Raw genomic sequence first — 58,017 nt, 5'->3', positions numbered from 1 at the left:
ACAATCTGCCACAGGCCTCAAGTCTTCTGGATCCAGCCAGAGGGCTTCTTGGCGTTGAAGGTGCTGACAATGCACTGCAGCAAAACGCTTTGTGGCAACCTGGCATTTTGCTCTTTGCATTGGATGGCCCAGACTTCAATTATTTATTTATTCGGGAATTACAGGCATTCCAGTTGGGCTTGGTCCAGTGTATTTAATGGATTAACCTCCCATTAACAAGTGGTTAACAAGAGGCGTTGGGCTCAAACCTTTCTAGAAACCAAACTTTCTGGAATTTAGTTTTACAATTGGGTGAGGGATTTGCGGGAGGGGGGGCACGCAGCTGTTTTCAATGTGCAACAACAGCAACTCTGAAAGCATGCATTGGCCTTTCCTCAGCAGGCCATGGACAATATTCTTAAGGCCAGAACAGGGCCAAATGCTTCTCTTTTTTGGACATCCGCCCCCTGCACATTTGAGGGATAGAAAAAAAGGCACTTCACTCTGCTTCTTGGCTCATCCAGGTAAGTGAGTTTAACAAAGCCTGCACACCAGCAGTTGCCGGAAAGAGAGTTGGAACTATCAGGGCACCCCTAAAAAGCAACAAGTGTATCTGCTTATACTTGGTTCCTTCGTTATGCAGAGGGAAAAACCTATTCAGTTACGGGTATGTAATTGCATACAACCACTGATGCATGACAATTACAGATGCACCAGTCAACAAACACTTACCTGAAGCTTTGGTATTAATTTACTAATTCACAGGTTCCATAGTGCCTCACACCAGAATGTGAGATACAACAGACACAGACTCCATCATGGGTTATCACAGGCAGGTGTGATTTCCTACATCCTGAGTCTTCGCAACAACGTGTACTACAGCGGTACCTTGGCTCACAAACTGAATCCATTCCAGGACTCTGGTCGTGACCCAAGTTGGTTGTGAGGCAAGTCAAATTTCCCCATAAGGTTCAATGTAAATAAGGGTAATCCGTTCTGTAACCACTTTTTTAATCAGAAAAAATTGAAACGAAGTGACAACAACAAAGATCGCAGCCATCTCCCCACCCTCCCCGCCCCAAGCACAAGTGCAGCCATCTCCCCGGCCCCCAGCACGACTGAGATTGCGCCTGGCATCCCTGCATGTGCCCGTCATTCCGGCACGCTGGGGGGTGGGGGGGGAGAGACGGGTGTGATCGCGGGCGCACCGGGGGAGGGAGAGGTGGACGCAAATGGTGCGCTGGGGGTGGGGAGATGGCCTCGATCACAGTTCCGTTCGTGCAGGGAAGGCATGCCTGATCAGAGGCGCACTCCTGTAAGAAAGACAGGCAGAATCTCAACCATCTCCTCGCGGCTCTGCTTTGCTGCTCCCGTCTTTCCTGGAGCCACATGCCTCTGATCACAGACGCCTTCCCTGCACGAAAGCAACTGCGCTCCATGATCAGAGGAGCATGGCTGTACGAATGACAAGCGGATTCTCAGCAATCTGCCCCACGGCTCTGCTTTGCCGCTCCCGTCTTTCCTGCAGCAGCGAGTCTCTGATCAGGCACGCCTTCTCTGCACAATGGAACTGCAATCGTGGCCATCTCCCCACGGGGGGGACGGGGGGGGGGGAGATGGCTGCAACCTTGTTTGCCACCCAAAGCAGTGTTTGCAACCCAAGTAAAAATTTTCAGTAATTTTTGTTCGTGACCCGATTTACTCGTGAGCCAAGGCGTTCGTGGGCCAAGGTACCACTGTAATTCCCTTCTTAACATATATGTGTGGTCCACTTTTTCACCAGGCCTAGTTAACCAGAAAAATACTCAAGGCAAAAGTATTGGATTAAAATGCATAAATGGCTGGAGGAAGTACTACAAAAACCCTTAGCTTTTAAACCTGAAGTTTTCTTGTTGGGCATCATACCAGAAGGTATTAACAGACAGGAAATGTATTTGATGTTACACTTAATCACAGCAGCGAGGATTGCATTTGCTCAATACTGGAAAAGTGAGGAACTACCCACCGATGAACTGATTTTAAGAAAGATTCTGGACTGTGCAGAAATGGACAGATTGACTTTATCATTGAAGGAGAAAGAAGATACCGACTTGTATCAAACTTGGGATTTTTTCTATAATTGGCTGGAGAAACGGGACCTGGTGTAAATTTAGAGATGTTTTCAAGTTATTATAAACTGATTTGAATATGATTATAGAATGTTAAAAAATATGTAGTAGGGGGTTGACCCAGTAAATCGGATGTATGTGAGAATTGATGTTTTTAGTATTAGTTTAAAACTTTAATAAAAAATTCTAAAAGAAAGAAAGAAAGAAAGAAAGAAAGAAAGAAAGAAAGAAAGAAAGAAAGATGCTCAAGGCCTGGACCTCTCCTACAGAGATGATAAAGGAAGGTCTTGTCAAAATCTTCTCCTTTTACCATTCCAGTGAAGCAACTGAGGCTTCGTTTAACCATAGAAATGCAGCCTCTGCTCCAAGCTGATTGGACTTTTAACTTGAAAAGTAGAATTGTATCCTGGACATGAGCACTAAATGTTCAGCCATATTACAAAGAAACAAACCCAGGCTGTTTCACCCACATACACAGAGTGATAGATACTTTCCACTTTGAAAAAAACGTCTACTGTAAATGTCCATCCATCACCCATATTTTTCAACACATTCTCTGGCTAAAATATCTTAAACTTGGAGCAGATTTTAGATGAACAGGAGTGTACCTATCTCTTTAAAACATATATATAAGTAAAAGAGTTGTTTTGTATCCACTTCTCTTAAGTCAACATTTTGGTGATAGTTCTCCTATAAATACCCCAGAATTTGTTCTTCCCTTTTTGTGAGATGTCTGAAAATTCACTTGGAAGCAGGGCTGTAGTATATACAGTTTCTGAAACACAGGAAAGATGGCACAATTTTCCATACAGTCCATTTGATGAAGACCACTCTGATTCAGGTTCAGATGTTTAAATATTGGGTACAAAAATATTTTGAGATGCTCAGCTTAAAGCCCTCCAGCTATGCTACCATGAAACGGAGCTATGGAAGTGCATTACCTAGACCCATTTCAATCTGGGATTAAGCTGATGTTTGGCACTGAAATAGTGCTGGTCTTTCTGAAATATGGCTTCTGTCCAGAGAAAGACAAGGGGAGTGCAACCCTATTGAATTCTCCTGACTTTTCAGTGGCTATTGATACTAGTAACCATGTTATCTTGCTGGACCAAGTCTGGTGCTGGGTTGCGAGGCACAGTAATATGGTGCTTCCACTGTTACATGCAGAATTCCTTTCCAAAATCTGTAATGTGGAACTTCTGCTTAGTCTAATAGCATTTGAACTGCTCATGAGGTTTTGGTTTACCCACAACTCTTTCACCTCAGTATAAAGCCACTGGGGGAGGTCATCCAGAGATTTGGAGAGAGGTGCCAACAATATTTCTCTTTGTTGGAGAAATATTTTCATCCAAAATCCTATTTAACCTCTTCAAACTTAAATGAGAGTGTCCTGGTAATCTGGTCCCTACCACTCTATCTCTTGTAGGGAAAATTGATTCTGTGGCTGGTCCACCCCTGGATTCAGCCAACACACTGCTGCCAAAACTGCCTGACCTTGCTTGATTTTTTTTTGAACTCATAACTTGTAATGAAGCCATATTTCACGGCCATACCAATACCTTGCTTCATCTTAAGGCTGCCTAAGGAGTTGCAAGAAATGTGAAGGATATGCCACAACCTACAGCTCAGTCCCCAACCCAGCACTGTGATGCTTGTGGTATCTGCTGTCTTCCCCACAATGCGTCTCCACCTGCCGCCTCACCTGTGAACACAGACTGTGCCCCCTACCATAGCGAGGGGTGTAAGCGGCAAGGAAGGAGTGGGTGGCAGGGAGATGAAATCTCAGCAGTGCCTGGGGCTCTGTGGATTTCCTCTGTGTTACCTAAGGCTGGGATTCATAGAAAGAGACCAAGAAAATGTGGGTGAGAAACCACAGCAAGCCCTCCCTTATTCCCCCAAAGAAGAGAAATTGCAGAAATGCAACATGTGTATGAGATAGTTTTATCTACAGCGGCTTCCTTGGTTCTCCTGGCTGAGGATTCATTCCCCATACATGTTTTTGTCTCACCAATTTCTCCTGTCCTTCATACAAGATATGAAATCTTGTGCAATCTGCTATGCAGGGATATGAGTCTTCAGTTGATGAGCAATCCACAAAGACTATTAGTAGGAAGCAAAGTTATTTAGTTTGGGAGGAAAGCTTATGTTGGTGCCAACTGGAATGTTATTCCCAATAGCACGTGGGAGAGGGGGTTAGGGTTTATCATGACCAGGGTAGGGAGAGAAAGGGTTAATTGGTACTGTCACATCTGCTTCTTCTTCTTTTTTAACTAGCATAATAATGCATTTACTGTAATATGTCATTTTGCTCTAAGAGCGCAGATTTGTCATGAGCCCAGCTCTCTCCTTCTTGCCCTTAGGCGCCAAAATACCAGAGAGTCTCTTTGCAAAGCAGACATTGAATGGCAGTTCACTGCTGCAAGACAAAGTAATTTGAAAAGCCTTCTAGTAAGCTGGAAGAGAAGCCTCTGCACACATCAAGAGGGCTAGTTGAACCTAACCTGGAGACTTTTCCCCCAAACACTTCTCTTTCAGTAACTCTGTGGGCTCCATCCTCAGGTGAAGGGCCGGATGACGGGACCTACCCAAACCCTCTAAATGGGCAGCTCACCCTCCCGATGCCTCATCATGGGTTCAGGGAATGGACAAGGTGACGGTTTTCCTCCTCCTTTTCTTCTACTTCTCCCATCTCTCCCAAGGCATTTCCACTCTCTGGGTCAGCCTGGGAACCTGTGAGAAGCATCCTTGATGGCCCTGCAAAGGCCTGTGCCTCTCCCTGGGTCTCCAGAAATTCCATTTCTACTGTCTCTGCAGAATTCCAGTCCTGATGGCCCTGGGAAGCCTGCCCAGAGCAGGGCTTGGCACCACTCCAGTTGCAGGCACAGAAGGCCCAGTCGGGATTTGGACTGCACCAAGGGACTGAAAGTAAAGCCTTCCTAGCCCCTGCAGCACACACCAGGGCTTCTGTCTGGAGCAAGGGCCAAGGCCAGCACTTCGTGAATGAAAAAGCTTGGGTTCAGACAGCACAGAAGCCACTGTTGGTCTGAACCCAGTCAGGATATTTCATCATAGTAAGTTTGGTCTGTAAGCTGCCCAGAGAGTCATTCTGCCTGATGGGTAGGGCAGAAGTTTGATAGATAGATAGATAGATAGATAGATAGATAGATAGATAGATAGATAGATACCATGATAAGAAACAGCAGTTTGTTCTATGCTTTCTCTGTGCCACCATGGCCTGTCCTGTTGTTCCAAACCAGGACTGTGGTTTCTATGGTCCTAGTGTGCAAGTACCACAAAGTCCCCTGGAATGAATGTCAACTGCTCTATGTGTTGATCAGTGAGGAAGAGGCGGGCAACACAGACAGGGAGCAATGCCTGATTGGATTTCATGATGGGAAGCATGCCAGCAGTGGGTGGACTGAGCAGGGAGGATGGAAAGCAAAATAAAGTAGGAAGCACTTGATTGCCTGTCAGATGGTAAAAACCCATGAATCATCATGGTTCATGAACCATCAGATGGTACTAAGCATTGTTGTATCTGGGTAGAATAAGGCGCTCCCTAGAAGGTATGTATGAGGCAGGGTGTTGGTTACTCCTATGTTGTCTCCTATATCAGAGTAGCCTTATTAGATGCCCCCCGATTTGAAGGGACTGCTGCTGAATGCCAGGCCAATGCACGGGAAACCAACAGACATCTAACATGAGCACGAAGCATTCTGGGTGAACATGTTGACTTGGTCTGCATCCTGAAGATCTGGTTGGATAAAGCTGGAGAAGAAAATCTCTTCCAGCTTTAACCACCTGGGACCTCCGTGCTGCAGCAGCCAAGACCTAGCAGGCAGAGTTGTGGTGGTCTAGTGTACATTGTCTCCTCCTCAGGTTTCCTTTGTGTTTATTTGAAGGAGTGTGTTTGGGACAGAATACAGATTCTGTTGGTGCACTACCCCTCCCGCTACTCAACTGCCTCCCTTCCTGGGCTTGCTTAGCTGCTCTCAGGTTCGGGGTGGGAGTCTCTATGGCATGCTGTGCTAAGGGGCTTCCACATGAATACTGAGGCCGCCTTGTTGGGAGAGCCTCAGAAGTTCATGGCAACCATAGCAACCAAGGGCTGTTGCAATTAGCATCAGTCTCCGCTCATTCAGCAGCTCACACTTCTGATCTGGTTTTCTTTGCAGGTAAGTCCTGGAGGAGGAGAAACTTTCTATAGTTGTCATTTACAGATCACTACCTGGTAGAGTTTAGATTTGCTCCCCAGCAGCAGAACCAGAGGAAGGAAGGCGTCACAAGAGAAACAGCATGCTCTTTGTGTGTGTGTGCGTGCACATGCACACTTGGATGTTTTCCCCAAGGCAGCAGAGGAAGCAAAAAAGAGTGAAAAGGGGAGTTTTCATCTCTTTAAATTAGGATAGCTGAAAAGGGTGGACCATGCACCCTGGTGAGTAACAAGTGCTGCATGTTCACCCCAGCCAATTCTTCGGTTTTCAATTTGAGAGGAGGAAATAAAAACTCTGGTTCGTGGGAAAGATCAAATGTTTTAACCTGTGCTCCTTTATTGACTGGAGCCCCAGTACCTGCACTCACTAATGATAATGCATTACCAGGTAGGGGCAAACTCAACTACAAAATCACAGTCCATGTACAGACACTTTTATAACCTGCTAGTCACGTACACCACTACAGAGTGTTAAGTTTCCGGATAATCTTAGTACAATAGCATCCTGATGTCTTTAGGCATGACGATGTTCTAAACCATCAGAAATACTGGGAACAATAGGATGGAAATCATTACTGATTGCTGTATTGATAGGTCAGTCCAGCAAATTCTTGACAATTCAGGTCAGCCGGGTCTGCCTGTTTAAACCTGCAAATGTGTCTGACGGAGGAGCCCTTCAGGAAGTCTGCTTTGACAACTACACTCAGGCTTGCCTCTGTGGGACCCAGGTGGGCCCCTTCAGAAGCAAATGGGCACCATTGTTTCAGCTCTGCACAGGTATTTTCCTCCAGCAGCTTCTTAGTCTAGCTAGCTAATAATGCCATCTTCTTAAGGCAACAGCAACCTGGCTTGGAAAGCTGGTGTTTTGTGAGAAAGAGGTGTGCATTTGCTTTTATAACACAAAGGCACATATAAACAATGTTTTTCTACCAGGATTTATCTGAAATTTCCCAACACCAGTCCATCTCCAATCATCTTAACAGCCCTGACAGAGCATACCAAGAGTTCTTCGTTCAAGCTGTTCTTCAATTGTACACCCCAGCATGCCTGATCTTTCTGGTTTCCCTTGTCACCAGGAGGAAGCTCGGGATATGCCAGAAGTCGCTGCAATATGAGGTAAGGAAGAGGAAACCGAGTGGGACATGCAGCTGTGCTCCCCAAAGCATTTCCCTGAAATGAGCTGGCTTAGCTACAGCACAATGCTGTGCACAACTGGGCAGAAAAACCCATGCAAAGGACTGGGCCCTTGCTGTCCTGATTTGAGGAAAACCAGGGGTACAGAAACTGGCTTTGCCTAGAATTCCCCCACCCCCATACTTCTGAACTAAAAAGGAGAATGTGGATGATTTGAGATAATGGTTTCGATATAATTACATAGCAGCCCCAGCTTTTAATGACAGCATGTACCTCTTTGTCTTCCCCACGTCTTTCTTTTCATGTTAGTATAATCTGGTGAAGCTATTTCCTTGACACCATCTGTGGGAGGGACAAAATATTAACCCCCCACCCACACCCCTGCAGCTGGAGAGACACCACTCAAGCACTCAAGGGAGAAGGGCTGTGGCATCACATTTCTTGACTCAGATGTGTCCCTGGATTTACAGGTTCAAGCTGCAGCTCTCGCAGGAGGCTCTCCTCTGCAGCATGTATGGAAAATGAGGCCTTCCATGGAGCGGGGGACCCCAAAGCACTTTGCGGGGGTTTCTTACCTTGTTGCCCTGGTGTTGCATCACAGTAGTCCAAGTCTATGCCTCAACCACAGATGCTGAAGAGGCTGAAGTTGACCGGTTCTATGAAGGCCTACAACACCTTCTAGAATTAACACCGAAAAATGATGTCCTTATCATCATGGGGGTTTGGAATGCTAAAGTAGGAAGTCAAAAGATAACCGGAATAACAGGCAAGTTTGGCTTTGGAGTACAAAATGAAGCAGGGCAAAGGCTGGCAGAATTTTCTCAAGAGAACACGCTGGTCATAGCAAACACTCTTTTCCAACAACCCAAGAGGCGACTTTACGCATGGATATCACCAGATGGTCAACACAGAAATCAGATTGATTATGTGCTCTGCAGCCAAATATGGAGAAGCTCTATGCAGTCAGTAAAACTAGACCAGGAACTGACTGTGGCTCAGATCCTGAGCTTCTTGTTGCAAAATTTAGGCTTAAACTGAAGAAAGTAGGGAAAAGCACTAGGCCACTCAGGTGTGACCTAAATCATATTCCCTATGAATATACAGTAGAGGTGTCAAACAGATTTAAGGGATTAGATTTGATAGACAGAGTGTCTGAAGATCTATGGACAGAGGTTCGCAACATTGTACAAAAGGTAGCAACTAAAACCATCCCAAAGAAAAAGAAATGCAAGAAAGCAAAATGGCTGTCGGAGGAAGCTTTACAAATGGCTGAGGAAAGAAGGGAAGCAAAAGGCAAGGGAGAAAGAGAAAGATACACGCAATTGAATGCAGAATTCCAAAGAATAGCTCAGAGATATAAGAGGGCCTTCTTAAATGAACAGTGCAAAGAAATAGAGGAAAACAATAAAATGGGAAAGACTAGAGATCATTCCAAGAAAACTGGAGATATGAAGGGAAAGGGAAATATGAAAGGGAAAGGGTTTCATGCAAAGATGGGCATGATAAAGGACAAAAAATGGCAGGAACCTAACAGAGGCAGAGGAGATTAAGAAGAGGTGGCAAGATCACACAGAGGATCTATACAAGAAAGACCTTAACATTCCTAATAACCACAATGGGGTGGTCACTGACCTTGAGCCAGACATCCTGGAGTGTGAAGTCAAGTGGGCCTTAGGAAGGCTTAGCAACAACAAAGCTAGTGGAGGTGACAGTATTCCAGCTGAGCTATTCAAAATCTTAAAAGTTGATGCAGTTAACTGCTACACTCAATATGACAGCATATTTGGAAAGCTCAATGGTGGCCACAGGACTGGAAAAGGTCAGTTTACATTCCAATCCCAAAGAAGGGCAAGGCCAAAGAATGTTCAAACTACCATACAATTGCACTCATTTCACACACTGGCAAAGTTATTCTCAAAATCCTAAAAGCTAGGCTTCAGTAGAATGTGGACTGAGAACAACCAGAAGAACAGACAGGGTTCCAAAGTGGCAGAGGAACTAGAGATCAAATTGCTAACATACACTGGATCATGGAGAAAGCTAGAGAGTTCCAGAAATACATCTACTTCTGCTTCATTGACTATTCTAAAGCCTTTCATTGTGTGGATCACAACAAATTGTGACAAGTTCATAAAGAGATGGGAGTACCAGACCATCTCATTTGTCTCTTAAGAAACCTCTATGTGAGTCAAGAAGCAACAGTGAGAACTGGACATAGAACAACTGATTGGTTCAAAATTGGGAAAAGAGTATAGGAAAAGAGTCCATGGGGTCGTGGTGGGTCTGCCACGACTTTGCGACTAATGAAGAAGAAGAAGAAGAAGAAGAAGAAGAAGAAGAAGAAGAAGAAGAAGAGGAGGAGGAGGAGGAGGAGGAGGAGGAGGAGGAAGGGCAGTCTTGCCCCTCCCTTATTTTTTCTTATCAAAAGATACCTCTCTTTTCTGGAATGTGAATGTATTTGTCCAATTTCCCAGGCCTTCAAGCACCAGTTAGCAAACTAGTGAGGCCTTGCCTTTCCCCTCCGTCTCTTGCTTAGTAAGGATATTTTGAGAAAAATGAGAGAAAGCAAACAGCCAAACTTAACATGTGGTTCATCCAGACACCTGTTTCACTTTCTTGTAAATCGTCTTGTTGTACAAACAAAGTTATCAGCCATATTGCGTGGATTTGACCTGGTACATGAGGCAACATCTGTGATGGGGTTTTTTGTGGGAGGGGAGGGAGAGGAGGGAGTGAGCAGAAAGAAATGCAGATTAGCTGCTCAGGCATTTTCAGCCTCAGTACTTCGGATGCAAGAGGAAGGGGTGTACCCCTTTCTTTCCTCAGTTATTGCTTGTAATTCAGTTACCACCTGGCAGAGAGCTCATGCAGAGGAAAAAGGCAGAGCAGAAATAGAGACACTGAGAAAAAGAGGTAAATGCACAATTTCATTGTTATTAACCTGTCCTTTAATTCACCAACAGCAGGATATTTTTGGTTAGTTTACCTGATAACCTGACACATTTACACCATCCTCACTTGACCTTCATGCGAGTTATTTTCTGGGGATGTGAAAGAATAGCCATTCTTTGTTTATAGAAGCTAATTCATTCTGCTTTAATATGACTTTCTTTCAAGGAGGCTCAAAAGCCATTCAAAACTGTGCTAGCTTCTGTTTGTTGATGTGGTATCTGACTATTGCTCAGCTTTAGGGGCTAAATTTCACCTTTCTCATTAAAACTTATCTTTTAACTTCTAGTTTCTCTGGTATCACTAGTTCTTTTCAGGGAGAACATGAAAGAGGAGTGAGGGACCTGGAATTCTATGTGTAAATATATATTTATAAACCTATCAATTTATTTGAAAGATCTGAAGCCTGATGAGACTGTTTGAATGGAAATTCACTCATTCTGGATCTTATTTTTTCCTTTTAAGGATCAGTTTTGCATTACATGTATTCTGCTTCTTTTCTGACATGTTATTTAGTGATCTGTCCTAATGTCTTTCTTCTCTTCTCCTTTTTATCTTTTCCTGCCATTTTTGATTTGTGCATAAATGCTTAATATGCTTCTCCCCACCCTTCGGGGGAAAAGTTTCCTGAGAACTTCTGGTGGCAGCTGAGGCAGGAAGGGTCTTCCTTCTGAGAAACCAGTGTTGATGGCCCACCAAGCAGTTTATGCTTCTTCTTCCACCCCCTCAAGGCCAGAGGGTTGCATTTGCCATCTCAACCCCACCCTCCACACATTCTTCGGAAGTCTCTCTCTGCGCAGCTGGACAAATGTGCACGAACAATTGCAGACATCAAAGGATTGATTCAGACTTTTAAATGATCACATGCAGAAGCTGGGTAAAGAGACAGCAGGTGTGCCTTTGATTCCCTCCTGCAAATTCAGGGGGCATCTGAACAGAGCTACTGGGCGTTCGTAAGGCTAATGCATCCTGGCAATAGGCTGGGCTGGGCGGTTTCTTGAACAAGCAACATTTTGGGTTGCTTGCCCCCTACCCGCTTTGTCTTCTCACAAGTATCCTGTGGACTCTGTGTCTGCCCTCACCCCACTGTGCTCACCCTGGCTTTTTTGCCCTTTAATTGTCTCTTCTCACCCCACCCTGTGGAGATCACACGCTTGGGCTTAACAGCCAGTGTTTTTTAATATCTGATAGCCTCTTCAAATTGTCCAAGTTGGCAAACAATTAAAAAAAATGGGCCCACAATGTGTACAATTTTTAAAAAATCACCTGCACGTGCACAGCTGTGTGAATGTGACAATTCGAAACCTCCCTTGGGTCAATGATCGAGGGGATACATGCTGTCAAAATGCAGTAGGCAGCAACCTTGAACATTGCCTCAAAGCGATTCTAAAGATGCATTTTCTCTCTTTTACTTTTCCTTGAGAGCTGACAAAAGGTGAGGTGCCATGCAAAAACCGGTGTTGTAGCACTGTAGCTGCTTTCTTGGGTGAAAAGCTAGCTGCCAAGACCCCAGCTTTAAAAGGGGTTTTTGACAGGGAAATTGCTGTTTCTTTTTGACGGTATCACCCAGAATCACGCATTGTCCTATCGAACAGGGTACCGTTATGTTGTGTGAATCCATTCACTCTGTCTTTCCTCATGGTGTTCATCTCTCTATTTCTTTTGAGGCTTTTCTAGCATTGCCTTTTCTGAATGGCTCATTTGTGCATATAGTATTCACCTTCTTTTATTACTCATTTCACGCAATCATTTTCTTTTTGCATCCGTTGCGGCATCTCCTGCACCATGACATATGCCGTGAAAAGCCTGACTCAAATTTCTCAGGGCATTTGTTTCTACTTGTTTTGACTATGGTTTTAATCATCAGCCAGGAAATCACTGCTCTAGTTCATTTACATTTCCTTCATTCACAAGAGAGGTTTTCCTCATATTGTGAATCCCCACATTCTCATCTGGCTACTGGGGAAACAGCCAGAAGATCCAAGCACACACAGACTCCTAGGACATTTTGGTGCCTGAAGGAGGAAACAGGATCCATCAAGGAGTTCTATGCAAGCCACATCAAAAAGGTGGTGGTGAAGGGGGTAGCGGGGAATTGTGCAAGGACATGTTATTCTTCATTTGTTGTTTTGTTTTATGCTACTCATTTTTATTGTAAGCTGTCCTGAGATGCTAGTGGTGGATGGGGTAGAAAATTGTTTAATAAATTAATAAATAAAATTCCTATTTTTTTCTGGGACTTTTACAGGAAAACACCCCATGTGTAACTCTCCAACTCTGCTGTTCTTAACAGAAATATATACTTTGATTCAAAACAAAAGTCCTGCTTTAGGCCTGCTAGTTTAGTGGGTCATAAATGATCTCTGCCAACTGAGCATGGAGGAAGAGTGTAATGGACCGAGCAGGGGAATTGCACAATAAAAGCTTCCCAAGGAAGCACTGCGCATGTCAAAAGTGAAGACATGCTTTAGCTTTCTTGAGGTTTTGGCAGATGCCCTTGGTTTTCAGAAGATGCTCTTTGTAGTAAGTGGAAAAACGTTCATTCTTTTCAGAGGCAATGCATTATTTGTGGACGGGATATCATAGATGATATGCCCCATTAAAACTGATAAAACTGAGAGGAAGATTATGAAAGCCGCCTTGAGTTTCTTGAAAAGAAAAAAGGGTGGAATATAATACATAAATAATCGGTTGGATAATGCTATCCATTGTGCTGTTTTTCAGTCCAATATTGACTTAAGGCCCAGTCTGCAAAAAAGGCAAACTGGTCATGTCAAAGTTCTTGGCAGAAGAAAGGTCAAGACAAATGTGAGGAACTCACATGCTAGATTGTTCCAGGCATCGCTATGCAGATTTGAAGTTCATAGGCTTAATTATCCTTACAAAGACTGCAGGTCAATAAACCAAAGCATTGTTATGCAGATTTTGTTGACAGGCACGATACAAGAAAGATGAAGTCTTAAACTACTCGTACTAGCTGGAACTAAATCTGTTATTATGCCGAGACCAACTTCCAGGGAAAATAGTCAAACAAAAGCCTTTCATATGAAACACTTGCATTGCCTTAAGCAGTTTTGTTTGAGGTGACAAAATTATCCCACAGAGCCAAATTATTAATTTCAATACCACCCAACAGCAGAAGCTCTCTGAGCAGTTCACAACAGCACATTAAAAATACATAAAAATAAAAAGTACATTTACAGCACAAAATTTAAAACCAAATTTAAAACAGATTTGAAAAAAAACTTAGGACCTTCTTACCAGCTAGCTGGCCCTCGTGGACTGCTTGAATCCGCTGAGGTGGGGGACAGTCTTTACACGGCACTGAAAAGTTAGTAAAGTTGGCGCCATGCGGACATCAGTGAGGATTTTGTTCCATAATTGGGGGGTATTAAAATGTAGGGTATTTAAAAAAAGAAAAGAAAAAACAGTTTGAATATATAGCATGTAGCAAGTCTGAGTTTGAACATTTTTAATTTTACATTCCAATTTTGATTAGGACTGCAGGTTTGGGAGGAAGGTAGGCTTACCCCCAACACAAATCCCTTCTTCTCTGTAATTAGCCTGAGCGGGGAGGCATGACTCCCATTGACATCACCGATGGATACTGCACTTTGAGAGTATTTTGAAATATGCAGGAGAATATTTACCTGCTTGCAAATTCCTTACAACATTTCATATATGCCAGAATCCAGTTTTTATTTCAGTGAAAGTGCGTGTGAAAAGTTGGGTTTTAAATGTTTCAGCCTTAAATGTTACTTGCTTATGCAGTTGGCTATAGCAAGAGTTAAAATGCAGTGACCATCTCAAGTGGCAGATTTTGGGTGCCTCTATTTCCTTTCTCGTGGGTTTGTATTTTATTATGCTGCATGGATTAGGTTATTGTTATAGTGCATGGCCAAGAAGGTATTTGCTTACCAACTAAATAATCACATAAGGGAAAAGGAGTGGAAGTAAAGCAAAATATATTTTATAATTGTACAAGTTGTGCCCTCAGACCCCTTTCTCAGTGTCTGTGTGGGTACACAATGAAAAAATTCATTGCAGCCAAACCGCATCGTTAAAGCAAAAAAGAACAAAACTATGACACAATAAATTTTGAAAAAAATAGAGATCCATAGCATGAGTCACATATATATTATTATATAACAGATCATGCTAGTGTTATTAAAAATAATTATACATAGATTTAAAAAAGGTACCCCAAATATCCTTATATTTATAGATTACATGTAAAGACCACCTGTGCAAAAACTGAAAGTTTCATTGAATTCTTTACCAATTGTGTTATTCCGGGTGGCCATTTATCCTTGTAATGTTACAATATTAGTCTTTTGGCTGCCAAAAGGGCAAAGAAAATCCATTAACACTCACTTTTCCTTAAATTCCAAGAGGATAAGTAGGTAATTCAATAGAGCATGTGTATCCTGGAGTAGTAAAAAAACATTCCACCACAGGTTTTATCCAAATTCTACTCCCCCCCCCCACACACACACACACTGCCCCAAAGGAAGCTGCTGTGGCATGCCCAACATACACAGAGAAAAGAAGCTTTAGTAGCATTGCACCACCAACAATTGGCCAACTTAATTAAGATATGCCGAAGTGGCACAGAGCCCCGGAAGCCAAGCCCAAGGAATCCGACCCATCCCCACCCCAAAATGGATTCCCTACCTGTGGGAGTGGGGGCAGAGGAGGCAGGAAAGCCACTGCAGGTAGAGGGGGGCTATCTCCTTCTCAGGGTTTTGCTGGTTTGTCAAATCCTGGCAAGATACTTTTCCTTGCAGCAACTGACTTGAAACTACTCCTCCTCCCACTCCAACAGCAGAGCAAATTTAGCATATACTGGAATATATACCACAGAAGAAATATAACATAAAAACATTGTGATATGGAAATAGCATGAGGGATGACGGGGTGATGGGATGAGCATCATGTGTCATGCCAGTGAGTCAGGCGTTACAGTGCCAGCAAAAATGCCAGGTGTAGATCCTGCTCCAAGTCAGACATTTTTGTTTTGGTTTTGGACTTTAATTCTATAAAAAGAAAATTTAAAAACTCATATCTTCTAAAAACAATAAAAATAGACCAGGGAAAACAGTATGGGTGCACATTATCTCTAAATGCATCATATGACTCCAGTCCTCCGTCAGCTTCACTGGCTTCCCATTGAAGTCCGGGCCCAATTTAAGGTGTTGGTGATGACCTATAAAGCCCTAAATGGCTTGGGTCCTGGTTACCTGAAGGAGCGCTTACATCCATATACGCCCGCCCGCCCCTTGAGATCTGCGGGAGAGGCCCTTCTCCGGGAACCCTCCATGAAAGAAATTAGGAGGGTAGGTACTCGGAGGAGGGCTTTCTCTGCAGTGGCACCCAATCTATGGAATGCGCTCCCCAGAGAGGTCCGCCTGGCGCCGTCGTTATTTGTTTTTTCGGCGCCAGGCAAAGACCTTTTTATTTAAGCATCATTTTAATTGTTAATATTATTTGCTTATTTTATCTGGCCAGGGCGGCTTATTTTATATTGTTATTTCTTGTATTTTAATTTTATGTTGTGAGCCGCCCCGAGGCTTTGGCGAATGGGGCGGCACAGAAATGTTTCAATAAATAAATAAATAAATAAATATCAGAATTGTGACATGACAAAGACATTCTATCTTTCATTAAACCTCTCCTTAAATTAGCTCTTATCTAAAATATTAATTTCATCATTATTACTACTTCCCAGATCCCAAAATCCAATCAGACAGGATATATTCTTCAATGTGAAGCTACTGAGATTTTTGCCATTGTCAAAAGATTATGTGGAAGAAAACAGATTTTCATGTTGTATTTAGATCAGAAAATACTAGAGCACTTTGTCAAATGGTGCTCTGAGGAGAGCTCAGGCAGACAGGAAGCCCCTTGCAGTTAGAAATCTTCCTCCAGCACAGAAGGCATACAACTAAAATCACATAACAAAGGCAAATTTCTTTGACATGTAATAATAAGCCCATAACATAATTAACGGTTAAATAAGGAATGCACAGTACAGAGGAAGCCATTTCTCAGACCTTTTGAGGTGTTTTCTCTCTCAAACAGAAAATAACATTTTCACTTGCTTTTCCTCCATTCCCTATCTCTTAATGCACATACACTTGTTAGTCACAGTTTTAAGGCCTGGAAGTGTTTTGTTTCCATTATAAATTACTAATTCCACACCCACATTTTCTGCACCATCTTTTTTTAAAATAACGAATATTCTAAGAGGATCTATTGGAAATCTGTTGTCAGCTCTATGTCAAGCACAACTAGATTTCACTAAGGTTTCATTTTAACTGAATGCCCTCCACAAACGTTCCTATAACTTGCTTCATGAGAACTGCTTCTCCAGCAGCCATCATGTCCTAAGCCATGCTTCTTAGGCTGCAGTCCTGACACTGCCTGGGAGACCATGGGATTTCCCAGAGTCCGACCACCGAGATCCCTGATAGCTGGGCATCCCTGTGGCAGGCAGTGCCGCATTGCCTCCCTAAAGTCTCTGCTGGACATTGGCAGGAGAGAAAAGAGAGGTTCTGGGGAGAGGAAGGAGAGGAGGTTGGGGCTGCTGGGTTGTGCTGATTCCAGCTGGTGCTGCGACTTCCATCCCTCTCTCAAAACTGGCTGTCTAGTTGCAGTGCAAGGCATGAGGCATGGCTGTAGCAATGATTGCTACTGCTGTGTCTCGCATTGGATGCAGAGCTCCTCACCTTGAGATCTTACATTTCCCCTACAGACTCCCTAAAGACGGCTGAAACCCCAATTCTTATAATTAAGTCCCAACACCAGGCAAACTGAAGGACCACCCGTGATGACACTTGATGAATTGCCCATGCAATAGAGCTGCACATTATAGCATCTCTTAAAAAAAGTAGTAGTTGTAGGTAGTGTGTTTGGTACAATACTAAATGTACAATACAATTTTGAATTGATTTATAGCACTATGTGTACAACTGGTTAGGTTTTTATTGTGCCATTGCCCTCCTTCACTGACAAAATTTTACAGTGGGTGAGCAGATATCATCATCTTCCACATGAAACCCTCTCATGTTCTCCCACCTTTTTTGTCTCTCAAAATTCCCATCACTTTTAAGAAGGAAATGTTGGAACAATCATGCAACATCTTTTGACGGGGAGCACTAGGTCCCCTTTGTCTGGAAGCAATGTGGGCTTCCCTAGAGGGCCTGAGAAGGTTCTCAGTCCCTAGCACCATTTGCAAGCTAAAGCAGCACTAGCACTGGTTGCTAAAACACTCTTACATCCCCGCACAGAGTGATACCGCCCCCGGTGATTTATTTTACAGAATGTAAAATAGTACATTGTGAACTTTTGCCAAATACTGCTGTAACCCTAAGCATCCGGGGGATGGTGGAGGACAGGGAGGCCTGGAGGAATGTTGTCCATGGGGTCGCGATGGGTCGGACACGACCCCGCGACTAACAACAACAACAAACAACCCTAAGCAAGTTTACTTAGGGATTGGACCTGGTGAACTCAGTGGCACTTACTTAAGCATGTAAAGAATAATTCTGTGTTTCAATAAGCAGAGTCTTGGCACCTTAAAGATTAGCAAATATATTTATTTCTGGGGGACGCACATGCATGAGTTTTTAGGTGGCTATTCTTGTCTAACTTCATGGTCTAATGTTCTTCCTTTACACCCAAGCAGAGCACTGTTATCTGAGGATGGCACTTCAGTTGTCTGATGAAGTGGACTTGAGCCCACAAATTTTGTGCAATAATATATTTGTTAGTCTTAGAGTTGTCACAAGACTCTGCAGGAAAAAAAGAAACAAAAAACCCAACTGCAACACAGTAGGTGTGCAGTCCTACCAGCTCCTTGGCAAATGCCTGTATTATTGTTGTTATTGTTATTCATCCTTGCCTGGAGGAGCACTGCCTAGCAACGGTGATTCATGCTCTGGCAACTTCCCGGTTGGATTACTGTAACATGCTCTACGTGGGCTGCCCTTGAAAACAGTCCGGATACTTCAACTGGTACAAAATAGAGCTGCCAGGATGCTGATGGGGACTGGCCATTATTCTCATATAACACCAGTCCTCTACCAGCTCCACTTGCTTCCAGTTGAAGTCCGGGCCCTAATCAGTGTGCTGGTTTTGACCTATAAACGGCTTGGGACCAGGATACTTGAAGGAACGTCTCCTTCCTTATATGCCCTCATGCCCCTTAAGATCTGCGGGAGAGGCCCTGCTCCAGGAACCCTCCCTGAAGGAGATAAAAAGAGCATCTATTCGGAGTAGGGCCTTCTCTGCGGTGGCACCCAGATTGTGGAAAGTGCTCCCCAGAGAGGTTTGCCTATATTCTTTTCGGCACCAGGTTAAAACCAGGGCAGCTGGGCCCTCATTGGATTTGGTATAACTCTATGGTCCTAGCCTCCTCCCCTCTCTGCTCCAGTAGCCCCTCTTTTCCCCATCCAAGGTGCATTTGTGAGCTCCAGGGAGGCAGCCAAAGTGGTTCTCTGTGTAGCAGCTACAAGAGGGCAGGGCTTGGCCTTCAGACTCTCAGCTCTGTGATTGTTGGATCTCAAAGCTGCAACTTGGAAGAATCCTGTGGCCTCCCAGATCATATTCAGAGGCCATAGGATTGCATCCTACTACACCTACTGTTTGGGATCTTTAAACAATGTTATTAATGTTAAAGTTAGTTCCATTTAGTGCTCAGGGGTATGTTTCCCTTAGTTCAATGTGACCTTCTTCCGAGTTGGCATAGACTTGCACTCTCAGTTTTGAATCACATTTTTGACAGAATTCTGGCCTTCTTGGGGATAAAACTGAGAAATAATGTCAATAAGTGCATAAAAACTAGGAAGATGTCAATGAGGAAAAAATACTTTCTGTAGCACTCAAAAGTATTGCAATGTTACATTTAAAGTTTTTAGATCATTATCACATATGGAGAGATACAGCATCAACAGTAAGTTTCATTATCACTGTGAATCTTTCATTGTGATTTAATATCTTTTCACAGTATTAAGCCATCAGTCATCACAATTTTAAGCTAACTTACACACAAGGAAATAGGCAGCACTGTAGTTTCTCTTAAGGCATAAATTAAGACACTTTTTCCACAGTTCTAAACCTTCTGTTTCCTGTTCTTTTCCGGTAAATGTTTAAAAAGTTGGCTGGGGGTTTATGGGAATTGCAGCTAGGGATGTGGAAATCAGTAAAACTTATGCTCATCAAGTTCTACTTTGAAGCTTGTTTGAACTCATGTTCATATGAGAGTGTGAGCTTTCTTTCTTCCATGTAGAAGTTGCAAAGTGCTTGAGAGTGTATTCAATATACATAAACTTGTTTCATCATTTAAAGTGTGCTTGAGTGCACTGTTTACAAAACATGCATTTTTCGGGGGTATTTCTCTAATATATGCATTTTCCAAGCACAGCCTCCCAGCTGCATTGCAAACCTGGGCATTTACAAACTTTCAACACAGATTATGCTTGCACATGAATCCAGGTTCAGGAGGTGTAAGCAGGGTAAGTTCCGGTCACAGATGACCTGAACTGAATTTCTCGTACATCTCTAGTTGAAGTCCAACACATCTGGGGGGAGCCAAGCTGGGTCTCAAACATCTTCTCAGGAGGCACTACTAAGCATCTTTCTGAACCAGGTTCCTCTAATCTGTGTCACATGTGAAGTTGTATGGGCCAGAACAAGGAAGATAAATTGAATACAAACGGTGCTCAATATTGGTTTAATATCTGCTTTAGAAACCAATTGAAAAAAGTCAGTCGATGTGTGTGAAAACCTTTTTGAGTTCCCATGCTATGAAAAGCTTCCTTGGCTGGTTCTGCATATAGAACTATGTTAGAAGGCAAATAAGCAGGCCAGGCTGTTCTGCCAAGCAGGAACTCAGGTGGAATCTTAGTACATCCAAAGAATGTTGTGCGTGTTTGTGTGTGCACACTTGTGCGCCATCCTGTACATGAACATCACTGGAGCTGATCCTCTGCAGAATAGGTACCTCCTCCCCCACATGCAAATTCATATGCTGTTGGCATATGCGTGATGTATATGTGAGCTGCATCACTTGTCACTAATAATTTCAGAGACTGTATCCAGAGGGCTGCTGGGAATACAATAGAAGGAGCTGTAGGCCTGTGTCTGAATGAAAAATGTCAAGAGTCAATGCACCCAAAGAGAATCCCCTGGGGATGTACAATCAAAAGAACATTTACTGTTTATTCAGACATATGGGAAATACATGCAACATGTAGGCAGACCCCGAAGGGACTGCAAAGATGGAGACTGTACAGGAAGCTTTTGTAACTGCTGTATATTACAAACACTTTGGAGGAGAGCCAGGGGATCAGGTGCAGGATCATGTAGGCAGTATGTTAGAGGCACATTAGAATAAAACAAGAGGGATTGAATGGGCTTACACAGTACCAGAAGAACCTTCAGGGCAGGAAAACCATTAGCAGATCTATCAGCGTACCTCCAAAGGACAGGCAAGTATTAGCATCTTTAAGGTGTAAGTGGGAAGCAAGATGAGTAGCATAGGTTCCTGATCAGATCAGGAATCCCACCTTAAGTCTAAAACTGTTCCTACAGTGTCAGGCTTTTAGCAGCCATGCTCTTGCAAAGCTTCTTCTCATTTTGTCCTGAAAAAACTAACTGTGTACTTCACCTTCCTTGAGTCCCATGACGGAAGAAGGAAAGAAATGTAATCAACACATACTTGATTCTTCTCCCATTCTGAGTCATTTTGCTCCACTGCGGTGGTTGCTGTTTCAGATTTCAGTGTGGAGGGAAAGCTTCAGCAAGGTTCAAAGTCATGGGGGACTGGGTGCATTTCTATGTATCTGTCTCCATTCTGCCTCCTTTCTTTTAGACTCCATAACCCAAGATATATCTTTAGATCTTCTTGTTCAGGCGCAAAGTCATGCCTGAGTCTTCGCAATGCCATGGACCACAACATGCCAGGCTCGCCTGTCCCCCACTGCCTCCCAGAGTTCAACCAAACCCAACCCCACACCCACCACACCAGTGACTCCATCCAGCCACCTCGTCCTCTGCCATCCCCTTCTCCTTTTGCCTTCAATCATTCCCAGCATCAGGGTCTTCCCCAGGGAGTCCTTCCTTCTCATTAGCTGGCCAAAGTATTTGAGTTTCATCTTCAGGATCTGACCTTCTAAAGAGCAGTCAGGGTTGATCTCCTCTAGGACTGACCAGTTTGATCACCTAGCTGTCCAAGGGACTTGCAGGAGTCTCCTCCAGCATCACAATTCAAAGGCCTCAATCCTTTTGCGCTCAGCCTTCCTTATGGTCCAATTCTCACAGCCATACATTACAACTGGGAAAACCGTAGCTTTGACTATACAAACTTTTGTCAGCAACTTTTGTCTTTGCTTTTTTAGCATGCTGTCTAGATTTGCCATGGTTTCCCCCACAAGGAGCAAGCATCTTTTCATCCAGCAAATGTTGCCAATTTGATCTCTAGTTCCTCTGCCTCTTCGAAACCCTGCCTATACTTCTGGGAGTTCTCAGTCCACATACAGCTAGGCCTAGCTTGTAGGATCTTGAGCATAACTTTGCTAGTGTGTGAAATGAGCGCAATTGTACAGTGGTTTGAACATTCTTTGGCATTATCCTTCTTTGTGATTGTAACATAAACTGACCTTTTCCAATTCTGTGGCCACGGCTGAGTTTTCCAAATTTGCTGGCATATTGAGCGTAGCATTTTAACTGCATCATCTTTTCGGATTTTGAATAGCTCAGCTGGAATACAGTAACCTCCACTAGCTTTGTTGTTGCTAAGGCTTCCTAAGGCCCATTTGACTTCACACTCCAGAATGTCTGGCTTGAGATCAGCAACCACCCCATCATGGTTATCAGGGACATTAAGATCTTTCTTGTATAGTTCTTCTGTGTAATCTTGGCATCTTGGCACCTCTTCTTAATCTGTTCTGCCTCTGTTAGGCAGATCTGAGCCACAGTCAGCTCCTGGTCTTGTTTTTACTGACTGCATAGAGCTTCTCCATCTTTGGCTACAGAGCACATAATCAATCTGATTTCTGTGTTGACCATCTGGTGATGGCCATGTGTGCAGTTGCTTCTTGGGTTGCTGGAAAGAGTGTTTGCTATGACCAGCATGTTCTCTTGACAAAACTGTTAGCCTTTGCCCTGCTTCATTTTGTACTCCAAGGCCAAACTTGTCTGTTATTCTGGTAATCTTTTGACTTCCTACTTTAGCATTCCAAACTCTCAAGGTAAGGACATCATTTCTTGGTGTTAGTTTAGAAGGTGTTGTAGGTTTTTATAGAACCAGTCAACTTCAGCCTCTTCGGCATCAGTGGTTGGGGCATAGGCTTGAACTACTGTGATGTTCATTGGTTTGCCTTGGATTTTAACTGAGATCATTCTGTCATTTTGGAGAGTGTATCCTGGTACTGCTTTTTCCACTCTAATATTGACTATGATGACTACTCCATTTCTTCTAAGGGATTCTTGTCCACAGCAGTACCATTGTATATGGTATATGACCATTTTAGTTCACTGATTCTCAGGATGTCGATGTTCAATCTTGTCATCTCATGTTTGACCATGTCCAGCTTACCTTCATTCATAGATGTTACATTCCAGATTCCTATGCAATATTGTTGTTTACAGCATTGGACTTTCCTTTCATCACCAGATGCATCAGCAATTGAGTGTCCTTTCGGCTTTGACCCAGTCACTTCACTCTTTCTGGCACTACTAGTGCAAGCCCTCTGCTCTTCCCCAGTAGCACATTGGACACCTTGCGACCTGAGGGGCTCATCTTCCGGCGTCATATCTCTTTGCCTTTTGGTACTGTCCATGGGGTTTTCATGGCCAGGGTACTGGAGTGGGTTGCCATTTCCTTCTCCAGTGGATCACCTTTTGTCAGAACTCTCTGCTATGACCTGACCGTCTTGGGTGGCCCTGCATGGCATAGCTCAGATCTTCATTGGCTAGGCAAGCCCCTCTGCCACGGCAAGGCAGTGATCCATGAAGGGGATGTTTTCAGATAGGTCTGCTTTATTCCTATCTTGTATAAAAAGGCTCGATCAGAGAGTCTAGTTGCTTTGTTGGAACAGATGGGCTTACAGAACTGGCTTTGTGCTTCCTCTCTTGCTCTTTCTTTCTGGTTTACATAAGTCAAAGTTCCTCCTCACCAACCACCTAGAGGCTGGTTGTCCCAATAGTGAATTAGCAGAACTGAAAAGTATTTCATTTATGGCAACCAACAACCATTTTTATTTTCCTGTACTGTGATAAGCATAGAGAGTGAGACACTGGAATGCAACTTTTTTCTCTCTGTCTTGAAGTCAACATAGACCATGTCAAATTCATATTGAGCTAACAGGAATTTGACCATGGAGGAAGGAAGAGTGTCTAAGAAAGGTAAGCGGGTTGTGTGTGCTTAGATGGATCCACCAAGTGAGCTGGTAAGGGAAGAAGAAGGAAGGAAGAAGAGGGACCACTACTCTAGTAGCGAGGAGGAATCACAGGGAAGAGAAAATGGATGGATGTGATTCAGCAGTGTGACTTGCAAGGTATGCAGTATGTTCATTTTGCCGCCCAAAAATATCCTGGCAAACATTTATTTATTTATTTCCCGATTTATATCCTGCCTTTTTCCTACAAAGGGCTCAAGGCAGCTTACATCTCCTCCTCCATCTTATCCCCACGACAACAACCCTGTGAGGTAGGTTGGGCTGAGAGTCTGTGACTGGCTCAGAGTCACCCAGTTGGCTCCATGGCTGAGCGGGGACTAGAACCCGGGTCGTCTGAGTCCCAGTCCCATGCTCTTCAGCACCACACCACCCTGGCACCACATTTGCAACAAAGGAAAGCTGCTTGTGTTGCCATAAGGAGGCCTTCCCGGCACGTGGGTGGCCACGTGTCAAGCCACAAGGGAAGATGAAGAATTACTGGGTAGAACACAGGAGGGACTGCACGGTCAGTTGAGGGGGGTACAGGCAGAAAGAGGAGCAGGATGAAGGCAAGGAGCAGCGACCAGCATGGATGACACTGATGCTCCAGAGGCAGAGATTCAAAAAGCACTCCGTGCCGCTGTCAAAGAAACCACTCTGAAGCCCTTGTGGAAGAAAGCGGCCCTGCGCTTTTGGGGGCAGATCACACTGGATTGGAAGACAGATGGTGGAGCACAGCCGAACCGAGAGGATGCCCCTGTGCTCGCAGCACGGTTGGGGATGGTGACTCCCTACTATGAGGAAGAGAAGTGGGTGTGTGCCGTCTACTGACTATGAAGACAGTGTTGCTGGGGAATGTGGGAGGAGAGACTGGTCATTAAGGAAATGTATAGACAGATAGCCAGGAATCTCAAAGGTAGTGTCAGAAGAGCTCAGATTGGAAAGAACCGAGGTTGCCGAGGGATTCCAAGACTAGCACCAGAGACTTGTTCAAATACGTTCAAAATAAAAGGAAAGACCAACTATAATGGCAGACTAGCGAAGATGGAAAAATGCTGGAAGGTGACAGAGATGGGAGTGGGGGGTGGGGGGAGAGAAAGAAGGAACTATTTCGACTCCTATTTTGACTCCATCTTCTCCCTGCTAGATAGGATCTGTGTCCTATCTAGCATATTATGTGACAAACAGGCTGAAAGAATAAGAATGCCGCTTGTGAATGACACAGAAAAGCTCAGGAGTATCTAAGCACCTTAAGTGAATTCAAGTCTCAGATGAATTGCATCCTAATTATTAAAAGATTATCAGGATCACTAAGAGAGCTGAAGCATCTGAATCATGGAAGAGGTCAATGGGAAGTGATAGTTTCACTCTGCTCTGCATTGGTCAGACCTGACCACAAATCATGTGTTCAGTTCTGGGCACCATACTTTAAGAAAGATCAAACAATTTTTAGAGGAGGACAGCAGAGATGATCAAGAGAGTAGAAATGACTAAGTTTGCATGACACAACAATCCATTATAGATGATAAGCCATGGTGACCTGCTGTGTCATGCAAACCCAGATTGTTTCGCACAGGGTGCCTTGCTCAGAGGCAACAAGTCCCCCAGACAACCCACGGCTTATTGTAGGTTTTGCTTCAGCTGCAATGGGTTGGTGTGTCATCCAAACCCAAGAGACTATCCCTTGGAAAGTGAAAGGAAATGGTGAATGGCAAGCCCTTTTCAGCTTGCCCTGGAGTCTTCCCACTTTTCTCTTTTCTCATGATCTCCAACTAGTGACAGCCCCTTCAAAGTGCCCAAGTAGCATGCTGGTGGGACTGTCTGTGGTTCATAATCCCATTTTTAAATTGTACCCCAAATAGGCAATAGCTGTCAAAAGCCAAGCTGTCAGGAGAAACCCAAGTCATGAGTGAACTCTGTTCATATAAATGGGGGTGGCTATCAGAACACTTCCTTCTCAGCAAGGTCTTCTGTCAAGGCTGTTGTAATAGTAGTTTAGGATCTGACTGTTCTCAGTTCCTGGGGGTTGGCCACCAGAATGCCTCCTTCATAGCAAGATCCTCTAAGATGTTTTGGGGGGCAGGCTGTTGCTGTTTGGAGCTGACTTTTTTCCATTTCCTCCCACTTTTCCACCTGGGAAGATGGGAAAATGCAAATTACTCCTTTTTTCAGAAGTATAAACGTTTGACAGCTGGTTGTCAAAACTCTGACTCCTTTTGATAGGGCTTTTTGACAGGGCTTCCCATGGTGCTTTCATAGCAACATATGCAGGCATGAAAAAGCTGCAGTGAACACAAAGATGCTCACAACTGCCGTAAGGAGGGCAGACATGACTGGTCCGGCTGCAGGGTTCCCTAACCGTCGGAGGACTGAAGGAAGGGGGGACAACCCACAATGAGCCTGATCATTTGTTTTGTCATGAACAGCCAGGTCTATGTAGCTTATTTGCATGGTGGGTTGTCAGCCATGATGTGTGAACTCATCCAGTGAGTCTTGTAAGGAAAGATTGCAGAAACTGCCTTAGTCTTGCGAAAAGAACAGAGAGAGTGTGATAGCACTTTCCAGTACCTCACACTTGTGTTGTCACACGGAAGAGGGACAGAATCTGTTATCTATCATCCAAAAACCGTGGGCTTAAGTTAGAAGGAGGTAGATTTTGGCTGATCGTCGGAAAAAACTGCCATCTGACGATGGAACCAATTGCCTGCTGAGATGATGGGCTCAGTTTTCTGTTGGGAATGCTTTTAACTGATATTACTGTCTTCTGCAGACACATAATTACATGGGAGTGCACATACTTACATATACAGGCATACAAATGCATATGTTTACTATTTCTGAAAGAAATTATGTATGGTGGATTGACCATCAATAATAAATTAAATAAAATGTACCATACATTAAGAGAATAATTATTATATCTCAACAAACCTTAATAAAAAATAAATATAGGGGATCATAATTCATGTTGTGGCATAGCCAACTGATTGTGAGCTTTTTCTTAAAAAGCACCAAATTTATTATTACCTTTCATCTACAGCCTCCCTCTTCTCTTCTTGCAAGGAACCCAGGCTGGCTCACATGATCCTCATCTCCCTCCCCATTCTATTTGCACAAGAACCCTGTGAAGTGGGTGAAGCTGATAATCAAAGACTTGCCCAAACGAACCCAGTGAGCTCCATGGTGAATGGGGACTAGAAGCCAGATCTTCCAAGTCCCAGTCCAGCACTACGTCACATTGATATCCTATTTATATTATATTTATATCATTTGTGGACTAACACATCATCATAATTTTCAGTATCGGGGCATGTGATGTTGCATGCAAGTATGCATGTGCAACCAATTGAGAACAGCATAATACAATGGTGCACTTTGTTCAGAAAAGCACCGTTTGTGAACTAATGCACAGGGGCATGTGGTGTCGTATATATTTGCCTATGCAGATAACAGAAATGATGTTTCTCTCTGAGCCTGGTTTAACACAGAATGGCTGGGCTCGCACATAAGAGCCAGTGTGGCATAGTGGTTAAGAGCATGGGACTGGGACGCAGAGGATCTGGGTTCTAGTCCCCGCTGAGCCATGGAGCCAACTGGGTGACTTTGGGCCAGTCACAGACTCTCAGCCCAACCTACCTCACAGGGTTGTCGTTGTGGGGATAAGATGGAGGAGGAGAATGATGTAAGCTGCCTTGAGCCCTTTGTAGGAAAAAGGCAGGATATAAATCTCAATATAAATAAATAATAATGACAAGCCATGGTGGTTTCCCCGCAGTATGGTTTGTTGCATTGTCTGAACACGGTTGTGGACTTAGCGCATGGTAGATTTGATTTCCATGGAACCACAGCACGCTGCATGGTTTCTGCACCTCACTAGGGCTGAGACAAATCCTTTTGGAATCCATCCCTGCAACACCTGCAGACTTTCTCTTGGCTTGGCCTGGTCCTGTAAAGTGAGGCAAGCCAAGCGGAAGCCCACAAACACTCATGGCCCTCCGGTTGCACAGCCGGCAACCTTCCTCATCAGGATGTGGCTTCCACCTCTCAGCAGAGAGTGCTCCAAATCAAATGGACTGTCAGTAGACAGACGCTTCACATTTGGTTAGAGCTATACTTTAGCACCTCAGTGTATTTTTACACGGATATTAGAAAACTATTTTTCATACGAGGGCCAAATTAGGCATGGCACACAAGACATGAGAGATCCATGAGAAGATCTGAGTTTACAACTTGGTGGGGCTCTGATGTCAATCAGAATCGTGCTGGTGAAGGAGATCTCTGCCTTATAGACACCGCTGGGATGGAAATGCGGGGGATAACATAAAGTTGCACTGTTGATGGAAGTATGGGAGTGCGTTGAAGGTGTAGCAAAGGGGTGGGCAACCTGTGGCCTTCCAGATGTCTTGTCCTACAACTCGCATCAACCCTAGCCAGTGTAGCCAGTGTTGAGAGATGATGAGAGTTGAAGGCCAAAATATCTGGAAGGCCACTAGATGCCTTTACTGAGAAGAGAGAATACAGCATTCGTGTGTTCTGCCCGCAGCTCATCCGCAGCTGTCCCATTTCAGATGTTATGTGATGTGCATTTGTTATGGCAGTGATATTCCACTGGTGAGGCTGGGCGTCTATCAAACTCCTTCAACTGGTGCACCTCCACTATAAGACTGTATCCTAAACCATTATTTAAAGTACCATTTACCCTGCTTGGGGTGGGGTTGGGGAATATTGGCACAATCCAGATACCCCCATTTTAAGCTGCCCAGAGAGCCCTTTGGGCTATGGCATACAAATGTAATAAATGAATAAATAAATAAACGGATTTCCATCCCAGCAAGGCAAATAGCTTAGGGAATTTTGATTTTTTCTACACGAGGCATTTCTTGTGTGTTCATTCTTTATTCATGGTTATTTGCAAGTTCTTTAGATGACAGGGTGACACTTCAGCTTTGCTTCTGTCTTTTAAGAGCACTTCCCCAGGATTTTTAGAGCGAGGGAAAGAGCATATTATTTTGGAAAGTGAAAGAAAAGGTATTTTCCTATTTGTACATTTGAATTCTTTCTGCTGTGGCACAATGCCACCCAGAAGATACGTGGCAGAAAAGGAAAAGCTTTTTGTGAAGACCTGGGAACTCTGTCTTATATTCTGTGTCAAAACTAAAAGTAGGCTCAGTGGATAAGCGGCCTTGTGAAGAAAAGCTCTTACAGTGGGAAAAAGAGCATGGGGCAGTGTTATCCTGCCCCCACCCACTGTTTTCTGATTTTAAAAGCCCAGAGACCACTGTGGCTGCTTTTAGCAAAAATTAAAACGTCAGGAAATTTGATCACTGAGCTTCCAAGTGTCGCCTGTTTTGGCCCAACAATGACCAGGCTTCAGGTTTCAGAATAATGCAGTTGAAATAGCAACTATTTTGTTTTCATCTTGTCCTGAAGGGATGTGTGGGCAAAGGGGAATCCGCAGAAAGACCTAGGTTTTATAAGAAGAGCCTCTTTTATCATCTCTCAGCAGGCTTCTGAACAAAACCTTAGCCACAAACAAGAGCAAGAGCAGAGCAAGAAAACCACAAGGGTTAGAGGAGGGCCGAGAGAAACAGAGGAAGGGGTGTGCAGAAACACACACGACAAAAGACCTAGTTTATATAACCTGCAAAACACAAAGAAGCAGTTACGAATCCTTCACTGTATATCTTACTCAAGCTACAAAGGAAGTAGCATACTTGTGTGGCTTTATAGGTCAGGCTTTGACTTCATTTTAGGAGGAACCTGTGCAGCAGAGATGTTGACTCCTCAGTTGTTGGTTAAGGCAGGCCTGTAGACTTTGCTTTTCTCAACTCAAGTCACCGTTGTGGAAATGGGCAGGGAAGGCAGCATTACCGAGCATGTCTTCTTTGTAGAACACCCAGAGAAGTGTTATTGTTGTGTGCTATATACTTATTAAAAATAAATACAAATATTTACTGAGGCTCAGAAACCACAGAATGTTACAGGGGGTCAGACAACAACATCTTCCATTTATAAGTCTCCCATCCTTTCCTACAGCTCCTTCTGTCTTTTTTCCCTTCCACAAAACAAAACAAAATGCACAGACAGACACACAACCACAATTAAAGGGGAGAGGCAGTACAGCAGCACAGTGGCTTTTAACTGAGAGCACAGGGGCCCTTCCACATGGAAGCCCCCTTCGATGGCAATCCTGTTTCAGGCAGAGGGCCTCTGCCCCAAAGACAGTGGTCCTTGCTTTGGGTGCCTTTGCTGGCACTTAGGTCACTTCTCATACTCAACTCGGACTTGACTTGGGAACAATGAGCAAGTGACTCCACTTGACGTGAGATTTCTATTGTTTTTATGACCAAGCCACTTTTTGGTGCAAGGGAGGGTCAAAGGGGTGGGGGCAGGGAGAGGTGGGTTGTGGTACAGGTAGTCTCCGGTTTACATACTTACAAACACGTGGACTGCCATAAACCCTATATGAATATCTCTACCAAAAAGCCATGGATATCTCTAGGAAACTACACGAAGTGTTTGGCAATATGCCGCTGATGGCCACAAAGTTCCCTAGGTAGGCACAGCTGAGTCTGGCCAAACACATCCCAGCTCACCCACCTGTCACAATAATGCATGCCAAGCCAGCACTCCCATCCACAACTAAATCATGAAGGAGTGGACTTCTCAGCCACTGTAGTGAGGCTGGTGCTCCTTCCCTAACGAAAGCAATGACTCCAGCAGGTGCTACAAACGTCTTTATTCTAAGCAGCTATACATGTAACATCGAAACAGGATAGAAAGTTGATCCCTCGTTCTAACTAACTTCAACCCACACTTTGCTTATGAACCGTTCGAGGCCGCTCCCCCACCCCCCATGGGGGTGGGGACGCTGTGAACTCTCTCTTGCCATCTTTCAGTCAATCGGGATTCCAGCTGTCCCAGTCTGTGCATGTGGCTGCGCGAAGGAGCATCCTCAAAATCCCTCTTATCCCTTATCAGTTTGGTTCTCACACCTCATATCAGAAGACTGAGAGTCTGTTCTCACGTTTACTCCCAAATCGCCCTGTTCCCCTCACCTCTGTTTTGTCTACTTTCAGCACCTCATTATCTGCCCCATTCTTACCACCTGTGAAAGTGGGGAGTAAAGTTTGTTCTGAAACCAGAAACAGCTCTTCATTGATGCTCTGGGTCTCATGAGAAGTTTCCTCCCCTTGTGCACGTGAGAAGACTCTTCTAAGCACGCACCCATGACAGCCACCTGGAACGAAGGCGGTCTGGCCAGGGCTCTCTTCCATGGCTGGGATCACAGCCACTCCCTCATCTCAAAGGGGAACAAAGAACATCACGACTGTGCCAGTGGATGGGATTGGTTTGGTTTTGCGATCCCCCATTATGCCATACCTTCCCCAGAAAAAAAACATCTGGGAAATAATTGAAAATGATGAAAGAAATGCAGGAGGCAGAGCTGAACAGCACTGGAAAGTCCTGTAAATGTTCCCAACAGATGATGCCAAGTGCATGGTAGAAGCTTTGTCTAGAGAAGTTGTATGTGGTGGAGGAAGAGGGGGAGGACAAAATAGCTGCACAATACCTTCTGATGCTTGGTGCCAGCAGGGCCGTCTTAACAGCATTATGGGCCCCGGGAAAAGCAGTGTACTGGGGCCCCTACGACAACTACTGTTAATTTTGGAAGTTTTCCAGTTTTCCAAGGGTTAACATACACAGATTAGTATGGGGCCCACACGCAAGTGCTCATCAGGCCCATGCGTTAAGACGGCCCTGGGTGCCAGAAGACCTTTGTCTGCAGGCACCCTCAGTCTCCAACAAGAAATATGGTAGAACTTGTTCTTTCCCCAAGGAGGAAGTGCCAGAAAATTAAAGGTAAACCCCTCTTTCTATTAAGGATTCAAGCACTATTCTGCTGAGCCTTTGATCTGCACTTCAGCTAGCTACCCTGCCCTAATATCTTCTGTGAAATATTACTTGTCTTTCTAACCCCATGGAAGTACCTGGTCAAGGACTATTGGGTCCTCACTATTGAGGACCTGGGATATCTCAGCAAGTTTCATATCTTTCCTATTAGCAGTCTTTCCAAAGCACGTATCTTCCTATTCAGTTCAAGTGCATGAGCTCAAGTCCCTTCCCACAGAACCTGTCCTAGCATCTCAGCCTCAGCAAGCTTTCTACATGAGATGTTGCTTTCTGAGAGCCAGTGTGGGGCAGTGGTTAAGGGCATGGGGCAGGAGCTCAGGCAATCTGGGTTCTAGTCCCCACTCAGCCATGGAGCCAGCTGGGTAACTTTGGGCCAGTCACAGACTCTCAGCCCCACCTATCTCACAGGGTTGTTGTTGTGGGGATAAGACTTGAGAGCAGCAGCAGCAGCAGCAGGAGAATTATGTAAACTGCTTTGAAGTCTTTGTAAGAAAAAGACAGGGTATAATTCTGATAATTAAATAAATAAATCCAGAAAAAGGACAATAGATTAAGACTTAGATTAAATCTTCAGGATGTGAAGGTGTTTACCCAGCCTAAGATGTTTCATTTCATTTGGCATGCTGATATCTTATCAATCATCAGCAATTTAGGTGGTTTCACCTCAACTGACTTCAAGAATGTTTCATGTCATGGGGTTTGATGATCTCTTACCAATAATCAGGAATTCAGACAGTTTCACCTCAACTAACTTCAAGGATGCATATTTTCCTATGACTGTCCACCGATGACAACATTGCTTCCCACACTTTCCTGTCATGGTCACTTGCTGCCAGTACCAAGATCTCATGTCTTCTTCAATCTCTCCCTAACACACAGGGCATTTATTTATTTATATCTCCCCTTTCCCCTATTATGGGACTCAAGGTGGCTACATGCAGTTCCCAGGCGGTCTCCCTTCCAGGCTCAGGCCAGCCTTAGACCTACTTAGCTTCAACATGGTGGATGCCTTATGTTCCTTCAGACCATACTCTGGGCCATTTCTATTACAAAGTGCAGGGCGGCACCACCTGTCTATGTGGCACAGAGTACAAGGTGCAGGAGCTCCCAGGTTGAATCTCTGACACCTCCAGTTACAAAAAACCAGGTGACATATGATGGGGTGGGATGGGGGATGCAAAAGACTTCATCTGGAGATAATGGAGAACTCTTGCCAGCTGGAGAACTGAAGGGGGTGGCAACTATTTTGGACTCATGGGCACATTTGCCAACCTGAGAAATTATCTTGGACACCACTACAAAATAGCTGCCATAGGAGGTGGGACAAAGGACAAGTCACCTACTCAAAAGTCTGTATACAGGGCAGAGGTGAGATCTGAACCTAAACATTCAAACCTACTCCTTTCAACACACAATTTTTTGAGGCCAATAGAATTTTATTTCATAAAAGCAGAATCCTTTTGTTTCCCCCATCTCTCCAGTCTACCAGTTAAATGATTCCCTGCATCTCTCACCACACCAAATACACATACATGCACATAATCTCTCTCTCTCTCTCTCTTTCACTTACACTCACACACCACACAACTCCATCCATTTAACTTTGGTTTAACTTTTGTTAACCACCCAGAGGGCCTTGGCTATTGGGTGGTATAAAAATGAAATAAATAAATTCATTCATTCATTCATGTGAACAATCCCCTCCCTACCCATCATTCATGTAGAAACACATTCACACACATTTTCCTACTCACTGAATTTTCCTTCTCACTGCACACACTCCCTTTCACACAGGGCAGGTTTGTAATCCATCCTGTGAATAAATTATGCAGGATGAGCTCTTCCTAGAACAGCCACTGGGTTGCCCAACAGATGTACATGCATATGTCAAAAAAACTATCAAAAAGTTAAAAAATAAAACCCCCTGATTAGCCCTGTGAAAAACCCCCAGTTTAAAGGGGCATCTTAGCTTTAACAGCTAAGCACATGCAGTTTTAGAATCATAGAATCATAGCATAGAAGAGTTCGAAGAGGCCATAAAGGTCATCGGGTCCAACCCTCTGTTGTTGCAGGACACCACATTACACCATCCCACTCAGATGGCTTCCAGTTTCCCCATGAATGCCTCTAGTGTGGGAGAGCCCACTGTCTCTCTAGGCAGCTAGTTCCACTGTTGTATTGCTCTGACAGTGAAGAAGTTTTTCCTAATGTCCAGCCTGAATCTGGGTTGCCACAGCTTGACCTGATTATTCCATGCCCTGCACTCTGGCATCATCAAGAAGAGATCTTTATCTTCCTCTTTGTGACTGCCCTTGAGGTACTTATAGAGATACCATGTCCCCCCTCAGTCTTCTCTTCTCAAGGCTGAACATGCCCAGTTCCCTGAGTCTCTCCTCATAGGGCAGTGTTTCCAAACCCTGGATCATTTTGTCACCCTCCATTGGACCCTTTCTAATTTACCTGGATCCTTCTTAAATCTTGGTACTCAGAGATCTGGACACAGTATTCCAGGTGAGGTCTGACTAGTGAGGAGTAATGGGGAACTACTCCTACTCGTGATTTGGAAGTAATACTTCTGTTAATGCATCCCAGAATAGCATTTGCCCTATTGATGGCTGCATCGCATTGTTGGGTCATGTTTAGCCTATTGTCCACAATTACTCCAAGATCTTTTCTTGTTCAGTTCTGTTGAGCCACGTATTCCCCATCTTGTATTTATGTCTTTAGTTTCATTTTCCTAGGTGGAGGACTTGGCACTTGTCCTTACTGAATCTCATTCTGTTGCTTTCAGACCAGCATTCACGTTTATCAAGATCACCCTGGATCTTCATTCTGTCTTCTAGGGTGTTTGCTATTCCACCCAGTTTTGTATCTTCTGAAGATCTGATTATCTTTCCTTGTACTTCCTCATGTAAATTATTAAAAAAGATGTTGAAGAGCACTGGGCCCAGATCTGAACCCTGTGGCACCCCACTTGTTACCTCCATCTAATTTGAGAAAGTGCCATTGATGAGCACTCTTTGTGACCGATTTAGCAGCCAATTTTGGATCCACCTAATAGTTTTTCCATCTAGTCCAGTTTTTGCTAATTTGCTTATCAGAATGTTGTGTGGCACTATGTCGAAAGCTTTGCTAAAGTCTAGGTAGATTATGTCCACAGTGTTCCTTTTGTCCATTTGGGAGGTTACCCAGTGAAAAATTGAGATTAAATTAGTCTGACAGGACTTATTTTTGATAAATCCATGCTGGCTTCTATTAATCACTGCATTTTCTTCAAGATGCTTGCAGATTAATTTTTAAATTATTTGCTCCAGAATTTTTCCAGGGATTGATGGCAGACTAATTGGTCTATAGTTCCCAGATTTTTCCCCCTTTTTAAAGATGGGGACAGCATTAGCCCTTCACCAGTCATCTGGCACTTCTCCTGTTTTCCAAGATTTATCAAAGATAATAGCCAGTGGTTCTGAGAGTTCTTCCACTAGCTCTTTTATGACTCTGGGATGGAGTTCATCAGGCTCTGGAGATCTGAAAGTGTTTATTCCACCTATTGACCATTTTGTCAGTCTTGGGCTGCCATCTCTTACTTCCAGCTTGAACTTCCTCTTGATTGCAGATTTCCTTGTGGGAGAAGACTGAGGCCAAGTAGGAATTGAGAGCCTCTGCCTTTTTTTGTCATCTGTTATCACTCTGCCATCCACTTTAGATCTGAAGAAGGCTTTCTTGTTGTGCTTAGCATCCCTTGCTATTCTTAGTTCATTTTCTGCTTTAGCCTTCCTGATGCAATTCCTGCAATTCCTTGCTATTTGTTTATATTCTTGATAAAGGGTGGAAAAGATGCAGAAGACTAACAGCCAGATCCAGTAAACAAAAACCAAAAAATAGGATCTTGCTGTGAAGAGCACGACCTAGCGGTCATCCCCTTTTACAAGCAAAGATCATGCACAGCTTTGTTTTCTCTTGAAAACTTGCCTTTTGACAGCTGTCAAAGAAACGTCAAGTGAAAAATAAGACTCCTTATCACCTTTCAATGTCCATGTTGGGTGTCTGCTGCACTTGGACACAGCCACTCGCCAAGGCATGGCCAAAGTAAGGCTGCCCTTTTTGGATCTTTGAAAGTGTGAAGTACATATTTGTGCAAGGCTGACGACATTCATTTAAAGTGAAACTACTTGCGTACATTGGGGCACTTCTTAAAAAGTGATGAACCAGCAACAGCCCTTCCAACATGCCCCTTGAGCAAAAGAACACCCCTGAGAGCACCAGCACCAAATACTTACCTTCCTTTGCTGAAGTGAGTGATGAATGGACCACATTTGAGAGAAAAGCTTGTATCATCAGTGCCTTTGAATTTGCTGCAGTCTACAGTATGATCATCTCCATTTGCTCCACTTCTTCAGGGACAGGCTATGAATCCCAACCAATTGGAAGTGAATACAGACTACCATCTTACTACATGCATCAGCTCGCCGTCCTTTAAATGCTAGCTAAAGTGTAGCAACCCATTTCAAGATGTTTCTGGCTTGTTCTGGCTTTGGCTGGGCTGTTGTGGCAGCATCCTGGGTTACTGACTTCTGTCGTTATGCAGCAAAAGCCTCTGAACCCCACTTTGGTTGCAGTGCCTTGGCACTCTTTACTAGTTTTCTGTCTACACGGCAGCACTGTGGAGGGATCTGCCAAGGTCGGGTGACGCCGAGGCACCAAACCAGCAGCAGCAGGCAGTCAATTCTTCTCAGGGCACCAAGCAGCCCGAGAGCGTCGGAGCAACTGGCTGAGCAACTGATGCTCCCTGGAGCAGCACAGCTAGCTAGCTAGCTAGTTTTAGGGCCTGGGTTTCATGAGGGGAGGGCTTCAGCTCATGGGTGAAGCACACACTTAACCTCTCTGTCGCCTCTCCCTGCCATTCCATGCTTTGCAAGTGCTCCTATATTCCTGCATATTAGAGAATAACAACCACCACAAAAATCAAAACTAAGCAAAATACAAAACACCTCGGAACTCAGGCAGTTTTGCATTTTAAAACTGACTTAAATCATAGCAGCAGCACGTCTGTCTATAGAAATAAAATCAAATATGCTTTGTGGCCCTAACAAAAAACACATTTAACTGGAAATTAGCACCAGTTTTTTGCAGAAAAGGATAATATATGTATATTCAAAGTAAAAATAGTAAAATGGGCCTATGAAACCATGTGCATTCCTGTCTCCATCAGCTTTTGCTTTCTGGTGGTCTTTCGGGGGAGGGACCTGAAGGTCCCGGTACTTTGGTCCTGAAGGCCAACACGAAGGGCGTCCCAGCTCCTCTACCACGAACAATGTTGTTCTCACATGCTGCAAAAGTGAGAGTTTAGATGCTCTTGGGTTGCTTTGCCTAAATAAAGACAGAACTTTCCTTTCAGCTGTTCCATTTGTATTTTCTTCTCTTCCTATCACCCTGCCACTCTCTGATGTCTTTTAATGGTTTGTGTGGGAAGGCATGATCAAATCAGCTAAATAATTTAACACTGTTCACTTATAGTTCTGCACTCATAGTAAGTCCCATGGTATTAAGCAGGGCTTACACAGTGAAATACTAATCATGTACAAATAATAATTATCATCATATACAAATAATAATTAGCAAATAAATCATGTTCAGATATGAAATCTTTGCCAGGCATCTGTTGTTAAGCCTGGAGGGGAGGGGATGAGAAGCAAACATTTTTTCTTTGGAAAGAAACTGCCAATCTGAGAACTTGCTGTTGGTATGTTTTCCCTTTTTGTATGGACTCCAGCTTAAAACTGATAATGTTTTATATGGGCTGTAGGTTCCCCCACACTTTAACTGCATATGTGGCAAGAGAGCTCCTTTTTCAAGTTGACTAGTTTTGATGTGTATTTTTCCTCCTTATATGTTATATTTTTCTACAAAATATTATAGAATACAGCCAGTGAAGATCAGACGTTCATATTGTTTTTCTTTGCCATGGGGCATATCATATTAAGCAAGATTTATGCTGAAATTGCAAGAATTAGAGACAGAGGAGGGGGAAGGAGTGTGTCCTCTGGGCTCATTGCCTGCTGTTGGAGCTTGCAGGAGGAAGGGGAAGAGGGTATGATGGAAGTATTTCATGCCTTTCATCTGCTAGGCCAGGGGTTGGCGACCTTAAACACTCAGAGCCATTTGGACCCGTTTCCCACAGAAAAGAAAACACTGGGAGCCACAAAACCCTTTTGACATCTAAAATGAAGATAACACTGCATATATCGTTCTTTACCTTTATGCTATGTATAAAAAACTATAGTGTGTTGCATTTATGAAATCAAAGAATGATTCTTTTACATATTCTCCATCTGTGAACGGCTTCCTGACTATTTCCTGAGTGGCCACAAAACTAGCATATGGAGTTGAATTTGCAGACTTAATCCATTTCTTGAAATGATTTATGCTCAGATCAACCTTCTGCATCAGTTCCGAAATGGCTTTTTTTCTCCCATCTCCATTCGGATATTTTTCAGCCAAGGCTGTATGTTTATTCTGGAAATGTCTTGTAACATTCGACTTTTTGTTGTTTGCCAATTTCTCACCACATATTAACCATACTGGTAAACCAGTCTCATCAGCAGTGAAAGCAAATGAATCTTCCCACGTACCATTAAACGTTCTGTTTTCTTCTGAAACTTTTCTTTTCTTAGATTTATCCATGGTTGGCCTACTGGGGGTTGAAAAGCTCAATAAATCGCATGCCAGCAGGTGTCGCACATTGGCGGTTGTGACGCATATTTTGAGCAACGGAGCCGCAGCAGAGGGATGAAAGAGCCGCATGCGGCTTCGGAGCCGCGGGTTGCTGACCCCTGTGCTAGACAGTATTGGAAATAGGATTGGTGGCCAGTGACAGCCACGCATGTGCCAATATGACTAATTGAGAGAGGCATTTATCATGCATTCATGATTCCTCACCCAGGGTAGCTTGTAGATGCTTTACACAATGTTGTTGTCCTCCAGGTTGACTCCTGTGCAAGGCCTTTTCAGATGGAGGAAAGTGTGCTTTGTTTGGAAATGGATGGAGAAAATCAGAATGCGTGTCTGATGTATTTGTGCTATTCCACATGGTCAGCCTTTGGTTGTGTAACACGTAGAACATATAGAAAGGCAAGAAAGGCAGACAGACAGACAGATAGACAGACCAAATGAGCGAGCGAGCGAGCACAGGAAAAATCGTATGTAAAGCTGCCAATCCTAACTCTGCAAAGAATCCAGAAGCAGAAGCCTCGGAAAAGTGGTAGGTTAAACGCTTCATGCAAAGAAGCTCAGAGAGGACCAAAGGATTATCAGCTTCAGGATAAATGGCTGACTTTGCAAATGGCTGACTCTTCCCAGCTGCAGCTTTACATGGTGCAATGCCAGAAATCCTGGGGATAAAACCCTGCTGCCTTTACTGATAGGTTTTGGCTTTCCCCTGCTAGGATCTCTTGGACAGAACTTTGGTCTGCCGTTCCCACGGAGCAAAGCGTGCCAGGGGATATGGGCCCGAGCAGCGTTCTGGTCACCTTTGCCTTTCATCTGGGTGAGTTTTGCTCAAGAGGCATGCACGGCACAGCTGTGGAGTTGCCAATGTGGATACTTTTGTTTAGTTTAGTGGCTCTCAACTCTGAAGTGTGTGGCCTGCTCATTCTTATTCACTTATATTGATGGATTTTATATATGTCCCACTTTTTTCCCTTCCAAGGAACACAAGGCCGCTTACTCATCCTCTTTTTCCTCTCAGCCTTATCCTCCTCTCACTACAACAACCCTGTGAGGTAGGTTGGGCTGAGTGGCTGGCCCAAAGTCACCCAGTGAGTGCCATGACTGAGTGGGGACTAGAACCCGGATCACCTCAGTCCCAGCCCCACATTCCTAACCACTACGCCACACTGGCTCTGATGAGCGCCCCTAGAACCACAGCCTAAGAAGAGTCCAAAATATGACAGGATGACTGTTTAGCAAAGGGACCAAATGCCAGGCCAGGCTCATGCCCACCCTCCATCTGTAAGCTGTTCAAGTAGGGGGAAGCGACCCACAACCCTCAGCTTACGCCATCTTATGCCGCCCTTGGCCTAACTGCAAAAGCTCTCTGTGAACCATCAGCCTGAGGGCTTAATAGGCCTGTACAGTACCTTTCACTGGGCCATAAACTGGCAAGCTTGTCATAGTCCTTCGGCTCAACTTACCTGGAGGAGGGCCTTCTCTGCGGTGGCGCCCCACCTGTGGAATGCGCTGCCCAGAGAGGTCCGCCTGGCACCGTCGTTATTTGCTTTTCGGCACCAGGCTAAGACCTTTTTATTTAAAACTTATTTTAAGTGTTAATTTATCATGTAGGATTTTAAAAAAAATTCAGCTGAGATGCACCGGGTTTTAATACTTTTAGTGTATAACTTTGTTTTTGCATAATTTTGTATGTTTTTGTTTTTGTTGTGAGCTGCCCCGAGGCTTTGTTGCGATAGGGGCGGCATAGAAATGTTTTAAATAAATAAATAAATAAATAAATAAATAAATAAATAAATAAACTTAGTAGATTCTGCAGACTGAGCCTGAGTGTTGGAGGCTGCTCCTTCCATTAAGCCACATAGATGAGGAGAGAGGCGCACAGGCAAATTTGACATCAGGGCAAAACCCAGAGAAAGCCTTTCTCCTCTGATGACACTCACCCCTCTGTTGGAGGGAAGAAGGCTTTCTCAGCCCCAAATTTCATGAGGCAGCAGCAGACCCACTTGCTTAAAGGCCCCGATCACATGAAAAGCTTTGTTAAGCAACCCAATTTCAGCATAAAACGGTGCCCCGGTGAGGGGAGCTGAAGCATCACCTCTCCGCCAGCATTAATTCCCAAGCAGACTTGCTTCCCAGGTAAAGCTCAGCAGAGAAGCGGGAGCAGAGCTAAGCAGAGAAGCCCGGGAGCTGCCCGTTTGTGTTGCAAATTGGTTTCTGTAAAACCTGTTGGAAGATCCTTCAATTTTATACCAAACTTGAAACCATTTAGAACAATACTAACATGTTTTAATGCTGCATTTTTCATGTGCTGTTGCATGCCATCCAGAGAGCCTCAGCTACTGGAAAACAAATAAATATGACTGAGTAGCTCTGTGGGCATCTTTTCTTATAGATTCCTGGAGCGACAGACTTTATAGGAGCTTTCTATATGAGCTTTTGTATCTAGCACTGTACAAAGCATGCTTCCTTTCCTGATTTTCTGCAATTACAGTAGTGAAACTCTTTTATTTTGCTTTCAAAAGAAATGCCACATCTTCCCTTCTCTAAAACTAAGCTTGTGAAAAGTACTGTTTATAAAGAGAAGCAAAACGGGAAGTTTGTGGCTTCGTAGCATTATCTAAAGGACCCATAAACAACAATGTGTGCACAATACATGTTTCACATGGTAAAGCTCTAAGATTCTGACGTCAGGGCCTGGAAATCCCCAGAATTCAGTGCTAAGAGAATTCAGTGCAATTATTTGTGTCCTATTGCTGACCTTACTTTCTTTGCATGTGTGTGTTGTGTGTGTGTTTGTTTGTTGTTCTGAGCCAGTGTATCTTTCAGGGGCAACACTTCCTGCATCTGTAGTGACAGATATCAATGCTATTGCTGGCATACCTGTTGTCCTTCCCTGTCCATATGGCCCCATGGAAAAAAACCTGCAGCAAATGACCTGGAAACATGAAGAAAAAACTATACTTCTCTTCGGTGGCTTTAAAAGTAAAAGCTGTTTCATTTCTCCTGTATCCAACAGGGAAGGGGCACCTTTGACTTTAGTAAGAAGTTTTAACTCCTCACATTTCCATTTTCTTCAAAGGCAACAGATCAGCAACATACACATTTGCAGATCAAGAAAAAAAAAATCTCTCTCTACTGCTGCCAGAGCCAAAGAAAGGACGTTACACCTGTGGAGTGGCAGACAAGATACTGAGGGTTTTTCACCTCACAGTGTGGAACGGTGAGTGATGTCACCCTTGGAAGGAGCACAGGGGGAAGCCTGGGATGAAAAGGAGTTGCCAGATCAGGTCTTTTTCCTTCACAGTAACAGGAACTCCGAGGAGATGGCTCCTGGAGGGCGAAACTTTACTTCTGGAGCTGCATTCCACTGACATAAAGCCTGATATCAAGATTGAGTGGCTTGACCCCCACAAAAGGAAAGTAACAGGCAAAGAACCATTGCGGAGCCTGCAAAGCAATAGCAGGAAGTTGCAGATAAAGAACCTGGCATCTAAAGAGGACCAAGGGACCTGGGAGTGTCACGTCTTGCCTAATGGGCCTCGAATCTCCTATGTTGTCACGGTGATAGGTAGGAGAAGACACCGGTCTTGATTCCAAGGGTCCAGGGCATGTTTAGGGCTGGTTCTACACCACAGGTTCATTCCAGAATAGTAGTCACTCAGGCTTTTGCAAGGCAGCCACAGAACATGGCTATTAAATCATTGCTCCCCCACCTTTTCCCTGTAAGAATAGAATAGTAGAGCCCACCTAGACAGGAAAATGTAAAATTGCGACTTCCGGTGGCTCAGTGTGCTCCATGAGGCAGGGCCAATGTGCTGGAGATGCCCCACTTTTCTTCACTGGTCGCCATACATTTCCCATCTTTCCAGCATTCTCCAATTTGCACAGAGAAGCAAAGCTTCGAAGTCATGTGAGAATGCCGAACATCTTTTTCCTTTCTGGACAAATAGAACAAGAAGGTCCTGTGATTTTTTTTCCTTAAGACAAAACAGCAAATAAACCACTGTTTTGAAAGCCAGTTCGTGCCCTGAGGGCAGAGAGCACAGCATGGTGGGACTGGCTCCGCTCTTGGGCAGCACAGGCCACTATCTCACCTGGCAGGTGCTGGGAGGTGGCAGCAAGGTGTTGGGAGGAAGCGCTGGCTGCCAGGTGGCTCCCTAAGCTAGCCTGCCATCTTTAGGATGCTGCTGCAGCACCTGTGTTGGAGAAAGATCCGAGTGCTAGCTCTGTTAGGCGCTGTGCCTGCAATGGGAAGCAGTGCCCAATTTCTTCACACAGGTAGCAAAAGGTCTTGGGCTGGCCCTGGAGAACAGTAAGGCAAGATGGGGGAACTTTTCCTCACTGCTACCCTTTTGGCATGACAGAAGATCCCCACTCCCACCCCATAGGCAAGGGGACTGTACTGGGCAACCCCTCCCCTCCCCCTTTCTCTTCTCTTCATAGGCTGGGCATGCACATGGTGGACATGTCATGAGCGGAGCCAGCTGGGGGTCAGACTAGATGGCCCGGGAGACCCCTTCTGATTCTCTATGTTTCTCTCCTCTCCTCTCCTCTCCTCTCCTCTCCTCTCCTCTCCTCTCCTCTCCTCTTCCCACCTGTCTTCTTCCACTTTTCTTCTTTTCCTCAGATGAGGGACCATCAGAAGCAAAAGCTCAGGAGTTTCTTCTCCTTTTCACATAGAATAATAGACTCAAATGTGAAAAAGTCAAAGAGGTGTGTGTGAATAATTCTGCAAAACATTGAAACTGGAAGGGCAAAGGAAGTATCCTATTAAATATCAGATTCTGGGAGAAAACAGCTGGAGAATCTGCCCCTGAGCTCAGTTTCTGGGCTTCCTGATAGTGTCTGCTGAGGAATGAAGGTTGCTTGGCAAGAGGGCAGTTCAGTTTGATTCAGGGACAGGGCTCCTCTCCTCTCCTCTCCTCTCCGCTCCGCTCCGCTCCGCTCCTCCCCTCCCCTCCCCTCCCCTCCCCTCCCCTCCCCTCTTCTACACAGGCATCATTGGGCACCATTTCTCATACCTGGCCCCCTTGTCTTTAAAATGCGGCTTTGCCTAATCTTATTTATTTGTTTGTTTCAAACTTTTATACCCTGTCCTATACATAAAAGTCTCAGGATGGTCCTACAACAAATATTGGTGATACGGTCATTTTGCTTTTTGAAGTAGCCTAGAAATGAGATCTAAATGATAACCTGAGTTCTGGGTGGGAACGGACAGAACTTCTCATGGGAACATGGGAGTCTGCCTCTGGCCCACTATGGTCAGCAGGGAAGAATTCATTCCTTGCCTGAGCTGGAGTGTCCAGGGAAAGAAACCAGGACCTTCTGCATGCACAGCATGTGCTTGGACACTGAGCTACCCCACTCCCTGGGGTTCTCCATGCTCTGCAGGGAGAAAGATAGACTGAATTAGCATAGACTGAATCATTTATTAACTTCTTATCTGCTGCAAAACCAGGTTTACTACACCAATCCGATGACGGCATCACTTTTGCAGCTGTTGATAGCAACATTTCCCTTTCATGCTCATTGAACGTTGATATTCGAAAGGAAGAGAGCATCGCAAGAGAACTGACTTGGAAGTGGAAGAAAAATAATACAACTCTTATGGAAAAGCAGATTTTGCTCGATTCCAGCAACTCCTTACCTGTCAAAGGAATATCCCTGGTCCAGTTTGAGGATGCTGGCCAGTACCAGTGCCATCTTGACTTTAAACATAGGTATTTGGAAAAGACCATCCACTTGATAGTGATGAAAGGTAAGACTAAGGTGTGATCCCTCTGTATCGTGATAGAGCTGCATTAGCATCAGCCCTAAGAAACACAGCACCTTCAGCACACATGGTGGCCATCTCTACCTCTCCTGGAAGTACATTCCTTAATTTAATGACGTGCTCTCAAACTAAGCTGGCTGGCACATGCTGGGAGCAGAAGAACTTTTTCTGTCTACATAGAAACATACACAGGAACATAGAAACAGAGCGAGTCAGAAGGGGTCTCCTGGGCCATCTAGTCTGACCCCCGGCTCCAGCTGGCTCCGCTCATGTGCACCATACTGCTTTTTTTCCAGCTTGGTTTACTGTGGACAGTGTGCTCAACAAACAATGACTAAATTTGCATGATATGACCATCCACTGTGGGTGAGTTGTGAGAACCTGGATTGTTTGTTGCAGGGTGGCTTATTCATGGGCAGTGAGCTACCCTGACAACCCATGGCTTATTGTAGGAGTTGTTAAACCCAAAATGAGTAGCCATGGTGTCTGAATTCAGAGACTAGGCTCACTGTGGGTACCAGGAACTGGGGAGCAGGCTTTTGCTTCTCTTGGCGTAAGTAGCAAAAACCCTTGATGGTTCCAGTTTTTGGTGCCTCCAGAAGGTGCCTGAGTGGCTCTTGCAAGTGACCAGCACTAGCCGTTTGCCTCCTTCATGCTCACAAAAACTTTTGTGTTCACGGCTACTTTCCTTCCTATTCCAGTTGGATAGGGCCTGTCCCTTCTAAGTAACCAAAGGACACATTGGAAGGATTGCCTGTGTTCATAATCCCCTCTTTTAAAAAAACGTGTGTCTATGTGAAGAGACACACCTGCAGCCTATCCTTAGCTTATTCTCCAAGTTGAGTGGCTGCAACAAAATAGCAGTGTACAGCTATTGTGGCTTGCTCAAGCCTGTCTGTGTTTTGGACTCCGTGACCAGGTGATGTCATTACTGAATCATGTTCGCAGTGGTACCATCTGCTCGAGCACCTACTGTGCAATTCATAGCACTGAGAATCTTTTGAGAATCTTCCATGCCTTCAGAAAGAAAATTAACTTTCTTCCTAATAGTTTTTGCCTTGTTTTCACTCCATCCTTAGAAATGTCACTGTCAACCAGGAATGGTAGCTTCTCCTTCTTGAAGCACACTCCTTTCTGCCAAGCTCTATGACATCTTTTAGGATGACATCACTTCCTTTTTGTAGCTCCTGAGATGGTCACCTTGTCTGCTATGGTCGCCATGTTGCCCAAACCTTTGTTTTTTTCCTGCTGGAAAAACTTCACTTGCAGACTGGATGCCAGTTGGAATTCTGTGTTTCTGAACATCCATGCTCAGCTACCACTAACTGTCCCTCTCTTCCAAGATCAGAAAGAGCTTATTTCAAGCCAAGGTTACTTGGAACACCCTCAGTGGTAGGGATGGACACTTTCTGCCTTTTGGAGGTTCTGTTAAGATCTCCTGGGTCAAGGCAAAGCCCAAGAAAACCAGCCTTTTACTCTGCTGTCACCATGCAGTTGACCCAAGCAGTGGGTCTGGTCATTTGGAAATAGCTGCTGTGATCTCCGGCATTTCAAAGATGGCCTCCAGCTTTTCTGGGATATAATTTTCCTGCATCCAAGGATCATGGGTCCAAATAGATGTGTTGGGCAAAGAAATTCTCCAAGATCTTCAAAAATGTTTGCCTATTGCTTGAAGAAGTCAACTTTGTTGGAGGTTACTTCTAGCTCATGAAACTATAGAAAACGTTCAGAACGGATTATGCTGCCCTACACTGCAGTGATGGATCACCTTTCCCTATCACCTGGAAAGCGAGATCTGCTACTCAGTGAAGTCTTGCTACACAGTGAACCTCTATTACACCCTTTGGTATATTCTGACACTTCCCAAAGCTACTAGGGTGGTATTTGCCTGCACACTTCGCACTCTCCCCTCCAATTGGCTGCAACGCTTTCGGGTGTCGTCTTTACATTGGCCGCACTGCCACAGCAGCGTCTGATGCCCCTTGGCCCCTTGGCTTTTTTGGGTATGCCGCCGCCGCCACCAGTGTTGAAATGAACAGTTCGTACATGCCCTTCTCTAGTTTGGGATCTGTCGCTGTTGACATTTGGCTCCAGAGCATTTGCAGCATATGTCACCTTATGACAGGAACACCCTGGGTTTAGGGACACATCCACAGGAACCACAGGGATTATATTGCTTTACTCAGAATATTCCCAAGTTGAGGCATGAGCCCTGTTGGTCCAAGTCATGCATTTTGCCTTCATTCAGATCTGTAGCTATTGCTTATACCTGTTCCCATGACAGTACTGCTCCACCTTTGACTGCAATTAATACGACCTGCAGACTTTCTGTTCCAGCTATGGCTGACTCAGCAAGCCTCCTTATGGCTCCATATAACATCCATGTTGACATGTGATTCAGGGGACATATACATATTAGTGCAGTTCAACATCCAGAAAGTCTGTTCCCTGAATCACAAATGAGGCAGATGCAGGAGCTTAACGGAACAGCAACTTGTATTCCGGCTATGACAAACCTAGAAAAAACTGACCAAGGGTCTGAAAGACACTCCCCCTCCACACTTCTACCAGTACAGGCTGCAATTTGCCTAACAAAAATTGTTTTCACACAGGTAAGAACACATCTAGTTTGACCTTAAGGCAGTCAAACAGGGAAGGAGAGACCACACCCAGAGAGGCTCATGGGGGGCAGAACTGAGCTGCTTAAAAATAGATGCACATATGTCACCCTTGCAAAACCCACTATAGCTGATAAAATTGCTGGCTAGGAAATAGGCACAGCCACTTGGAATCATTCAGATTAAGTGACCAGACCACCTAACTCTTCTTTTCACCTTTAAGGCAGCTGCAGGAGGCTCTGACCTTGAACTAGGAGAGAGGTGTTTTAAGTGTTTGATCAACACGGTTTGCGACCTTTTTATTTAAACATCATTTTAATTGTTAAAATATATGATCTGGCCAGGACAACTTCTTCTTCCTTCTCTTTTCTCCTCCTATATTCTTTATTTACTTATTTTATACTGTTAATTTTAATTTTATATTATTGTATCTCAGTGTATTTTTGTATTTAAGTGGTAATTTATTATGTTCTATTGTATTTGAATGTATCTTATTGTGTTGTAAGCCGCCCCGAGGCTTCAGCAAGGGGTGGCATAGAAATGTTATAATAATAATAATAATTATTATTATTATTATTATAATTATAATATAATAATAAATATATTATAAATAATATATTATAATTATATATTATATATATTATATATTATATATTATATATTATTATATTTATATATTATAAATAATAATATATTATTTCTGGCTCAAGGATATTCTAGGCAGTCACAAATATTTCCCCATTCTTGTTCTCTGCAGTGACGGATTGATTGCTTTCTGCAGGCTCTGCTATGTGTGTGTATGCTAAAAACCACGTATTTTGATACCAGAAACATAGGAAAGTCTGCTTTGTCTTTCTCTGCAGTGTAACCCTCTCTGTAGAAACTGATAGAGCCACATCTGTTATTATTTGACGTTTCCACAGGAAGGGAACTGTACCCTGTGCTAACCCAGGACCTTACATCCTTAACAGCATGGGCAGTATGGATGCTTGACCTTCTGTCCTGAGACTTGGGGAAGCTGCGTCCCCGTTAACTTTCCTTTCCTGTTCTTCCCGCAGTTTCGGCCGACCCCCCTCACCTCACCTCCAAAGAAGCAAATGTGACCTTGTGTTGCCACACCTCTGCTCGTCTCCCTCCCAAGGCCAAATTATGCTGGGAGCATGCAAATGAGAGCATATGTGACCCTCACCTTCCGGAAAACAAATTCTGTCACGTGACCAGAACTGCAGGGCAGTGGCTCTGCAATCTCGTTGTGAAGAACAGTGTCAAGATCAGGATTAAATACCTTTTGGGTAGGTTTCAGAGGTGGTAGCTGTGTAGCTCTGTTGCCACAAAACCAACACACTCTTGTAGCATCTTCCGTGCTCAGCAGATTGAGCATAGCACATATTTTCTTGGCTGGGGCACACCGTACAGAGCTGGCAATCAGCAACAGGATCAACTCTTGCCTTGCCCCGTGCCCTTGGGTCCCTTCCCCTCTCAGCTCCGCCTTTACCTTTTTCTTCCACAGCAGAGGCCGTCGTAAAGAAAGATTTCCCATTGGCAGTAGTACTCTATGCAGCCGGCGCGCTGCTGTTGCTTATCATGGCAGGAGTGTGTGCGCTCACTTGCAAAAAAATTCAGCGGAAAAGGGTGAGTCTCCATGTGTCCAGAAATGGAAGGGGTAGTGAGATGAGTCTCATGCACACAGGAGAAGAAAACTCAAGGGAACACAGAAAGTAAGGAACTTCCCTTTGTCTTTTGGCAGAAAATAGCCAAGAGAATAAGCCAGGCGAGGCAACATTTACTTGCAAAGAGGACTTGTCAGTGCCAGAGGTAAGACCCAAAAGAACCAATAAAGTGGCTGGTATCTGCATAGCCATTACAGAACTAACTGCCAGGCATTTTTCTAAGCTTTCCTAGCCCAGAAACTGGAAGGCAGGGGAGAACTGGACAATGAGCACCAGCTAATGAGATACCACTCAAGGAAAGAGCGGCTGGCTTCACATGACATGCAACATGGTAGGCATGTCATAAGTGGAGCTGGCTGGAGCCGAGGGTCAGTCTAGATGGCCCAGGAGACCCCTTCTGAGTTGCTGTTTCTATCTCTCCAACACCCCCAGGGAGTGGCTTAGCATGTCTTCTAAATCCACCCTGTTTCCTGGTTGTGGTGGGGGCACATGCTTATAAGTAGCTTGACCAGTCAAACCAAAGAGATTTTGCAGACCTACAGACATGTGAGAGGGTTTTTTTTTTAAAGTCCAAATAAAATTAAAATGCAGTGCAACTCCTTCAGAAGTCAGGACCACCCTCTGTAGCAATTCCTGTTTAGAGTTGCTTTTGTTTTTTTTAAACCAAGACCATATTGCAAAAACAAGCCCAGGTGCGATTACAAGTAAATGAGATTTCTCTTTTTCCCCCACTGTAAATGCTACCTTTGGGCCTAGATTTCAGGGAACAAATGCTTTAATGTATGTATCCTCATTGTCCTTGTCATCATTATATATCTTACAGGGAGCCTACAAATGATTACTACCATGCCTGAGACAGAAAGACAAAGGCTCATCAATATGGCTCAATTCATTGCCTTGCTTTGTTCGTATTTACCTTGTGTCCATGCCTTAACATGTGTTCCCAGGACAGCTCCAGGACACGTGCAGAATGTGAAAGTGAGCGCAGATGTCTCTCGCTTGGATACTTGCTCTGATATTCTTCTGCGTGATCATGAACGTTTGTCTACATAAGCAACAAAGGAAAAGCTCCAGATGTATCGCACTGGTCTGCATCCGTGGGATCCTTCAAAATCCCCAGGTGCGCAGACAACTGTTAGATATTTTACTGCTAATAAAAGTGGCTCAGAGACTCGGGGACTTTTGGTCATGTCCACTGCTCAAGCTCTCTGGAATCCTAGTCTATGGCAGCTGAAGGGACTGTGATACTGGAGCGATCGTACCAGTTTGATGTTAACCTTCTTCCAAAGGTTTTCTGATGTATTTTCCACCTATCCTTGAAGACTGTGGTAAGGCAGAGCCAGAGAACGGCCTCAGAGTCAGGCCTTGGTGGTTTTGGAAGACAGAGATGTGCAGGGGAGTTTTTTAGGTGCCTAGAAATGACGTGTGAATTGATCTGACTGGGGGTGGGCAGAACAATAATGAGTGAAAACAAAGTAGAGGTAGTGTGATTGCAAAGAGGCTCATCTGTCTAAATAAAAAGTGTTTTGTTCATTAAATAACATAATACAATAAAATGTCTATTAATGAAACATTTTGAAGTGCTCCATCTCCAATGGCACTTCAGTCATGTCATGGCAGGAACAGGTTACTTCTTAGGAAACAATTTGCTAGAAGACCTTTGTAGTAGAAGAAACAGAGGCTTTCTCCTTAAAAAAACAAACAGAACAAAACTCTATGTCTTTGCTTTCTATGCTTGCATTTCTGAGCAGTCCCATGTCATAAAGACATATCTCTGCAATCATATTATGGAACCATTCTCCTTCATTCATTTTCAAACTGTAAGCAGTACATTGATATAAGCATTGCAGGCTTATCTGCGCTACCCACCCTACCTGCTTTGCATGCACAGAGAAGCAATGCACTTGGTATCAAATTGTGTTTTTCTAAATTTGCAAGTCTACAGGACACAGATAGTTGTTCCCTTGTCCCTGATGTTTAGAACAGAACAAATAACACTGCATGCTTCTCGGTGGAGAACTCTCAAAAGACCTTGTGCAATCATTCCATCTTCCTTCACGGAATTCCTGTGGTACCAGAAAAGACAGACGCAGTTGGATGCCATGGCCATGGCTTGCTGCGAGGTTCTGCAGCCATTCCTGGGTTTGCTGCGTTCTGTTTCTAGCAAGCTCCCAAACCCTCAGGAGCCTATTGAAAGGCTTGCCAACTGATCAAAACGCTCCAGCAACAGCCTCCCAAAGTGCCCAAGTGGCACTTAGCGCAGCTATGGCTGGCTTCCTCAGACTCTGCTCTGTGCTGCAGCCACAGATACCATTCAGGGCTTGAGGAGGTGGCAGACAGCACAGACCAGCGCTGCTGCTAGCCACATCCCGGCCTGCTGGTTCAGTCCGTGGGGAACAGGAAATGGCTTCAGCCAGCCAGCTGCAGCTGCCCCCTCTCCCTGGCAAAGCTGGCAAGGAGAAGGAAGGCGCTCCGGCCAGTTCCGCCTGCCAATTTGAGATAGGTTGTCCTGGAAGACCTTGGAGATTGCAGCTTCCCCACCCTGCCCTTGCCCAATGGTGCACCTGCTGGTGCCACAGCAAATGAGCATGGGGGAGAGGCATGTTCTCTGGGGTGTTCTCAAGGGGTTCCCCATAGAATGTGACCCCATCACTACACTGACCAGCCTGTGAGGCAATCTGTGCAGCTGGTGGGTCAGGGCAAGAGGCATATTCTTTTGGCCTTCCTGGGGAAGGCCCAGGAGAACACAGCTTGCCCCACCACAGGCAGTCCTGGCAGAGGGTTGTCGAGTAGCCCTTCTGTGCCAGGATCAGCATGGGGAACCCCTGGGAGCCCCCACCCCCAGGTTGCTAGGGCCCCTGGAGGCAGCTGCCACCCCTGCTCAAGCCCCTTCTGAGAGCCATCCCAGAGTGCCCCCTGGGCTGCAGCAAGAAGACTTGAGGGACCATCACTCAGGCACATCACAGGTCCTGGGCAAACAAGCCACACTGCAGGGCTTTCAATGCAGACCGCCTTGTTGTGTTGTGTGAACCTGCCCCTTGACTGGGGACCATTAGTTTAGCAAAGAGGCTGCTGTGAAGATGCCTTATGATCACAGATGAGGGCTACATCAACAAGAGCCGTGGACTCTTTCTCTTTCTCTGCCTTGCATTCATTACAAAGGCCTTCCCAGGGAGGGTCTACACTGAAGCCTGCAGTGTTGGAGAGGTGCCACTCTCTTGGCATTTTTCCTCAAATGTGGTCACCTGTTGATGAAGCAGCAAGTGCCATGGCCAATGCATGGCATGGGGAAGCCAATGGCAGAGTGATTTGAGGATGGAGCTGGAGCTGGGGGGATCCAGGTTCTTGTCCCCATTGGCCATGAAGCTCCCTGGGTGACTCTGGGCCAGTCACCCACTCTGGGCCCAACCCAACTCTCAGGGTTGTTCTGAAAGGAGAGGAGGAGCCGCCTCGGTTTCCTTGTGAGAAGAAGAAAGGCGGGGCACAGATGTGACCCGTGAGTGCTGTCACTGCAAAAAGGCAGAAGAAATGTGGAAGGCCATGTGGTTTTCGTTGTTTTGAGGTGATTCACAGTCCTGCAGGTGTGAGCTGAAAACCCTTTGAAAGCCCTAGGGATCCCCTGCCTGCTAATCCCATCTAAAGCGGCCTGAGAATGGAGCAGGGAAAGCAGGCGGAGGAAGAGAATGATCTGGGGAAAGGAGAGGAAATGAACATTGCAAAACAGGTTTTATCATGTTAAGCCATTCCCACTGGTTCTCATACCACCAGAATGGAACAGACGGGACCTGTAGCAGAAATTGTCTCTTTGTGGCACACATTTCATCAGCATGCTTTCATTCCATTATAATTGTACTTCTATTTCCATCCTACCCCCTTTTTCCTGCATGGAACCCAAGGCACTTTACATACTCTTCCTCCTGGATTTATTCTCACAACAACCCTGTATAGTAGGCCAGTCTGTAAGTCAAAGACTGGATTTCAGTGATCACTGGGAAAAGAAGGCATGGCAGCTTCCCTGCACCTGCCTCCATGCCTGATTGCTGTGTCATGTGACCTAGATAAGGTGCATGATGGGGATGGCTTCCACCCCAAAACCCATAGCTAGTTGCAGGTTTCTGGAGTGCTTGGAAGGCACTCCCGCCACACACCTGACCATAGCTGGATAACATGGGATCCCATGTGCCACAAGTATAAGTGGGCAAATCATGTTCACGTACAGCTATGGCTTCTTTTCCTTGGTGATGGTGCAGCCCTGGTGGCCAGAGCCTGGCCCAACATTGCCCTGTGGCCAAGTGAGGCCTAGAATCCTAGTCCAGCACTTCAGCGACTGCACTCCGTCAGCTCTCTTACCAATGGAAGGGATGGTTCTAAGAGGAATCCTGCTGCCTTCAGGTTTTTCAACATTTTTCATGCATTTTATTAATGTATTTATTTTTCAATTTATATCCTGCCTTTTTCCTACGAAGGGCTCAAGCAGCTTACATCATTCTCCTCCTCCATCTTATCCCCACAACAACAACCCTGTGAGGTAGGTTGGGCTGGGAGCCTGTGACTGGCCCAAAGTCACCCAGTTGGCTCCATGGCTGAGCGGGGACTATAACCCAGCTCGTCTGAGGCCCAGTCCCAGGCTCTTAACCAGCACACCACACTGGCACACCAGCACATGACTGCATTTCTTTAACCAGCGAAGAGAGTACTTTTAGTGCAGTGACTGGGTTAGCCCAATGCACTAAGCCACCGTGGATCTGAAACATGGAGGCTTAGCATGTTGTCAGACCCAGAGTGCTTCCTGCAGATCACTGCTTTGCAGCTATTGTACCACCCTAGCCCACCACGGCTGGTTGGAGGGTTTTGTATCACCTGTGGGCAACCAGCCAACGTGCAGCCCCAAATCCTGTGGAGCCACTTAGCATGAGCACAAAAAGGCTTGCTGAGCCTAGACAAACAGCTGGTGGGTCTTAGCTAGCCACCGCTGAGCGCTGGACCAGCATCTGGGGGGATGGCTGAAAACAGGGGTGTATATATACATTGCTGGGAAAAATCTTGATTAGCCCTGATTAAAAAGATAAAGGAAACCCGAATTTCTATGCCTTTCCAAGCATCTTGAAGCCTCTGGATACAGTGGAAAGGATGCAAGGCACTGAGAAGAGTCAGGTCCATCCAAAAAGGGCTGAGGATCTCATTGTGAAGGGAGTAGTTCTTTGACCACTTTCATGAGCAAAGATCACTTGCCATTTTGTTTTTCATTGACTACTCACCTTTTGACAGTTGTCAGGGGAAAGAAAATTTAAAAATGCAGCTTCCCTTGGTTAATGTCTATGATGGGTGCCTGCTGCATTTTGACAACAGACACATGCCAAGTCATTGCCCAGTCAAGGCTGTCCATCCACAAGTCAAACTACATTAAAGAATGCAAAAAAAATTAAAAAGGTACATATTTACAGTGCAAAAAGGGGTGGTGAACAGTGAAGCCTGGGCACCTTCAGCGGGGCTGTCACATCAGAGGTTGCCAAAAGTTATTTCTGGCAGGAAATGGAGAGCGGGGAACAGTTGCACAAAGTGGAAAAGTGTCATGATGGTAGCAGGGAGAGGAGAGGAGGCTGAGAGCCAAGCCATCTGTCAGGTACATCAGGGGTTGCTTCATGAACAGCCTACTCTGCGTAGCTTATCTTCAGGATGGGCTATCATGATATGTGTCAATGCTTAATGTGATCCAAGTAATCTGAATAAATTAGGATAGAAGCACATAAATAGCATTGGGTGGGGAAGTGTTGTGTACGGCACACGTGCATCGTGATGGTAGGTGAGGGGCCCTCACGTTGACTGACCCAGTGTGTGAAGTCAGTGGATTGGAGGAAACATTGTGTGCTTCATCACGTGCTTCAGGCTAAAATCCTGTTGTGAACCAGTCCCAAGTTTTATTGTTTCCCTGCTCAGCAACGTGATATCTGACTGAAAGAGGCTAAGAAAGACTCAGAGGCTGATGCACACACAAACCAAGCATACAAGAAAATAAACACAACATACCTAGCAGGCTGAGGACGCTATCTAGTGTGGATGCCTGAAAGCTCTCAACTCAGAGCTGGGACTTGGAAGACTCTCGTGGCTGCCCAGATGAAGTTGAGAGGCTGCAGTGTTGCACCCTGAGACTTTTTTCCCACAAGGAAAATTACTTTCCCACAGCACCACCTCCACCCTGACTGAAGAGGGACAAACAGAATTGCACTGAATATGCTTAATACGAAAGCACAGTAGACTTATGTAACAGCATCGTGGTGCTCGCTTTTTCTGCCTGGTCCCTTCCTAATAATTCCAAGCACTGCCTTTGCCTTTTTCAGTGCTGCTGCACACCAAGCTGACATTTTCAGTGAGCTTTCTAGTTTGACCTCAGGATTTATTTCATAAGCCAATTCAGAAACCATCAGCATGCATGTGTGTAGTTGGGATTATTCATCCCAATTGCCATTAATTTCCTACCATCAGCACTGAATTTCTTCTGTCCTTTTCTTGTTCAGCATCCAGTATGGCAATTTTTAGCCAGAGCCCTTTACAACTTCTGTTAGAAGTGATTGTCTTGGATCTTTTGGTGTCATCTCTCCTCTGACTCTTCATCCTCTGTCCTTCCCTCCGATCATTTCAATCAGGCCTCCTGCTTTCTTTTCCCTTCCCACTATGCCATCCTTTCTTCTAGGGCCCATTAACAACGGTTCTGACCTCTTGCACCACCAGTTCTCAGAAAACCAGCACATTTGTGCAGAAGCATGAAGCCAAGCTTGGTAGCTTCATAAAGTAACTGGGCACCAAACCAGAGACAATGTTCTGTGCTCACTTCCTGAGTTCCATGTTTCATTCCCTCTCCAAAACAGCCCCTCTGGCTTCCCAGCTCCTTCTTCGCAGAGTGTCAGGTCCTACCTGGGGGAGGATTCCTCAGATGAAGAGACCCAGCCACAATCAGACACAGGGGTTGTGGCTGCAGATGCCTGCCCTCCATTAGAAGAAGAGGAGCTGGGACCTTTAGGGGCACCCGCTGTGGTTCCCCAAAAGCAGGAGCCAGAGTCAGAAGGGATTCACCCCTTAGGAAGGAGGAGTGCATGGCTTTAGCCCCCACAGAAATCCAAACAGCCTGAAAGGGAGCTTTCCATGAAACAGCACTCTGGTGTAATTAGCTGGCTATAAATTAGTTCAGGGTGAGCTGCTCTGTGTTTAAACAACAAGTGGCATTATCTGTGTCCCTGGACTTGTAAACCAGTGTCTAGATTCCTGGCCTGTTTGTTGGACATCCTTTCGGACCCCCACCTTACTTGGAGCGTGGGACTAACCATACAACCTTGACTCCTGGACTGAAACTGACCATTTTTGAGTAAGGCAGAGACTCAGCTTTTGTGTACTCAGGGCAGGACACTCGGCTTCTTTACAGGAGATTCTACTGTGAGGTGCGTAGACTTTGGGTGGCAGAGCACACGACGTGATAAGATAGGAAGAGAAACAGGTGCAACATGTCACATTCCTCAGTGACCCGCAGGCCAAGGGCAGGCAGAATCACCACCAAATGGGTCCACCAATGGCCATCACTCCAGGCACTTGCATCATCATCTGATCCTGATTGAGAGTGTCAGACACCACCAAAATACACAGTAGAGGCACTTCCACAAAGGCTTTTCTCAGGACCAGAGGTCACTCAGGGTGCTTGCAAAGCGAGGGCTAACAACCTCTTACGTGCTTTCTTCATAAATATTCTTCATTGTATATTTATTTGCCTGGCAAGAAAAAAGGATGAAGAGTTGGGAAAATGTCGGAGGGCTAAACATTGAAGACAATGTTGTTGGATTCCCCATAAAACCCAGTGAACGAGGCAGTTTAATTGCATAATACATGAGAAGCACTCCGAGTGGAGCCATCCCCCTGGCCAGGTGGGTCACTGTTAATATTGAATTTCTGTCACGCGTAGGTAGAACTTCTAGGATCTGGACTGCAGCCTAAACTAGGTATGAATCCTGAAATACAATTCTCCTTCATTCTTGGGTTACTGAATTGCTTTGGAAAGCTGTAGACCCACATGGGCCCAAATGGCTTTATTTGCTAGCAACTCCCTTGGCAGGAGCACCAAAAATCTCTTGTCACTCTTGGCAAGGATGCCCAGGCTCCCACCAGTGTCAGCTTCCCCCAAGTGCCCAGGTGGCACTTGGGGACAACTCAGATTGCTTTGCTGCCCTCCCTATTGTGATAATAAACTATCTTCCTCCCCCACACCATACACATTTATCTCTTTTTTTCCCCTTGAGGTCAGAAAAGAAAGTTTGAGAGATAGTTTTGTCATAGCCCTTCTGACAGCCCCCTTTACAGTCTCAAAGTGCCCATTCAGCACAACTTGTGCGCAAATTGTAAGTTTGCATTTTTAATCGCTACAATTGCTCACAGTTGGTGTGGGAATTTGAAACCTAATCTGTGGAAATGTCCTGGGGTACTTCCTGCCAACCTTAGACATTGTCTCAAAGAGGTTCCAAATAATCCCCCCCTTCTTTGTTTTACATACCTTGACAGCTGCTAAAAGGTGAACTCTCAAGAAAAACAAAGGCATGAGTGGCTTTGCTTGCTTAGTGGTTTGATTTACACCTCACAGTTCTCAGAGCAGTGGACATTTTGCACCTTTTTCTTGGGTCACTTAAAAAGGAAGTTTTGATGGGACGGGTGGAGGGTGGGGAGTGGACCAGGACAAACATTGTCCTATAACCTAATCAAGAGCCTGCCCTGCCAAAAAAAAAAAACCCTTTTGAAGAGGATGTAGAGTTTTGATGGCTAGCTCCCAAAATGGTCACATCTCCTTTTTCCAAGAAAAGGGTGCAGAGGAGAGAAATCACTCACACCTTTAGTTTTTCTGGACAGTGCACCTTTGGGAAGCCAGTGGCTGTCCTGGTGAAGACTACAGAAGTCATCTGCCGAGCCGGCTTTCACGATCCCCAGAAAAGAAAAGGCTTGTGATCAGGGTAAGGAGAGGAGGGGAGAGCAATTTGGTCCTGCTGAAATGTCCTCCGGGATACTCACAGGAGGACTGAGAGGGAAAGAGGTGAAGGGAGGGGTCAACAACACATGGTGCTTGTGAGTATCTGTTGGGCACACCATGGGTTGTCTGGCCAGCGACCAGTTGAGCATGGCATAGTGCTAGACTGGCTTGGCAGGCTGTGCAAACACGCCCATGGATTGGGTTCACACCAGTGATGAGCAGGTTCTTACCACCCCCTCTGCATAAGGTCCGAAATCCAGCAGGGGGAGTGATAAGATTCTCACTGCTTGGCAGGATGGCATGCACCTTGTGACAAGATATAATTTGGCAATTCCTGGCCATGTGAATCCACACATTATGGATTCCCAAAAGTACTTACTATGTGTCATTCACAGTTTCTGCTTCTCCATCAGTTCCTGCATCTTTTTACTGCAGGGCTCTGAGGTTTTCTACACAAAGCATTTTTGAGTCCCTACTCACAGATGTTGCAGGT

The 58,017-nt window shown here is 44.9% G+C and overlaps 1 protein-coding gene across 4 annotated transcripts; it reads left to right on the top strand.

The window, feature by feature from the left end:
- The first annotated feature begins 10,254 nt into the window (after positions 1 to 10,254).
- On the top strand, positions 10,255 to 50,101 carry LOC123033248 (T-cell surface glycoprotein CD4-like). Of its 4 annotated transcripts, none has more exons than XM_044449758.1 (10): positions 10,255 to 10,347; positions 39,179 to 39,279; positions 41,277 to 41,444; positions 41,542 to 41,682; positions 41,773 to 42,030; positions 43,921 to 44,220; positions 47,912 to 48,145; positions 48,364 to 48,485; positions 48,601 to 48,668; positions 49,471 to 50,101. In XM_044449758.1, exons 2-10 carry the CDS (start codon positions 39,237 to 39,239, stop codon positions 49,574 to 49,576), a joined length of 1,440 nt encoding a protein of 479 aa, XP_044305693.1. In that variant the 5' UTR covers positions 10,255 to 10,347; positions 39,179 to 39,236; the 3' UTR covers positions 49,577 to 50,101. The 4 variants fall into 4 exon arrangements, with proteins under 4 accessions (XP_044305693.1, XP_044305692.1, XP_044305691.1 ...); XM_044449757.1 differs by having other exon boundaries at positions 41,767 to 42,030; positions 48,367 to 48,485; XM_044449756.1 differs by having other exon boundaries at positions 41,767 to 42,030.
- Positions 50,102 to 58,017: the final 7,916 nt, after the last annotated feature.

Source organism: Varanus komodoensis, unplaced genomic scaffold, assembly GCF_004798865.1.
Source record: "Varanus komodoensis strain SLA01 unplaced genomic scaffold, ASM479886v1 scaffold60, whole genome shotgun sequence".
Classification (NCBI taxonomy): Eukaryota; Metazoa; Chordata; class Lepidosauria; order Squamata; family Varanidae; genus Varanus; species Varanus komodoensis.
The sequence above is the reverse complement of the archived record's forward strand: the minus strand, read 5'-3'. Positions and strand labels throughout refer to the sequence as shown.

Excerpts from the sequence above, each read along its gene's own strand:
- LOC123033248 (XM_044449756.1), top strand. The coding sequence starts at position 39,237 with ATGGGCCCGAGCAGCGTTCTGGTCACCTTTGCCTTTCATCTGG. Across the intron at positions 48,146-48,363 it reads CAGGATTAAATACCTTTTGG|CAGAGGCCGTCGTAAAGAAA; the intron begins GTAGGTTTCAGA and ends TTTCTTCCACAG. Across the intron at positions 48,486-48,600 it reads AAAAAATTCAGCGGAAAAGG|AAAATAGCCAAGAGAATAAG; the intron begins GTGAGTCTCCAT and ends GTCTTTTGGCAG.